This window comes from Pipistrellus hanaki, assembly GCF_964339955.1.
Source record: "Pipistrellus hanaki genome assembly, contig: scaffold_23, whole genome shotgun sequence".
NCBI classification, from domain to species: domain Eukaryota; kingdom Metazoa; phylum Chordata; class Mammalia; order Chiroptera; family Vespertilionidae; genus Pipistrellus; species Pipistrellus hanaki.
In genome coordinates this window covers 1,888,304-1,960,392 of record NW_028182304.1, presented here as the reverse complement: position 1 = coordinate 1,960,392, position 72,089 = coordinate 1,888,304, and positions in this window count along the sequence as shown.

The following is a 72,089-nucleotide window of genomic DNA, read 5'->3' as shown; positions in this document are numbered from 1 at the left end:
GAAAACATGAACAATTCAGTGAAAATGACTGTAAACAGATGAGAACTTGTTTTAGAACAGCTGAAAGAGATCCTCCAAGTCAGTTCTTAGTGTAGAAAAGGTAGCTAAATCCGGAAAATCCTTAATTCCAGTTAAGATCACATGAAACACTGTATGAATCCTATATTCTTTACTTAAAGGAGACTACAGTGGTAAATGTGTGTTATACAAGGCAGAATACCATTAAAATAGAGAAAGAAACACGTTCGGCAGCTTTGCAAAGCCTTACACTTCACTGAAATGTAGTACTACACTCTATAACACAGTTGAGAGACAATGTTCAATAGCTGCCTCAGTACTTAACAGTGTGTAGGAAGTTGTTTGATAAAGTGGGCAAAGCTTATACTTGGACCAGAAGGCAGAATATAGGAAACTACATGAAAACATGAATAATTCAGTGAAAATGACTGTAAACAGATGAGAACTTGTTTAGAACAGCTGAAAGAGAATCTCCAAGTCAGTTCTTAGTGTAGAAAATGTAGCTAAGATAATGGAAATCCTTAATTCCAGTTAAGATCACATGAAACACTTTATGAATCCTATATTCTTTACTTAAAGGAGACTAGAGTGGTAAATGTGTGTTATACAAGGCAGAATACCATTGAAATAGAGAAAGAAACACGTTCGGCAGCTTTGGAAAGCCTTACACTTCACTGAAATGTAGTACTACACTCTATAACAAAGTTGAGAGACAATGTTCAATAGCTGCCTCATTACTTAACAGTGTGTAGGAAGTTGTTTGATAAAGTGGGCAAAGCTTATACTAGGGCCAGAAGGCAGAATATAGGAAACTAGGAAAGCCTTACACTTCACTGAAATGTAGTACTACACTCTATAACACATTTTAGAGACAATGTTCCCGAGCTGCCTCAGTTCATAACAGTGTGTAGGAAGTTGTTTGATAAAGTGGGCAAAGCTTATACTTGGGCCAGAAGGCAGAATATAGGAAACTACATGAAAACATGAATAATTCAGTGAAAATGACTGTAAACAGATGAGAACTTCTTTAGAACAGCTGAAAGAGAATCTCCAAGTCAGTTCTTAGTGTAGAAAGGGTAGCTAAGATCCGGGAAATCCTTAATTCCAGTAAAGATCACATGAAACACTGTATGAATCCTATATTCTTTACTTAAAGGAGACTAGAGTGGTAAATGTGTGTTATACAAGGCAGAATACTATTGAAATAGAGAAAGAAACACGTTTGGCAGCTTTGGAATGCCTTACACTTCACTGAAATGTAGTACTACACTCTATAACACAGTTATGAGACAATGTTCCCTAGCTCCCTCAGTTCATAACAGTGTGTAGGAAGTTGTTTGATAAAGTGGGGAAAGCTTATACTTGGACCAAAAGGCAGAATATAGGAAACTACATGAAAACATGAATAATTCAGTGAAAATGACTGTAAACAGATGAGAACTTGTTTAGAACAGCTGAAAGAGAATCTCCAAGTCAGTTCTTAGTGTAGAAAAGGTAGCTAAGATAAGGGAAACCCTTAATTCCAGTTAAGATCACATGAAACACTGTGTGCATCCTATATTCTTTACGTAAAGGAGACTAGAGTGGTAAATGTGTGTTATACAAGGCAGAATACCATTGAAATAGAGAAAGAAACACGTTCGGCAGCTTTGGAAAGCCTTACACTTCACTGAAATGTAGTACTACACTCTATAACACAGTTGAGAGACAATGTTCCCAAGCTGCCTCAGTTCATAACAAGGTGTTGGAAGTTGTTTGATAAAGTTGGCAAAGCTTATACTTGGACCAGAATGCAGAATATAGGAAACTACATGAAAACATGATTAATTCAGTGAAAATGACTGTAAACAGATGAGAACATGTTTAGAACAGCTGAAAGAGATTCTCCAGGTCAGTTCTTAGTGTAGAAAAGGTAGCTAAGATCCGGGAAATACTTAATTCGAGTTAAGATTACATGAAACACTGTGTGAATCCTATATTCTTTACTTAAAGGCGACTAGAGTGGTAAATGTGTGTTATACAAGGCAGTATACCATTAAAATAGAGAAAGAAACACGTTCGGCAGCTTTGGAAAGCCTTACACTTCACTGAAATGTAGTACTACACTCTATAACACAGTTGAGAGACAATGTTCAATAGCTGCCTCAGTACTTAACAGTGTGTAGGAAGTTGTTTGATAAAGTGGGCAAAGCTTATACTAGGGCCAGAAGGCAGAATATAGGAAACTAGGAAAGCCTTACACTTCACTGAAATGTAGTACTACACTCTATAACACATTTTAGAGACAATGTTCCCGAGCTGCCTCAGTTCATAACAGTGTGTAGGAAGTTGTTTGATAAAGTGGGCAAAGCTTATACTTGGGCCAGAAGGCAGAATATAGGAAACTACATGAAAACATGAATAATTCAGTGAAAATGACTGTAAACAGATGAGAACTTCTTTAGAACAGCTGAAAGAGAATCTCCAAGTCAGTTCTTAGTGTAGAAAGGGTAGCTAAGATCAGGGAAATCCTTAATTCCAGTAAAGATCACATGAAACACTGTATGAATCCTATATTCTTTACTTAAAGGAGACTAGAGTGGTAAATGTGTGTTATACAAGGCAGAATACTATTGAAATAGAGAAAGAAACACGTTTGGCAGCTTTGGAATGCCTTACACTTCACTGAAATGTAGTACTACACTCTATAACACAGTTATGAGACAATGTTCCCTAGCTCCCTCAGTTCATAACAGTGTGTAGGAAGTTGTTTGATAAAGTGGGGAAAGCTTATACTTGGACCAGAAGGCAGAATATAGGAAACTACATGAAAACATGAATAATTCAGTGAAAATGACTGTAAACAGATGAGAACTTGTTTAGAACAGCTGAAAGAGAATCTCCAAGTCAGTTCTTAGTGTAGAAAAGGTAGCTAAGATAAGGAAAATCCTTAATTCCAGTTAAGATCACATGAAACACGGTATGAATCCTATATTCTTTACTTAAAGGAGACTCGAGTGGTAAATGTGTGTTATACAAGGCAGAATACCATTGAAATAGAGAAAGAAACACGTTCGGCAGCTTTGGAAAGCCTTAAACTTCACTGAAATGTAGTACTACACTCTATAACACAGTTGAGAGACAATGTTCCCGAGCTGCCTCAGTTCATAACAGTGTGTAGGAAGTTGTTTGATAAAGTGGGCAAAGCTTATACTTGGGCCAGAAGGCAGAATATAGGAAACTACAGGAAAACATGAACAATTCAGTGAAAATGACTGTAAACAGATGAGAACTTGTTTTAGAACAGCTGAAAGAGATCCTCCAAGTCAGTTCTTAGTGTAGAAAAGGTAGCTAAATCCGGAAAATCCTTAATTCCAGTTAAGATCACATGAAACACTGTATGAATCCTATATTCTTTACCTAAAGGAGACTACAGTGGTAAATGTGTGTTATACAAGGCAGAATACCATTAAAATAGAGAAAGAAACACGTTCGGCAGCTTTGCAAAGCCTTACACTTCACTGAAATGTAGTACTACACTCTATAACACAGTTGAGAGACAATGTTCAATAGCTGCCTCAGTACTTAACAGTGTGTAGGAAGTTGTTTGATAAAGTGGGCAAAGCTTATACTTGGACCAGAAGGCAGAATATAGGAAACTACATGAAAACATGAATAATTCAGTGAAAATGACTGTAAACAGATGAGAACTTGTTTAGAACAGCTGAAAGAGAATCTCCAAGTCAGTTCTTAGTGTAGAAAATGTAGCTAAGATAATGGAAATCCTTAATTCCAGTTAAGATCACATGAAACACTTTATGAATCCTATATTCTTTACTTAAAGGAGACTAGAGTGGTAAATGTGTGTTATACAAGGCAGAATACCATTGAAATAGAGAAAGAAACACGTTCGGCAGCTTTGGAAAGCCTTACACTTCACTGAAATGTAGTACTACACTCTATAACAAAGTTGAGAGACAATGTTCAATAGCTGCCTCATTACTTAACAGTGTGTAGGAAGTTGTTTGATAAAGTGGGCAAAGCTTATACTAGGGCCAGAAGGCAGAATATAGGAAACTAGGAAAGCCTTACACTTCACTGAAATGTAGTACTACACTCTATAACACATTTTAGAGACAATGTTCCCGAGCTGCCTCAGTTCATAACAGTGTGTAGGAAGTTGTTTGATAAAGTGGGCAAAGCTTATACTTGGGCCAGAAGGCAGAATATAGGAAACTACATGAAAACATGAATAATTCAGTGAAAATGACTGTAAACAGATGAGAACTTCTTTAGAACAGCTGAAAGAGAATCTCCAAGTCAGTTCTTAGTGTAGAAAGGGTAGCTAAGATCCGGGAAATCCTTAATTCCAGTAAAGATCACATGAAACACTGTATGAATCCTATATTCTTTACTTAAAGGAGACTAGAGTGGTAAATGTGTGTTATACAAGGCAGAATACTATTGAAATAGAGAAAGAAACACGTTTGGCAGCTTTGGAATGCCTTACACTTCACTGAAATGTAGTACTACACTCTATAACACAGTTATGAGACAATGTTCCCTAGCTCCCTCAGTTCATAACAGTGTGTAGGAAGTTGTTTGATAAAGTGGGGAAAGCTTATACTTGGACCAAAAGGCAGAATATAGGAAACTACATGAAAACATGAATAATTCAGTGAAAATGACTGTAAACAGATGAGAACTTGTTTAGAACAGCTGAAAGAGAATCTCCAAGTCAGTTCTTAGTGTAGAAAAGGTAGCTAAGATAAGGGAAACCCTTAATTCCAGTTAAGATCACATGAAACACTGTGTGCATCCTATATTCTTTACGTAAAGGAGACTAGAGTGGTAAATGTGTGTTATACAAGGCAGAATACCATTGAAATAGAGAAAGAAACACGTTCGGCAGCTTTGGAAAGCCTTACACTTCACTGAAATGTAGTACTACACTCTATAACACAGTTGAGAGACAATGTTCAATAGTTTCCTCAGTACTTAACAGTGTGTAGGAAGTTGTTTGATAAAGTGGGCAAATCTTATACTTGGACCAGAAGGCAGAATATAGGAAACTACATGAAAACATGAATAATTCAGTGAAAATGACTGTAAACAGATGAGAACTTGTTTAGAACAGCTGAAAGAGAATCTCCAAGTCAGTTCTTAGTGTAGAAAAGGTAGCTAAGATAAGGAAAATCCTTAATTCCAGTTAAGATCACATGAAACACGGTATGAATCCTATATTCTTTACTTAAAGGAGACTCGAGTGGTAAATGTGTGTTATACAAGGCAGAATACCATTGAAATAGAGAAAGAAACACGTTCGGCAGCTTTGGAAAGCCTTAAACTTCACTGAAATGTAGTACTACACTCTATAACACAGTTGAGAGACAATGTTCCCGAGCTGCCTCAGTTCATAACAGTGTGTAGGAAGTTGTTTGATAAAGTGGGCAAAGCTTATACTTGGGCCAGAAGGCAGAATATAGGAAACTACATGAAAACATGAACAATTCAGTGAAAATGACTGTAAACAGATGAGAACTTGTTTTAGAACAGCTGAAAGAGATCCTCCAAGTCAGTTCTTAGTGTAGAAAAGGTAGCTAAATCCGGAAAATCCTTAATTCCAGTTAAGATCACATGAAACACTGTATGAATCCTATATTCTTTACTTAAAGGAGACTACAGTGGTAAATGTGTGTTATACAAGGCAGAATACCATTAAAATAGAGAAAGAAACACGTTCGGCAGCTTTGCAAAGCCTTACACTTCACTGAAATGTAGTACTACACTCTATAACACAGTTGAGAGACAATGTTCAATAGCTGCCTCAGTACTTAACAGTGTGTAGGAAGTTGTTTGATAAAGTGGGCAAAGCTTATACTTGGACCAGAAGGCAGAATATAGGAAACTACATGAAAACATGAATAATTCAGTGAAAATGACTGTAAACAGATGAGAACTTGTTTAGAACAGCTGAAAGAGAATCTCCAAGTCAGTTCTTAGTGTAGAAAATGTAGCTAAGATAATGGAAATCCTTAATTCCAGTTAAGATCACATGAAACACTTTATGAATCCTATATTCTTTACTTAAAGGAGACTAGAGTGGTAAATGTGTGTTATACAAGGCAGAATACCATTGAAATAGAGAAAGAAACACGTTCGGCAGCTTTGGAAAGCCTTACACTTCACTGAAATGTAGTACTACACTCTATAACAAAGTTGAGAGACAATGTTCAATAGCTGCCTCATTACTTAACAGTGTGTAGGAAGTTGTTTGATAAAGTGGGCAAAGCTTATACTAGGGCCAGAAGGCAGAATATAGGAAACTAGGAAAGCCTTACACTTCACTGAAATGTAGTACTACACTCTATAACACATTTTAGAGACAATGTTCCCGAGCTGCCTCAGTTCATAACAGTGTGTAGGAAGTTGTTTGATAAAGTGGGCAAAGCTTATACTTGGGCCAGAAGGCAGAATATAGGAAACTACATGAAAACATGAATAATTCAGTGAAAATGACTGTAAACAGATGAGAACTTCTTTAGAACAGCTGAAAGAGAATCTCCAAGTCAGTTCTTAGTGTAGAAAGGGTAGCTAAGATCCGGGAAATCCTTAATTCCAGTAAAGATCACATGAAACACTGTATGAATCCTATATTCTTTACTTAAAGGAGACTAGAGTGGTAAATGTGTGTTATACAAGGCAGAATACTATTGAAATAGAGAAAGAAACACGTTTGGCAGCTTTGGAATGCCTTACACTTCACTGAAATGTAGTACTACACTCTATAACACAGTTATGAGACAATGTTCCCTAGCTCCCTCAGTTCATAACAGTGTGTAGGAAGTTGTTTGATAAAGTGGGGAAAGCTTATACTTGGACCAAAAGGCAGAATATAGGAAACTACATGAAAACATGAATAATTCAGTGAAAATGACTGTAAACAGATGAGAACTTGTTTAGAACAGCTGAAAGAGAATCTCCAAGTCAGTTCTTAGTGTAGAAAAGGTAGCTAAGATAAGGGAAACCCTTAATTCCAGTTAAGATCACATGAAACACTGTGTGCATCCTATATTCTTTACGTAAAGGAGACTAGAGTGGTAAATGTGTGTTATACAAGGCAGAATACCATTGAAATAGAGAAAGAAACACGTTCGGCAGCTTTGGAAAGCCTTACACTTCACTGAAATGTAGTACTACACTCTATAACACAGTTGAGAGACAATGTTCCCAAGCTGCCTCAGTTCATAACAAGGTGTTGGAAGTTGTTTGATAAAGTTGGCAAAGCTTATACTTGGACCAGAATGCAGAATATAGGAAACTACATGAAAACATGATTAATTCAGTGAAAATGACTGTAAACAGATGAGAACATGTTTAGAACAGCTGAAAGAGATTCTCCAGGTCAGTTCTTAGTGTAGAAAAGGTAGCTAAGATCCGGGAAATACTTAATTCGAGTTAAGATTACATGAAACACTGTGTGAATCCTATATTCTTTACTTAAAGGCGAGTAGAGTGGTAAATGTGTGTTATACAAGGCAGTATACCATTAAAATAGAGAAAGAAACACGTTCGGCAGCTTTGGAAAGCCTTACACTTCACTGAAATGTAGTACTACACTCTATAACACAGTTGAGAGACAATGTTCAATAGCTGCCTCAGTACTTAACAGTGTGTAGGAAGTTGTTTGATAAAGTGGGCAAAGCTTATACTAGGGCCAGAAGGCAGAATATAGGAAACTAGGAAAGCCTTACACTTCACTGAAATGTAGTACTACACTCTATAACACATTTTAGAGACAATGTTCCCGAGCTGCCTCAGTTCATAACAGTGTGTAGGAAGTTGTTTGATAAAGTGGGCAAAGCTTATACTTGGGCCAGAAGGCAGAATATAGGAAACTACATGAAAACATGAATAATTCAGTGAAAATGACTGTAAACAGATGAGAACTTCTTTAGAACAGCTGAAAGAGAATCTCCAAGTCAGTTCTTAGTGTAGAAAGGGTAGCTAAGATCAGGGAAATCCTTAATTCCAGTAAAGATCACATGAAACACTGTATGAATCCTATATTCTTTACTTAAAGGAGACTAGAGTGGTAAATGTGTGTTATACAAGGCAGAATACTATTGAAATAGAGAAAGAAACACGTTTGGCAGCTTTGGAATGCCTTACACTTCACTGAAATGTAGTACTACACTCTATAACACAGTTATGAGACAATGTTCCCTAGCTCCCTCAGTTCATAACAGTGTGTAGGAAGTTGTTTGATAAAGTGGGGAAAGCTTATACTTGGACCAGAAGGCAGAATATAGGAAACTACATGAAAACATGAATAATTCAGTGAAAATGACTGTAAACAGATGAGAACTTGTTTAGAACAGCTGAAAGAGAATCTCCAAGTCAGTTCTTAGTGTAGAAAAGGTAGCTAAGATAAGGAAAATCCTTAATTCCAGTTAAGATCACATGAAACACGGTATGAATCCTATATTCTTTACTTAAAGGAGACTCGAGTGGTAAATGTGTGTTATACAAGGCAGAATACCATTGAAATAGAGAAAGAAACACGTTCGGCAGCTTTGGAAAGCCTTAAACTTCACTGAAATGTAGTACTACACTCTATAACACAGTTGAGAGACAATGTTCCCGAGCTGCCTCAGTTCATAACAGTGTGTAGGAAGTTGTTTGATAAAGTGGGCAAAGCTTATACTTGGGCCAGAAGGCAGAATATAGGAAACTACAGGAAAACATGAACAATTCAGTGAAAATGACTGTAAACAGATGAGAACTTGTTTTAGAACAGCTGAAAGAGATCCTCCAAGTCAGTTCTTAGTGTAGAAAAGGTAGCTAAATCCGGAAAATCCTTAATTCCAGTTAAGATCACATGAAACACTGTATGAATCCTATATTCTTTACTTAAAGGAGACTACAGTGGTAAATGTGTGTTATACAAGGCAGAATACCATTAAAATAGAGAAAGAAACACGTTCGGCAGCTTTGCAAAGCCTTACACTTCACTGAAATGTAGTACTACACTCTATAACACAGTTGAGAGACAATGTTCAATAGCTGCCTCAGTACTTAACAGTGTGTAGGAAGTTGTTTGATAAAGTGGGCAAAGCTTATACTTGGACCAGAAGGCAGAATATAGGAAACTACATGAAAACATGAATAATTCAGTGAAAATGACTGTAAACAGATGAGAACTTGTTTAGAACAGCTGAAAGAGAATCTCCAAGTCAGTTCTTAGTGTAGAAAATGTAGCTAAGATAATGGAAATCCTTAATTCCAGTTAAGATCACATGAAACACTTTATGAATCCTATATTCTTTACTTAAAGGAGACTAGAGTGGTAAATGTGTGTTATACAAGGCAGAATACCATTGAAATAGAGAAAGAAACACGTTCGGCAGCTTTGGAAAGCCTTACACTTCACTGAAATGTAGTACTACACTCTATAACAAAGTTGAGAGACAATGTTCAATAGCTGCCTCATTACTTAACAGTGTGTAGGAAGTTGTTTGATAAAGTGGGCAAAGCTTATACTAGGGCCAGAAGGCAGAATATAGGAAACTAGGAAAGCCTTACACTTCACTGAAATGTAGTACTACACTCTATAACACATTTTAGAGACAATGTTCCCGAGCTGCCTCAGTTCATAACAGTGTGTAGGAAGTTGTTTGATAAAGTGGGCAAAGCTTATACTTGGGCCAGAAGGCAGAATATAGGAAACTACATGAAAACATGAATAATTCAGTGAAAATGACTGTAAACAGATGAGAACTTCTTTAGAACAGCTGAAAGAGAATCTCCAAGTCAGTTCTTAGTGTAGAAAGGGTAGCTAAGATCCGGGAAATCCTTAATTCCAGTAAAGATCACATGAAACACTGTATGAATCCTATATTCTTTACTTAAAGGAGACTAGAGTGGTAAATGTGTGTTATACAAGGCAGAATACTATTGAAATAGAGAAAGAAACACGTTTGGCAGCTTTGGAATGCCTTACACTTCACTGAAATGTAGTACTACACTCTATAACACAGTTATGAGACAATGTTCCCTAGCTCCCTCAGTTCATAACAGTGTGTAGGAAGTTGTTTGATAAAGTGGGGAAAGCTTATACTTGGACCAAAAGGCAGAATATAGGAAACTACATGAAAACATGAATAATTCAGTGAAAATGACTGTAAACAGATGAGAACTTGTTTAGAACAGCTGAAAGAGAATCTCCAAGTCAGTTCTTAGTGTAGAAAAGGTAGCTAAGATAAGGGAAACCCTTAATTCCAGTTAAGATCACATGAAACACTGTGTGCATCCTATATTCTTTACGTAAAGGAGACTAGAGTGGTAAATGTGTGTTATACAAGGCAGAATACCATTGAAATAGAGAAAGAAACACGTTCGGCAGCTTTGGAAAGCCTTACACTTCACTGAAATGTAGTACTACACTCTATAACACAGTTGAGAGACAATGTTCCCAAGCTGCCTCAGTTCATAACAAGGTGTTGGAAGTTGTTTGATAAAGTTGGCAAAGCTTATACTTGGACCAGAATGCAGAATATAGGAAACTACATGAAAACATGATTAATTCAGTGAAAATGACTGTAAACAGATGAGAACATGTTTAGAACAGCTGAAAGAGATTCTCCAGGTCAGTTCTTAGTGTAGAAAAGGTAGCTAAGATCCGGGAAATACTTAATTCGAGTTAAGATTACATGAAACACTGTGTGAATCCTATATTCTTTACTTAAAGGCGAGTAGAGTGGTAAATGTGTGTTATACAAGGCAGTATACCATTAAAATAGAGAAAGAAACACGTTCGGCAGCTTTGGAAAGCCTTACACTTCACTGAAATGTAGTACTACACTCTATAACACAGTTGAGAGACAATGTTCAATAGCTGCCTCAGTACTTAACAGTGTGTAGGAAGTTGTTTGATAAAGTGGGCAAAGCTTATACTAGGGCCAGAAGGCAGAATATAGGAAACTAGGAAAGCCTTACACTTCACTGAAATGTAGTACTACACTCTATAACACATTTTAGAGACAATGTTCCCGAGCTGCCTCAGTTCATAACAGTGTGTAGGAAGTTGTTTGATAAAGTGGGCAAAGCTTATACTTGGGCCAGAAGGCAGAATATAGGAAACTACATGAAAACATGAATAATTCAGTGAAAATGACTGTAAACAGATGAGAACTTCTTTAGAACAGCTGAAAGAGAATCTCCAAGTCAGTTCTTAGTGTAGAAAGGGTAGCTAAGATCAGGGAAATCCTTAATTCCAGTAAAGATCACATGAAACACTGTATGAATCCTATATTCTTTACTTAAAGGAGACTAGAGTGGTAAATGTGTGTTATACAAGGCAGAATACTATTGAAATAGAGAAAGAAACACGTTTGGCAGCTTTGGAATGCCTTACACTTCACTGAAATGTAGTACTACACTCTATAACACAGTTATGAGACAATGTTCCCTAGCTCCCTCAGTTCATAACAGTGTGTAGGAAGTTGTTTGATAAAGTGGGGAAAGCTTATACTTGGACCAGAAGGCAGAATATAGGAAACTACATGAAAACATGAATAATTCAGTGAAAATGACTGTAAACAGATGAGAACTTGTTTAGAACAGCTGAAAGAGAATCTCCAAGTCAGTTCTTAGTGTAGAAAAGGTAGCTAAGATAAGGAAAATCCTTAATTCCAGTTAAGATCACATGAAACACGGTATGAATCCTATATTCTTTACTTAAAGGAGACTCGAGTGGTAAATGTGTGTTATACAAGGCAGAATACCATTGAAATAGAGAAAGAAACACGTTCGGCAGCTTTGGAAAGCCTTAAACTTCACTGAAATGTAGTACTACACTCTATAACACAGTTGAGAGACAATGTTCCCGAGCTGCCTCAGTTCATAACAGTGTGTAGGAAGTTGTTTGATAAAGTGGGCAAAGCTTATACTTGGGCCAGAAGGCAGAATATAGGAAACTACAGGAAAACATGAACAATTCAGTGAAAATGACTGTAAACAGATGAGAACTTGTTTTAGAACAGCTGAAAGAGATCCTCCAAGTCAGTTCTTAGTGTAGAAAAGGTAGCTAAATCCGGAAAATCCTTAATTCCAGTTAAGATCACATGAAACACTGTATGAATCCTATATTCTTTACTTAAAGGAGACTACAGTGGTAAATGTGTGTTATACAAGGCAGAATACCATTAAAATAGAGAAAGAAACACGTTCGGCAGCTTTGCAAAGCCTTACACTTCACTGAAATGTAGTACTACACTCTATAACACAGTTGAGAGACAATGTTCAATAGCTGCCTCAGTACTTAACAGTGTGTAGGAAGTTGTTTGATAAAGTGGGCAAAGCTTATACTTGGACCAGAAGGCAGAATATAGGAAACTACATGAAAACATGAATAATTCAGTGAAAATGACTGTAAACAGATGAGAACTTGTTTAGAACAGCTGAAAGAGAATCTCCAAGTCAGTTCTTAGTGTAGAAAATGTAGCTAAGATAATGGAAATCCTTAATTCCAGTTAAGATCACATGAAACACTTTATGAATCCTATATTCTTTACTTAAAGGAGACTAGAGTGGTAAATGTGTGTTATACAAGGCAGAATACCATTGAAATAGAGAAAGAAACACGTTCGGCAGCTTTGGAAAGCCTTACACTTCACTGAAATGTAGTACTACACTCTATAACACAGTTGAGAGACAATGTTCCCGAGCTGCCTCAGTTCATAACAGTGTGTAGGAAGTTGTTTGATAAAGTGGGCAAAGCTTATACTTGGGCCAGAAGGCAGAATATAGGAAACTACAGGAAAACATGAACAATTCAGTGAAAATGACTGTAAACAGATGAGAACTTGTTTTAGAACAGCTGAAAGAGATCCTCCAAGTCAGTTCTTAGTGTAGAAAAGGTAGCTAAATCCGGAAAATCCTTAATTCCAGTTAAGATCACATGAAACACTGTATGAATCCTATATTCTTTACTTAAAGGAGACTACAGTGGTAAATGTGTGTTATACAAGGCAGAATACCATTAAAATAGAGAAAGAAACACGTTCGGCAGCTTTGCAAAGCCTTACACTTCACTGAAATGTAGTACTACACTCTATAACACAGTTGAGAGACAATGTTCAATAGCTGCCTCAGTACTTAACAGTGTGTAGGAAGTTGTTTGATAAAGTGGGCAAAGCTTATACTTGGACCAGAAGGCAGAATATAGGAAACTACATGAAAACATGAATAATTCAGTGAAAATGACTGTAAACAGATGAGAACTTGTTTAGAACAGCTGAAAGAGAATCTCCAAGTCAGTTCTTAGTGTAGAAAATGTAGCTAAGATAATGGAAATCCTTAATTCCAGTTAAGATCACATGAAACACTTTATGAATCCTATATTCTTTACTTAAAGGAGACTAGAGTGGTAAATGTGTGTTATACAAGGCAGAATACCATTGAAATAGAGAAAGAAACACGTTCGGCAGCTTTGGAAAGCCTTACACTTCACTGAAATGTAGTACTACACTCTATAACAAAGTTGAGAGACAATGTTCAATAGCTGCCTCATTACTTAACAGTGTGTAGGAAGTTGTTTGATAAAGTGGGCAAAGCTTATACTAGGGCCAGAAGGCAGAATATAGGAAACTAGGAAAGCCTTACACTTCACTGAAATGTAGTACTACACTCTATAACACATTTTAGAGACAATGTTCCCGAGCTGCCTCAGTTCATAACAGTGTGTAGGAAGTTGTTTGATAAAGTGGGCAAAGCTTATACTTGGGCCAGAAGGCAGAATATAGGAAACTACATGAAAACATGAATAATTCAGTGAAAATGACTGTAAACAGATGAGAACTTCTTTAGAACAGCTGAAAGAGAATCTCCAAGTCAGTTCTTAGTGTAGAAAGGGTAGCTAAGATCCGGGAAATCCTTAATTCCAGTAAAGATCACATGAAACACTGTATGAATCCTATATTCTTTACTTAAAGGAGACTAGAGTGGTAAATGTGTGTTATACAAGGCAGAATACTATTGAAATAGAGAAAGAAACACGTTTGGCAGCTTTGGAATGCCTTACACTTCACTGAAATGTAGTACTACACTCTATAACACAGTTATGAGACAATGTTCCCTAGCTCCCTCAGTTCATAACAGTGTGTAGGAAGTTGTTTGATAAAGTGGGGAAAGCTTATACTTGGACCAAAAGGCAGAATATAGGAAACTACATGAAAACATGAATAATTCAGTGAAAATGACTGTAAACAGATGAGAACTTGTTTAGAACAGCTGAAAGAGAATCTCCAAGTCAGTTCTTAGTGTAGAAAAGGTAGCTAAGATAAGGGAAACCCTTAATTCCAGTTAAGATCACATGAAACACTGTGTGCATCCTATATTCTTTACGTAAAGGAGACTAGAGTGGTAAATGTGTGTTATACAAGGCAGAATACCATTGAAATAGAGAAAGAAACACGTTCGGCAGCTTTGGAAAGCCTTACACTTCACTGAAATGTAGTACTACACTCTATAACACAGTTGAGAGACAATGTTCAATAGCTGCCCCAGTACTTAACAGTGTATAGGAAGTTGTTTGATAAAGTGGGCAAAGCTTATACTTGGACCAGAAGGCAGAATATAGGAAACTACATGAAAACATGATTAATTCAGTGAAAATGACTGTAAACAGATGAGAACTTGTTTAGAACAGCTGAAAGAGAATCTCCAAGTCAGTTCTTAGTGTAGAAAAGGTAGGTAAGATAAGGGAAATCCTTAATTCCAGTTAAGATCACATGAAACACTGTATGAATCCTATATTCTTTACTTAAAGGAGACTCGAGTGGTAAATGTGTGTTATACAAGGCAGAATACCATTAAAATAGAGAAAGAAACACGTTCGGCAGCTTTGGAAAGCTTTACACTTCACTGAAATGTAGTACTACACTCTATAACACAGTTGAGAGACAATGTTCAATAGCTGCCTCAGTACTTAACAGTGTGTAGGAAGTTGTTTGATAAAGTGGGCAAATCTTATACTTGGACCAGAAGGCAGAATATAGGAAACTACATGAAAACATGAATAATTCAGTGAAAATGACTGTAAACAGATGAGAACTTGTTTAGAACAGCTGAAAGAGAATCTCCAAGTCAGTTCTTAGTGTAGAAAATGTAGCTAAGATCCAGGAAATCCTTAATTCGAGTTAAGATCACATGAAACACTGTATGAATCCTATATTCTTTACTTAAAGGAGACTAGAGTGGTAAATGTGTGTTATACAAGGCAGAATGCAATTGAAATATAGAAAGAAACACGTTCGGCAGCTTTGGAAAGCCTTACACTTCACTGAAATATAGTACCACACTCTATAACACAGTTGAGAGACAATGTTCCTGAGCTGCCTCAGTTCATAACAGTGTGTAGGAAGTTGTTTGATAAAGTGGGCAAAGCTTACACTTGGACCAGAAGGCAGAATATAGGAAACTACATGAAAACATGGATAATTCAGAGAAAATGACTATAAACAGATAACTTGTTTAGAACAGCTCAAAGAGCTTCTCCAAGTCAGTTCTTACTGTAGAAAAGGTAGCTAAGATCCGGGAAATCTTTAATTCGAGTTAAGATCACATGAAACACTGTATGAATCCTATATTCTTTACTTAAAGGAGACTAGAGTGGTAAATGTGTGTTACACAAGGCAGAATACCATTGAAATAGAGAAAGAAACACGTTCGGCAGCTTTGGAAAGCCTTACACTTCACTGAAATGTAGTACAACACTCTATAACACAGTTGAGAGACAATGTTCCTGAGCTGCCTCAGTTCATAACAGTGTGTAGGAAGTTGTTTGATAAAGTGGGCAAAGCTTATACTTGGACCAGAAGGCAGAATATAGGAAACTACATGAAAACATGGATAATTCAGAGAAAATGACTGTAAACAGATAACTTCTTTAGAACAGCTCAAAGAGCTTCTCCAAGTCAGTTCTTAGTGTAGAAAAGGTAGCTAAGATCCGGGAAATCCTTAATTCGAGTTAAGATGACATGAAACAATGTATGAATCCTATATTCTTTACTTAAAGGAGACTAGAGTGGTAAATATGTGTTATACAAGGCAGAATACCATTAAAATAGGGAAAGAAACACGTTCGGCAGCTTTGGAAAGCCTTACACTTCACTGAAATGTAGTACTACATTCTATAACACAGTTGAGAGACAATGTGCCCGAGCTGCCTCAGTTCATAACAGTGTGTCGGAAGTTGTTTGATAAAGTGGGCAAAGCTTATACTTGGACCAGATGGCAGAATATAGGAAAATACATGAAAATATGGATAATTCAGAGAAAATGACTGTAAACAGATGAGAACTTGTTTAGAACAGCTCAAAGAGATTCTCCAAGTCAGTTCTTAGTGTAGAAAAGATAGCTAAGATGCGGGAAATCTTTAATTCAAGTTAAGATCACATGAAACACTGTATGAATCCTATATTCTTTACTTAAAGGAGACTAGAGTGGTAAATGTGTGTTATACCAGGCAGAATACCATTGTAATAGACAAAGAAACACGTTCGGCAGCTTTGGAAAGCCTTACACTTCACTGAAATGTAGTACTACACTCTATAACACAGATGAGAGACAATGTTCCCGAGCTGCCTCAGTTCATAACAGTGTGTAGGAAGTTGTTTGATAAAGTGGGCAAAGCTTATACATGGACCAGACGGCAGAATATAGGAAACTACATGAAAACATGGATAATTCAGAGAAAATGACTATAAACAGATAACTTGTTTAGAACAGCTCAAAGAGCTTCTCCAAGTCAGTTCTTACTGTAGAAAAGGTAGCTAAGATCCGGGAAATCCTTAATTCGAGTTAAGATCACATGAAACACTGTATGAATCCTATATTCTTTACTTAAAGGAGACTAGAGTGGTAAATGTGTGTTATACAAGGCAGAATACCATTGAAATAGGAAAGAAACACGTTCGGCAGCTTTGGAAAGCCTTACACTTCACTAAAATGTAGCACTACACTCTATAACACAGTTGAGAAACAATGTTCCCGAGCTGCCTCAGTTCATAACAGTGTGTAGGAAGTTTTTTGATTAAGTGGGCAAAGCTTATACTTGGACCAGAAGGCAGAATATAGGAAACTACATGAAAACATGGATAATTCAGAGAAAATGACTGTAAACTAATAACTTGTTTAGAACAGCTCAAAGAGATTCTCCAAGTCAGTTCTTAGTATAGAAAAGGTAGCTAAGATCCGGGAAATCCTTAATTCGAGTTAAGATCACATGAAACACTTTATGAATCCTATATTCTTTACTTAAAGGAGACTAGAGTGGAAAATGTGTGTTATTCAAGGCAGAATACCATTGAAATAGAGAAAGAAACACGTTCGGCGGCTTTGAAAAGCCTTAAACTTCACTGAAATGTAGTACTACACTCTATAACACAGTTGAGAGACAATGTTCCCGAGCTCCCTCAGTTCATAACAGTGTGTAGGAAGTTGTTGATAAAGTGGGCAAAGATTATACTTGGACCAGAAGGCAGAATATAGGAAACTACCTGAAAACATGGATAATTCAGAGAAAATGACTGTAAACACATGAGAACTTGTTTAGAACAGCTCAAAGAGATTCTCCAGTAAGTTCTTAGTGTAGAAAAGGTAGCTAAGATCCAGGAAATCCTTAATTCGAGTTAAGATCACATGAAACACTGTATGAATCCTATATTCTTTCCTTAAAGGAGACTAGAGTGGTAAATGTGTGTTATACAAGGCAGAATGCAATTGAAATATAGAAAGAAACACGTTCGGCAGCTTTGGAAAGCCTTACACTTCACTGAAATATAGTACCACACTCTATAACACAGTTGAGAGACAATGTTCCTGAGCTGCCTCAGTTCATAACAGTGTGTAGGAAGTTGTTTGATAAAGTGGGCAAAGCTTATACTTGGACCAGAAGGCAGAATATAGGAAACGACATGAAAACATGGATAATTCAGAGAAAATGACTATAAACAGATAACTTGTTTAGAACAGCTCAAAGAGCTTCTCCAAGTCAGTTCTTACTGTAGAAAAGGTAGCTAAGATCTGGAAAATCCTTAATTCGAGTTAAGATCACATGAAACACTGCATGAATCCTATATTCTTTACTTAAAGGAGATTAGAGTGGTAAATGTGTGTTATACAAGGCAGAATACCATTGAAATAAAGAAAGAAACACGTTTGGCAGCTTTGGAAAGCCTTACACTTCACTGAAATGCAGTACTACACTCTATAACACAGTTGAGGGACAATGTTCCCGAGCTGCCTCAGTTCATAACAGTGTGTAGGAAGTTGTTTGATAAAGTGGGCAAAGCTTATACTTGGACCAGAAGGCAGAATATAGGAAACTACATGAAAACATGGATAATTCAGAGAAAATGACTGTAAACAGATGAGAACTTGTTTAGAACAGCTCAAAGAGAATCTCCAAATCAGTTCTTAGTGTAGTAAAGGTAGCTAAGATCCGGAAAATCCTTAATTCGAGTTAAGATCACATGAAACACTGTATGAATCCTATATTCTTTACTTAAAGGAGACTAGAGTGGTAAATGTGTGTTATACAAGGCAGAATACCATTGAAATAGAGAAAGAAACACGTTCGGCAGCTGTGGAAATCCTTACACATCACTGAAATGTAGTACTACACTCTATAACACAGTTGAGAGACAATGTTCCCGAGCTGCCTCAGTTCATAACAGTGTGTAGGAAGTTGTTTGATAAAGTGGGCAAAGCTTATACTTGGACCAGAGGCAGAATATAGGAAACTACATGAAAACATGGATAATTCAGAGAAAATGAGTGTAAACAGATGTGAATTTGTTTAGAACAGCACAAAGAGATTCTCCAAGTCAGTTCTTAGGGTAGAAAAGGTAGCTAAGATCCGGGAATTCCTTAATTCGAGCTAAGATGACATGAAACACTGTATGAATCCTATATTCTTTACTTAAAGGAGACTAGAGTGGTAAATGTGTGTTATACAAGGCAGAATACCATTGAAATAAAGAAAGAAACACGTTTGGCAGCTTTGGAAAGCCTTACACTTCAATGAAATGCAGTACTACACTCTATAACACAGTTGAGGGACAATGTTCCCGAGCTGCCTCAGTTCATAACAGTGTGTAGGAAGTTGTTTGATAAAGTGGGGAAAGCTTATACTTGGACCAGAAGGCAGAATATAGGAAACTACATGAAAACATGAATAATTCAGTGAAAATGACTGTAAACAGATGAGAACTTGTTTAGAACTGCTGAAAGAGATTCTCCAAGTCAGTTCTTAATGTAGAAAAGGTAGCTAAGATCCGGGAAATCCTTAATTCAAGTTAAGATGACATGAAACATTGTATGAATCCTATATTCTTTAGTAAAAGGAGACTAGAGTGGTAAATGTGTTATACCAGGCAGAATACCATTGAAATAGAGAAAGAAACACGTTCGGCAGCTTTGGAAAGCCTTACACTTCACTGAAATGTAGTACTACACTCTATAACACAGTTGAGAGACAATGTTCCTGAGTTGCCTCAGTTCATAACAGTGTGTAGGAAGTTGTTTGAAAAAGTGGGGAAAGTTTATACTTGGACCAGAAGGCAGAATATAGGAAACTACATGAAAACATGGATAATTCAGAGAAAATGACTGTAAACAGATGAGAACTTGTTTAGAACAACTCAAAGAGATTCTCCAAGTCAGTTCTTAGGGTACAAAAGGTAGCTGAGATCGGGAAATCCTTAATTCGAGTTAAGATCACATGAAACACTGTATGAATCCTATATTCTTTACTTAAAGGAGACTAGAGTGGTAAATGTGTGTTATACAAGGCAGAATACCATTGAAATAGGAAAGAAAGACGTTCGGCAGCTTTGGAAAGCCTTACACTTCACTAAAATGTAGCATTACACTCTATAACACAGTTGAGAGACAATGTTCCTGAGCTGCCTCAGTTCATAACAGTGTGTAGGAAGTTGTTTGATAAAGTGGGGAAAGCTTATACTTGGACCAGAAGGCAGAATATAGAAAACTACATGAAAACATGGATAATTCAGAGAAAATGACTGTAAACAGATGAGAACTTGTTTAGAACAGCTCAAAGAGATTCTCTAGTAAGTTCTTAGTGTAGAAAAGGTAGCTAAGATCCGGGAAATCCTTAATTCAAGTTAAGATGACATGAAACATTGTATGAATCCTATATTCTTTAGTAAAAGGAGACTAGAGTGGTAAATGTGTTATACCAGGCAGAATACCATTGAAATAGAGAAAGAAACACGTTCGGCAGCTTTGGAAAGCCTTACACTTCACTGAAATGTAGTACTACACTCTATAACACAGTTGAGAGACAATGTTCCTGAGTTGCCTCAGTTCATAACAGTGTGTAGGAAGTTGTTTGAAAAAGTGGGGAAAGCTTATACTTGGACCAGAAGGCAGAATATAGGAAACTACATGAAAACATGGATAATTCAGAGAAAATGACTGTAAACAGATGAGAACTTGTTTAGAACAACTCAAAGAGATTCTCCAAGTCAGTTCTTAGGGTACAAAAGGTAGCTGAGATCCGGGAAATCCTTAATTCGAGTTAAGATCACATGAAACACTGTATGAATCCTATATTCTTTACTTAAAGGAGACTAGAGTGGTAAATGTGTGTTATACAAGGCAGAATACCATTGAAATAGGAAAGAAAGACGTTCGGCAGCTTTGGAAAGCCTTACACTTCACTAAAATGTAGCACTACACTCTATAACACAGTTGAGAGACAATGTTCCTGAGCTGCCTCAGTTCATAACAGTGTGTAGGAAGTTGTTTGATAAAGTGGGGAAAGCTTATACTTGGACCAGAAGGCAGAATATAGAAAACTACATGAAAACATGGATAATTAAGAGAAAATGACTGTAAACAGATGAGAACTTGTTTAGAACAGCTCAAAGAGATTCTCTAGTAAGTTCTTAGTGTAGAAAAGGTAGCTAAGATCCGGGAAATCCTTAATTCAAGTTAAGATGACATGAAACATTGTATGAATCCTATATTCTTTAGTAAAAGGAGACTAGAGTGGTAAATGTGTTATACCAGGCAGAATACCATTGAAATAGAGAAAGAAACACGTTCGGCAGCTTTGGAAAGCCTTACACTTCACTGAAATGTAGTACTACACTCTATAACACAGTTGAGAGACAATGTTCCTGAGTTGCCTCAGTTCATAACAGTGTGTAGGAAGTTGTTTGAAAAAGTGGGGAAAGCTTATACTTGGACCAGAAGGCAGAATATAGGAAACTACATGAAAACATGGATAATTCAGAGAAAATGACTGTAAACAGATGAGAACTTGTTTAGAACAACTCAAAGAGATTCTCCAAGTCAGTTCTTAGGGTACAAAAGGTAGCTGAGATCCGGGAAATCCTTAATTCGAGTTAAGATCACATGAAACACTGTATGAATCCTATATTCTTTACTTAAAGGAGACTAGAGTGGTAAATGTGTGTTATACAAGGCAGAATACCATTGAAATAGGAAAGAAAGACGTTCGGCAGCTTTGGAAAGCCTTACACTTCACTAAAATGTAGCACTACACTCTATAACACAGTTGAGAGACAATGTTCCTGAGCTGCCTCAGTTCATAACAGTGTGTAGGAAGTTGTTTGATAAAGTGGGGAAAGCTTATACTTGGACCAGAAGGCAGAATATAGAAAACTACATGAAAACATGGATAATTAAGAGAAAATGACTGTAAACAGATGAGAACTTGTTTAGAACAGCTCAAAGAGATTCTCTAGTAAGTTCTTAGTGTAGAAAAGGTAGCTAAGATCAGGGAAATCCTTAATTCAAGTTAAGATGACAAGAAACACTGTATTAATCCTATATTCTTTACTTAAAGGAGACTAGAGTGGTAAATGTGTTATACAAGGCAGAATACCATTGAAATAGAGAAAGAAACACGTTCGGCAGCTTTGGAAATCCTTACACTTCACTGAAATGTAGTACTACACTCTATAACACAGTTGAGAGACAATGTTCCTGAGCTGCCTCAGTTCATAACAGTGTGTAGGAAGTTGTTTGATAAAGTGGGCAAAGCTTATACTGGGACCAGAAGGCAGAATATAGGAAACTACATGAAAACATGGATAATTCAGAGAAAATGACTGTAAACAGATAACTTGTTTAGAACAGCTCAAAGAGCTTCTCCAAGTCAGTTCTTAGTGTAGAAAAGGTAGCTAAGATCCGGGAAATCCTTAATTCGAGTTAAGATGACATGAAACACTGTATGAATCCTATATTCTTTACTTAAAGGAGACTATAGTGGTAAATGTGTGTTATACAAGGCAGAATACCATTGAAATAGAGAAAGAAACACGTTCGGCAGCTTAGGAAAGCCTTACACTTCACTGAAATGTAGTACTACACTCTATAACACAGTTGAGAGACAATGTTCCTGAGCTGCCTCAGTTCATAACAGTGTGTAGGAAGTTGTTTGATAAAGTGGGCAAAGATTATACTTGGACCAGAAGGCAGAATATAGGAAACTACATGAAAACATTGATAATTCAGAGAAAATGAATGTAAACAGATGAGAACTTGTTTAGAACAGCTCAAAGAGATTCTCCAGTAAGTTCTTAGTGTAGAAAAGGTAGCTAAGATCCGGGAAATCCTTAATTCGAGTTAAGATCACATGAAACACTGTATGAATCCTATATTCTTTACTTAAAGGAGACTAGAGTGGTAAATGTGTGTTATACAAGGCAGAATACCATTGAAATAGAGAAAGAAGCACGTTCGGCAGCTTTGGAAAGCCTTACACTTCACTGCAATGTAGAACTAAACTCCATAACATAGTTGAGAGACAATGTTCCCGAGCTGCTTCTGTTCAGAACAGTGTGTAGGAAGTTGTTCGTATATGAGGGCAAATCTTTTACTTGGCCTAGAAGGCAGAATACAGGAAACTACATGAAAACATGAATAATTCAGAGAAAATGACTGTAAATAGATGAAAACTCGCTTAGAACACCTGGAAGAGATTCTCCAAGTCAGTTCTTAGTGTAGAAAAGGTAGTTAGCATCCGGGAAATCTTAACTTCGAGGTAAGATCACATGAAACACTGTATGAATCCTATATTGTCTACTTAAAGAGCCTAAAGTGGTAAATGAGTGTCATGAAAGGCAGAATATCATTGAAATAGAGAAAGAGACACATACCGCAGCTTTGGAAAGCCTTACACTTCACTGCAATGTAGTACTACACTTGAGAGACAATGTTCCCGAGCTGCTTCTGTTCATAACAGTGTGTAGGAAGTTGTTTGTATATATGGGCTAAGCTTATACTTGGACAAGAAGGCAGAATATTGGAAACCAGATGAAAACATGCATTATTCAGAGGAAATGACTGTAAACTGATAAGAACTGATTTAGAATAGCTGAAAGAGATTTTCCAAGTCAGTTATTGGTGTAAAAAATGCAGCTAAGATCCGGGAAATCTTTAATCGAGTTAAAATCACATGAAACACTGTATGAATCCTATATTGTTTACTTAAAGTAGCGTAGAGTGGTAAATCGGTCTCATACAAGGAAGAATACCATTGAAATAGAGAAAGAAACACGTTAGGCAGTTTTGGAAAGCCATACACTTCACTGCAATGTAGTACTACACGCTATAACATAGTTGAGAGACAATGTTCCCGAGCTGCTTCTGTTCAAAAAGTGTGTTGGAAGTTGTTTTTATATGTGGGCAATGCTTATTCCTCGACAAGAAGGCAGAATATAGGAAACTACATGAAATCATGAATAATTCAGAGAAAATGACTGTAAAGAGATGAAAACTTGCTTAGAACCGCTGAAAGAGATTCTCCAAGTCAGTTCTTAGTGTAGAAAGGGTAGCTAAGATCTGGAAAATCCTTAATTCGAGTTAAGATCACATGAAACACTGTATGAATCCTATATTGTTTACTTAAAGAAGCCTAAAGTGGTAAATGAGTGTCATACAAGGCAGAATACCTTTGAAATTGAGAAAGAAACATGTTCGGCAGCTTTGGAAAGCCTTACACTTCACGGCAATGTAGTACTACACACTATAACATAGTTGAGAGACAATGTTCCCGAGCTGCTTCTGTTCATAACAGTGTGTAGGAAGTTTTTTGTATATGTGGGCAAATCATATACTTGGACAAGAAGGCAGAATATAGGAAACTACATGAAAACATGAATAATTCCAAAAAATGAGGGTAAATAGATGAGAACTCCTTTACAACAGCTGAAAGAGATTCTCCATATCAGTTCTTAGTGTAGGAAGGGTAGCTAAGATCCGGGAAATCCTTAATTAGTGTTAAGATCACATGAAACCGTGTATGAATCCTATATTCTTTACTAAAAGGAGCCTAGAGTAGTAAATGTTTGTCATACAAGGCAGAATACCATCAAAATAGAGCAAGAAACATGTTTCGCAGCTTTGGAAAGCCTTACACTTCACTGCAATGTAGAACTACACTCTATAACATAGTTGAGAGACAATGTTCCCGAGCTGCTTCTGTTCAGAACAGTGTGTAGAAAGTTGTTCGTTTATGAGGGCAAAACTTTTACTTGGCCAAGAAGGCACAATACAGGAAACTACATGAAAACATGAATCATTCAGAGAAAATGACTGTAAACAGATGAGAGCTGGATTAGAACAGCTGAAAGGAATTTTCCAGTCAGTTTTTAGTGTAAAAAAGGTAGCTCAGATCCGGGAAATCCTTACTTCCAGTTAAGATCACTTGAAACACTGTATGAATCCTATATTGCTTACTTAAAGGAGCCTAGAGTGGTAAATGTTTGTCATACAAGGCAGAATACCATCGAAATAGAGAAAGAAACATGTTCGGCAGCTTTGGAAAGCCTTACAATTCACTGCAATGTAGTACTACACTCTATAACATATTTGAGAAACAATGTTCACGAGCTGCTTCTGTTCACAACAGTGTGTAGGAAGTTGTTTGTATATGTGGGCAAAGCTTATACTTGGACAAGAAGGCAGAATATAAGAAACTACATGAAATCCTGAATCATTCAGAGAAAATGACTGTAAACAGATGAGAAGTCCTTTAGAACTGCTCAAAGAGATTCTACAAGTCAGATCTTAGTTTAGAAAAGGTAGCTAGGATCTGGGAAATCCTGAATTCGAGTTAAGATCACCTGAAACACTGCATGAATCCTATATTGTTTACTGAAAGAAGCCTAGAGTGGTAAATGATTGTCATAACAGGCAGAATATCATTGAAATAGAGAAAGAAACACATTCGGCAGCGTTGGAAAGCCTTACACTACAATGCAATATAGTACTACACTCTATAACATAGTTGAGAGACAATGTTTCCGAGCTGCTTCTGTTCATTACAGTGTGTAAGAAGTTGTTTGTATATGTGGGCAAAGCTTATACTTGGACAAGAAGGCAGAATATAGGAAACTACATGAAAATATGAATAATTCAGAGAAAATGAATGTAAACAGATCAGAACTGGCTGAGAACAGCTGAAAGAGATTCACCATGTCACTTCTTAGTGTAGAAAGGGTAGCTTAGATCCAGGAATTCCTTAATTCGAGTTAAGATCACATAAAACACTCTGTGAATCCTATATTGTTTACTTAAAGGAGCCTAGAGTTGTAAATGTGTTTCATACAAGGCAGAATATCATGGAAAAAGAGAAAGAAACAGGTTAGGCAGCTTTCGAAAGCCTTACACTTCACGGCAATGTAGTACTACACTCTATAACATAGTTGGGAGACAATGTTCCTGAGCTGCTTCTGTTCATAACAGTGTGTAGGAAGTTGTTTGTATATGTGGGCAAAGCTTAAACTTTGACAACAAGGCAGAATATAGGAAACTACATGAAAACATGAATAATTCAGAGAAAATGACTGTAAACAGATAAGAACTCATTTAGAATAGCTGAAAGAGATTTTCCAAGTCAGTTCTTAGTGTAAAAAAGGTAGCTAAGATCCGGGAAATCCTTAATTCGAGTTAAGATCACATGAAACACTGTATGAATCCTATATTGTTTACTTAAAGGAGCCTAGAGTGGTAAATGTGTGTCATACAAGGCAGAATACCAAGGAAACAGAGAAAGAAACAGGTTCGGCAGCTTTGGAAAGCCTTACACTTCACGGCAATGTAGTACTATACTCCATAACCTAGATGAGAGACAATGTTCCCGAGCTGCTTCTATTCATAACCGTGTGTAGGAAGTTGTTTGTATACGTGGCAAAGCTTATTCTTGGACAAGAAGGCATAATATAGGAAACTATATAAAAACATAAATAATTCAGAGAAAATGTTGGTAAATAGATGAGAACCCTTTGAACAGATGAAAGAGATTCTCCCAGACAGTTCTTAGTGTAGAAAAGGTAGCTAAGATCCAGGAATTCCTTAATTAGAGTTAAGATCACATGAAACAGCCGGCAACTGTTTGGCTCAGTGGTAGAGCGTCGGTCTGGGGACTGAAAGGTCCAGGGTTCGATTCTGGTCATGTGCATGTACCTTCGCTGCGGGCACATCCCCAGTAGGTGCTGTGCTAGCGGCAGCTGGTCGATGATTCTCTCTCATGGACAAGCTGAGAGAGAGTTTCTAACTCTCTATCCCTCTCTCTTCCTCTATGTGAAAAATCAATAAAAATATATTTTTTTAAAAATTAAAAATCATCACATGAAACATTGTATGAATCCTATATTTTTTGCTTAAAGGAGCCTAGAGTGGTAAATGAGTGTCATAAAAGGCAGAACACCATTGAAATAGAGAAAGAAACATTCCCCAGCTTTGGAAAGCCTTACACTTCACTCCAATGTAGTACTACACTCTATAACATAGTTGAGAGACAATGTTCCTGACCTGCTTTTGTTCATAACAATGTGTAGGATGTTGTTTGATAATGTGGGCAAAGCTTAAACTTGGACAAGAAGGCAGAATATAGGAAACTACATGAAAACATGAATAACTCAAAAAAAATGACTGTAAACAGAGGAGAACTCGCTTACAACAGCTCAAATAGATTCTCCAAGTCAGTTCTTAGTGTAGAAAAGGTAACTAAGATCTGGAAAATCCTTAGTTCGAGTTGAGATCACATGAAACACTGTATGAATCTTATTGCTTACTTAAAGTAGCCTAGAGTGGTAAATGAGTGTCATAAAAGGCAGAACAGCATTGAAATTGAGAAAGAAACACATTCGGCAGCGTTGGAAAGCCTTACACTACAATGCAATGTAGTACTACACTCTATAACATAGTTGAGAGACATTGTTCCCGAGCTGCTTCTGTTCATTACAGTGTGTAAGAAGTTGTTTGTATATGTGGGCAAAGCTTATACTTCGACAAGAAGGCAGAATATAGGAAACTACATGAAAACATGAATAAATTCCAAAAATGACTGTAAATAGATGAGAATTCATTTAGAACTGCTGAAAGAGATTCTCCATGTCAGTTCTTAGTGTAAAAAGGGTAGCTAAGATCCGGGAAATCCTTAATTCGAGTTAAGATCACATGAAACACTGTATGAATCCTATATTGTTTACTTAAAGAAGCCTAAAGTGGTAAATGAGTGTCATAAAAGGCAGAATATTATTGAAAAAGAGAAATTAACACATACCGCAGCCATGGAAACCCTTACAATTCACTGCAATGTAGTACTACACTCTATAACATATTTGAGAGACAATGTTCACGAGCTGTTTCTGTTCATAACAGTGTGTGGGAAGTTGTTTGTATTTGTGGGCAAAGCTTATACCTCGACAAGAAGGCAGAATATAGGAAACTACATGAAAACATGAATAATTCAGAGAAAATGAATGTAAACAGATCAGAACTGGCTGAGAACAGCTGAAAGAGATTTTCCATGTCACTTCTTAGTGTAGAAAGGGTAGCTAATATCCAGGAAATCCTTAATTCGAGTTAAGATCACATGAAACACTGTATGAATTCTATATTGTTTACTTAAAGAAGCCTAAAGTGGTAAATGAGTGTCATACAAGGCAGAGTATCACTGAAGTAGAGAAAGAAACACATTCCGCAGCTTTGGAAATCCTTACATGTCACTGCAATGTAGTACTACACTCTATAATAGGGGTGTCGAACTCAATCAGAGAAGGGTCCAAAATCTAAAATCCAGCCTACATCGCGGACCGAATGGTTTACTGAACAGTCATAAACTGACAATGTCATAATCTGACAGCAGAGTGCAGTGAAGAAAGCGCGGTGCGGGCCACATTGCAAGGCCAGTAGGGCTGGATTTGGCCCGGGGGCCTTGTGTTTGATACAAGTGCTCTATAATATAGTTGAGAGACAATGTTCCCGAGCTGCTTCTGTTTATAACAGTGTGTAGGAAGTTCTTTGTATATGTAGGCAAAGCTTAAACTTAGACAAGAAGGGAGAATATATGAAACTACATGAAAACAAGAATAATTCAGAGAAAATGACTGAAAACAGATGAGAACTGGCTTAGAACAGCTGAAAGAGATTCTCCAAGTCAGTTCTTAGTGTAGAAAATTTAGCTAGGATCTGGAAATACTTAATTCGAGTTAAGATCACATGAAAAACTGTATGAATCCTATATTGTTTATTTAAAAGAGCCGAGAGTGGTAAATGTATGTCATACAAGGCATAATACCATTGAAATAGAGAAAGAAACACGTTCGGCAGCTTTGCAAAGCCTTACACTTCACTGCAATGTAGTACTACACTCTATAAAAAAGTTGAGAGACAATGTTCCCTAGCAGCTTCTGTTCATAACAGTGTGTAGAAAGTGGTTTGATAAAGAGGGCAAAGCTTATACTTGGACCAGAAGGCAACCGGAAGAGAGCTGTGTCAAGTGTGAGAAAAATCACTTTCCACTCTGGGGGCACCTCGCCGGCCCCTCCGGAGGTTCTCACTGGTCTGGTGTCCGGGCCCCGGGGGCCTGCTTTCTGCCCCATTCCCCGGGAACGCCCTGGCCCGAGGACAAGGGTCCCTCTTGCTGGCAACCAGTCTGAAGCTCACGCAGGAGAGGCTTTTGTGGCCACTTGAGACCCTCGTCCAGTTTTCACAGGGCCCCAGGGCGTTAGCCACTGGTGAGGGTTTGGTTGAGGGATAGGCTTAGTTTTAGGGTTAGGGTTAGCCTTTGACAATGGGGAGAGAGCTGTGTCAAGTTCGAGAAAATCACTTTGATCTTCGGGGGCACCGCCCCGGCCCCTCCGGAGGGTCTAACTGGCCCGCTGGCCGGGCCCCCGCGGCCAGCTTTCTGCCCCATTCGCCGGGAACGCCCTACCCTGAGGACAAGGGAACCTCTTGCTGGCGTCCAGCCTGGAGCTCAGGCATTCGGGCCTTTGTGGCCACTGGCGACCCTGGTCCACATTCACCGGGCCCCAGGGCCTTCCCCACTGGACCACATCCAGCTTTTGACACCGGCCCCAACCCACTCTTCCCTTGACCGCTTCCCGCCGGTCAGCTAAGCGCCCGGCCGAGCCGCCGGGCCCCCTCTTTAGGTCCCTGCCGCCGGCAGACCGGCCTGCCGGTCACCCGTGTCCCTGCCCGTGACCCTCTCTTAGGCTTACCTCACCACTTCAGGCTGTTCACCTGGGCCCGCCCCCTCCTTGACTTGACCTGGCTCAGCTGTGGGCCTGGGTCCGCCTCCTTTTTCCGGAAACCCCGCCTCTGGTCCATTCGACCAATGAGCGAGCAGCACCAGCCAGTCTGCCCTGCTCCCAAACACAGAGGAAAAGCCCCACCACTGGGATGTAAAGGCACATAGACCTCTGCTCACAGGGTGCCTCCCAGGTTCCCAAGCGTGGGAAGACCAGCCAGCCCTCCCTTCAGGACACCCACGGGCCTCCGTGAGCCTCGGGGCCGGCCCTCCTCCCCCAAACCCCCCCCCACCCCGGTTTCCCATCGCTCACACCAAAGGGCAGCTCACAGCAGAGTGTCCTGGGACGCCCACAGCCCTGCCTATGGGCTTTGACAACCGGGAGAGAGCTGTGCCAAGTCCGACAAAAATCACTTTCCACTCTGGGGGAACCTCCCCCGCCCCTCCGGAGGTTCTTACTGGTCTGGTGTCCGGGCCCCGGGGGCCTGCTTTCTGCCCCATTCCCCGGGAACGCCCTGCCCTGAGGACAAGGGTCCCTCTTGCTGGCAACCAGTCTGAAGCTCAGACAGGAGAGGCTTTTGTGGCCACTTGAGACCCTCGTCCAGTTTTCACAGGGCCCCAGGGCGTTAGCCACTGGTGAGGGTTTGGTTGAGGGATAGGCTTAGTTTTAGGGTTAGGGTTAGCCTTTGACAACGGGGAGAGAGCTGTGTCAAGTTCGAGAAAATCATTTTGCGCTTCGGGGGCACCGCCCCGGCCCCTCCGGAGGGTCTAACTGGCCTGCTGGCCGGGCCCCTGCGGCCAGCTTTTTGCCCCATTCGCTGGGAACGCCCTACCCTGAGGACAAGGGAACCTCTTGCTGGCGTCCAGCCTGGAGCTCAGGCATTCGGGGCTTTGTGGCCACTGGCGACCCTGGTCCACATTCACCGGGCCCCAGGGCCTTCCACACTGGACCACCTCCAGCTTTTGACACAGGCCCCAACCCACTCTTCCCTTGACAGCTTCCCGCCGGTCAGCTAAGCGCCCGGCCGAGCCGCCGGGCCCCCTCTTTAGGTCCCTGCCGCCGGCAGACCGGCCTGCAGGTCACCGGTGTCCCTGCCCGTGACCCTCTCTCCTGCTGACCTCACCACTTCAGGCTGTTCACCTGGCCCTGCCCCGTGATCCCGTGACCGCCTCCAGCTGCTCACCTGGCCCCGCCCCCTCCTTGACTTGACCAGGCTCAGCTGTGGGCCTGGGTCCGCCTCCTTGTTCCGGAAACCCCGCCCCTGGTCCATTCGACCAATGAGCGAGCAGCACCAGCCAGTCTGCCCTGCTCCAGAACACAGAGGAATAGCCCCACCACTGGGATGTAAAGGCACATAGACCTCTGCTCACAGGGTGCCTCCCAGGTTCCCAAGCGTGGGAAGACCAGCCAGCCCTCCCTTCAGGATACCCAGGGGCCTCCGTGAGCCTCGGGCCGGCCCTCCTCTCCCCCTCCCCCGTCCCCAAAGCTCACACCAAAGGGCAGCTCACAGCAGAGTGTCCTGGGACGCCCACAGCCCTGCTTATGGGCTTTGACAACGGGGAGAGAGCTGTGCCAAGTCCGAGAAAAATCACTTTCTACTCTGGGGGCACCTCCAGGGCCCCTCCGGAGGTTCTTACTGGTCTGGTGGCCGGGCCCAGGGGGCCTTCTTTCTGCCCCATTCCCCGGGAACGCCCTGCCCTGAGGACAAGTGTCCCTCTTGCTGGCATCCAGTCTGAAGCTCAGGCAGGTGAGGCTTTTGTGGCCAATTGAGACCCTCGTCCAGGTTTCACAGGGCCCCAGTGCATTAGCCACTGGTGAGGGTTAGGTTGAGGGATAGGCTTAGTTTTACGGTTAGGGTTAGCCTTTGACAACGGGCAGAGAGCTGTGTCAAGTTCCAGAAAATCACTTTCCACTATGGGGGCACCTCCTCCTGTAAAATACGGTTGAAAGATAATATTCCCTACTTTCTCAGGTTGATTACAGTGTTTAGGAAGTTGTTTGTACATGTTGGCAATGATTATGCTTGGACAAGAAGGCCTAATATAGGAATGTAGAAGAAATCATGAATAATTCATTGTAATAATTGTAAATAAATGAGAACTCTCATAGAATATGTAGAAAACACTATTCCTAATAAGTTGTTAATGCAGAAAGTTATCTATGATCCAGGAAATTTGTAATTACAGTAAAGATCACATTGAACAGTGTATGAAACCTCTATTATTTACTTACAGTAGTCTAGAGGTGTAAATGTGTGTCATACAAGGCTTGAGAGAGGGAAATATGCACAATTAATCTGTTATGGAATGCCTTAGACTTCATAGCAATGTAGCATTGAACTCTAAACCATAGTTGAGGAAAAATGTTTCCTAGATTCTCAAGTTCATTACAGTATTTATGAAGTATTTTGTTCTTGTGGGCAATGTTTTTACTTGGACAAGAAGGCCTTATACAGGAAACTACAAGAAAACATGAATAATTCAGAAGTAATAACAATAAATAGATGAGAACTCTAATAGAACATGTAGAAGACACTTCTCCAAGTCAGTTGTTAGTATAGAAAAAGTATCGAAGATCCAGGAAATCTTTAATTAGAGTTAAGAGCACATTAAACAGTGTATGAAACCTCTTTTATTTACTTAAAGGAGCCTAGAACTATAAAAGTGTGTCATACAAGGAATAATATCCTTGAAATAGAGAAATAAGCACATTTAAGCAGCTTTGGAAAGCCTTAGACTTCACTGCAATGTAGCTTTAAACCCTATAACATAGTTGAGATACAATGTTCCCGACATTCTCAGGTTCATAACAGTTTGTAGGAAGTTGTTTGTACATGTAGGCAATGGTTATACTTAGACAACAATGCCTCATATAGGAAACTACAGGAAAACATGAGTCATTCATAAAAATAACATTAAGTAGATGAGAACATGCGTAAAACATGTAGAACACACTTTTCCAAGTCAGTTGTTAGTGTAGAAAACGTATCTAAGATACAGGAAATTCTTAGAGATTAGAGCACATGAAACCATGTATGAAACCTCTATTATTTACTATAAAAGCCTAGAACTGTTATGTGTTTCATACAAGGCAGAATATCCTTGAATTGGAGAAATAAGCACATTTTAGTAGCTTTGGAAAGCCTTACACTTCACTGAAATGTAGCATTAAACTCTAAAACATAATTGAGAGACAATGTTCCCACGCTTCTCATGTCATTAACACTGTGTAAAAAGTTGTTTGTATATGTGGGCAATGTTTATACTTGGACAAGAAGGCCTAATATGGGAAACTACCTGAAAACATGAGTAATTCAGAGAAAATAAAAGTAAATAGATGAAAACTGGTATAGAACAGGTGAAACTGATTCCCCAATTCAGTTGTTAGTGTAGAAAAGGTATCGAAGATCTTGGGAATCCTTGGGAATAAATAGCACATTTACCATTGTATGAAACGTCTATTATTTACTTAACGGATCCAAGAACTTTAAATGTGTGTCATAGAAGACTTGAAAGAGAGAAATAAGCACAGTTAAGCAGCTTTGGAAAGGCTTAGACTTCACTGCAATGTAGCAATAAACTGTAAAACATGGTTGAGAGACAATGTTCCCTAGTTTCTCAGGTTGATTATAGTGTTTAGGTAGTTGTTTGTACATGTGTGCAATGCTTATACTTGGATAAGCAGGCCTAATATAGAAAACTACAAGAAAGCATAAATAATTCAGAAGAAATAATAGTAAATAGATGAGAACTCTCATAGAACATGTAGAAAACACTAATCCATGTAAGTTGTTAGTGCAGAAAGTTATCTAAGATCCAGGAAATTTTTAATTACAATAAAGAGCACATTAAACAGTGTATGAAACCTCTATTATTTACTTACAGTAGCCTAGAACTGTAAATATGTGTCATACAAGGCTTAAAAGAGAGAAATATGCACAATTAAGCAGCTTTGGAAAGCCTTTGACTTAACTGCAGTGTAGCATTAAACCGTATAACTTAGTGGAGAGACAATGTTCTCAAACTTCTCAGGTTCATAACAGTGTGTGGGAAGTTGTTTGTACATGTGAGCAATGCTTATACTTGGACAAGAAAGCCAAATATAGAAAACTCAAGAAAACATGAGTAATTCAGAGATAATAACAGTAAATAGATGAGAATTCCCATAGTACATGTAGAACACACTTCTCCAAGTAAGTTGTTAGCGTAGAAAGGTATCTATGATCCAGGAAATTTTTAATTACAGTAAAGAGCACATTAAACAGTGTATGAAACCTCTATTATTTACTTTAAAAAGCCTAAACTGTAAATGTGTGTCATACAAAGCTTGAAAGAGAGAAATATGCACAATTAAGCAGCTTTAGAAAGCCTTAGACTTCACTGCAAGATAGCATTAAACTCTAAATCATAGTTGCAAGAAAGATGTTCCCGAGCTTCTCAGGTTCATGACAGTGTGTAAGAAGTTGTTTGTTCATGTGTGCAATGCTTATACTTGGAAAAGAAGGCCTAATATAGGAAACTACAGAAAACATGAGTAATTTATGGAAAATAACAGTAAATAGATGAGAACTCCCATAGAACAGGTAAAACACATTCTGCTAGTCAGTCGTTAGTGTAGAAAAGGTACCTAAGATCCAGAAATCCTTAATTAGAGTAAATATCACATTTAAGATTGTATGAAACCTCTATTATTTACTCAAAGGAGCCTAGAAATTTACATGTGTGTCATACAAGGCTTGAAAGAGGGAAATATGCACAAGTAAGCAGCTTTGGAAAGCCTTAGACTTCACAGCAATGTAGCATTAAACTCTAAACCGTAGTTGAGAGAAAATGTTCCCTAGCTTCTCAGGTTCATTACAGTGTGTAGGAAGTTGTTTGTATATGTGAGCAATGCTTATACTTGGACAAGAAGGCCTAATATAGGAAACTACAAGAAAACATGAATAATTCAGAGAAAATAACAATATATAGATGAAAAATTGCATAAAAAATGTGGAAGACACTTCTCCAAGTCAGTTGTTAGTATAGAAAAAGTATCGAAGATCCAGAAAATCCTTAGAGTTAAGAGCAGATTAAACAATGTATGAAACCTCTATTATTTACTTAAAGGAGCCTAGAACTGTAAATGTGTGTCATACAAGACTTGAGAGAAATAAGCACAATTAAGCAGCTGGAGAAAGCCTTAGACTTCACTGCAATGTAGCATTAAACTCTGAAACATAGTTGAGAGACAATGTTCCCGAGCTTCTCAGCTTCATAACAGTGTGTAGTAAGTTGATTGTACATGTGAGCAATGTTTATGATTGGACAAGAACATCTAATATAGGAAACTACAAGAAAACATGAGTAATTCAGAAGTAATAACAGTAAAAAGATGAGAATTCTCATAGAACATGTAGAAAACAGGTCTCCAAGTAAGTTGTTAGTGTAGAAAGTTATCTAAGATCCAGGAAATCATTAATTAGAGATTAGAGCACATTAAACGGTGAATGAAACCTCTATTATTTACTTAAAGGTGCCTAGAACTGTAATTGTGTGTCATACAAGGCAGAATATCTTTGAAATAGAGAAATAAGCACATCTAAGCAGCTTTGGAAAGCCTTAGATTTCACTGCAATGTAGCATTAAACTCTAAAACATTTAAGCAGTTGTGGAAACCATTAGACTTCACTGCAATGTATCATTAAACTCTATAACATAGTTGAGAGACAATGTTCTGGCGTTTCTCAGGTTCTTAACAGTGTGTACAAAGTTGTGTGTATAGGTGGGCAAAGCTTATCCTTGGAAAGAAGGCCTAATATATAAAACTAAAAGAAAACATGAGTAATTCAGAGAAAATAACAGTAAATAGATGAAAACTGGTATAGAACAAGTGAAACAGATTCTCCTACTCAGTTGTTAGTGTAGAAAAGTTATCTAAGATCCAGGAAAAATAACAGTAAATACATGAGAACTCCCATAGAATGTATAGAAAACACTACTTCAAGTAAGTTGTTAGTGTAGAAAGGTATCTAAGATCCAGGAAATCCTTAATTAGAGTAAAGAGCACATGAAACAATGCATGAAACATCTATTATTTACTTAAAGGAGCCTAGAACTGTAAATGTGTGTCATACAAGGCAGAATATCCTTTAAATGCAGAAATAAGCACATTTAAGCAGCTTTGGAAAGCCTTAGGGTTCACTGCAATGTAGCCTTAAACCCTTTCACAATACTTATAATAAGGCAAGAATGCTGAATATACGAAACTACAAGAAAACATGAGTAATTCAGAACAAATAACAATAAATAAATGAGAACTCTAATAGAACATGTTGAAAACACTTCTTCAAGTAAGTTGTTAGTGTAGAAAGTTATATAAGATACAGGAAATCCTAAATTAGAGTTAAGAGAACTGTAAATGTGTGTCATAGAAGCTTGAAAGAAAGACGTAAGCACATTTAAGCAGTGTGTAGGAAGTTGTTTGTACCTGTGGGCAATGCTTATACTTGGACTAGAAGGCCTACTGTAGTAAACTACAAGAAAACTTGAGTAATTCAGAGAAAATAACAGTAAAAGGATTAGAACTCGAATAGAAGAGGTAGAACACTCTTCTCCACGTTAGTTGTTATTGTAGAAATGTATTGAAGATCCAGGAAATTCTTAATTAGAGTTAAGAGCACATGAATCAGTGTATGAAACCTCTATTATTTACTTAAAGGGGCCTAGAACTTTAAATGTGTGACATACAGGGATTGAAAGAGAGAAATAAACACAATTAAGCAGCTTTGGAAAGCCTTAGACTTCACTGCAATGTAGCATTAAACTCTAAAACATGGTTGAGAGACAATGTTCCCGAGTTCTCAGCTTCATAACATTGTGTAGGAAATTGTTTGTACATATGGGCAATGCTTATAATTGGACAAGAAATCCTAATATAGGAAACTACAAGAAAACCTGAGTAATTCAGAAAAAATAACAGAAAATAGACGAGAACTCTCATAGTACATGTAGAAAACACTTCTCCAAGTAAGTTGTTAGTGTAGAAAAGGAACCTGTTTAACCTGTTCTAAACGAGTTCTCATCTATTTACTGTTATTTTCGCTGAATTACTCATGTTTTCATGTAGTTGCCTATATTAGGCCTTCTTGTTTAAGTATAAGCATTGCCTACTTAAACAAACACACTGTTATGAACCTAAGAGCAGGGTAACATTGTCTCTCAACTACGTTATAGAGTTTAAAGCTAAATTGTAGTGAAGTCTAAGGCTTTTCAAAGCTGCTGAATTGTGCTTATTTCACTCTTTCAAGACTTGTATGAGGTTTCATATTGAGTTTAATGTGCTCTTCAGTTTAATTAAGGATTTTCTGGATCTTAGATACCTTCTCTACACTAACAACTGACTTAGAGAAATCTGTTTCACCTGTTCTATGCTAATTCTCATCTGTTTACTGTTATTTTCCCGGAATTAGTGATGTTATAGAGTTTAATAGTACATTATAGCGAAGGGTAAGGCTTTCCAAAGCTGCTTAATTATGCTTATTTCTCTCATTCAAGCCTTGTTTGAGACTTATTTAAAGTTCTAAGCACCTTTAAGTAAATAATGTAGGGTTCATACACTGTTTAATGTGATCATAACTCTAATTAAGGATTTCCTGGATCTTAGATACCTTTTCAACTTTATCAACTGACTTGGAGAATCTGTTTCACCAGTTCGATACAAGTTATCATCTATTTAATGTAGTTTTCTCTGTATTACTGATGTTTTCTTGTAGTTCCCAATATTAGGCCTCTTTTTCAAAGAATAAGCATTGGAATATGGACAAACAACTTTCTACACAAGGTTATGAACCTGAGAAGCTCTGGAACATTGTCTCTCAACTATATTATAGAGTTAAATACTACATTATCATGAAGCAGGAGTCTTTCCAAAGTTGCTTAAATTGTTTATTTGTCTATTTCAAGGATATTTTTCCTTGTATGACACCCATTTACCATTCTAGGCTCCTGTAAGTAAATAATTCATACACTGTTTAATGTGATCTTAACTCTAATTAAGGATTTCCTGGATCGTAGATACATTTTATAAACTAACAACAGACTTGGAGAAATGTTTTCTAGATGTCCTATGGGAGTTCTCATCTATTTACTGTTATTTTCCCTGAATTACTGATGTTTTCTTGTAGTTTCCAATATTAGGCCTTCTTGTCCAAGTATAAGCATTGCCCACATGTACAAACAACTTCCTGCACACTGTTATGAACCCGAGAAGCTCGTGAACATTGTCTCTCAACTATGTTTTAGAGTTTAATGCTACAATGCAGTGAAGTGTAAGGGTTTCCAAAGCTACTTAAATATGTTTATTTCTCTATTTCAAGGATTTCTGTCTTTTATGACATACATTTATAGTTATGTGCTCCTTTAAGTATATAATATAGGTTTTAATGATCTCTTTAGTATAAATAAGGTTTTCCTGGATCTTACATACCTTTTCTACACTAACAACTGACTTGTAGAAGTGTTTTCTACATGTTCTATGCGAGTTCTCATTTATTTACTGTTATTTTCTCTGAATTACTGTTTTCTTCTAGTTTCCAATATTAGGCTTTCTTGTCCAAGTATAAGCATTGGGAACGTGGACAAACAACTACCTAAACACTGTTTTGAACCTGAGAAGCTCTGGAACATTGTCTCTCAACTATGTTATAGAGTTTAATGCTACATTACAGTGAAGTCAAAAGCTTTCCAAAGCTGCTTAAATATGCTTATTTCTCTATTTCAAGGATATTCTGTCTTGCATGACACACATTTACAGTGCTAGGCTACTTTAAGTAAATAATAGAGGTTTCATACACTGTTTTATGTGCTCTTAACTCTAATTAAGTATTTCCTGGATGTTAGATACCTTTCTACAAAAACAACTTACTTGGAGAAGTGTTTCCTACATATTACATGCGAGTTCTCACACTGTTAACAACCTGAGAAACTCAGGAACATTGATTCTCACCTATATTATAGAGTTGAATACTACATTGCTGTGAAGTCTAAGACTTTCCAAAGATGCTGAAATGTGCGTATTTCTCTATATCAAGGATATTTTGCCTTGCATGTCACACATTTACACTTCTAGGCTCCTTTAAGTAAATAATAGAGGGTTCCTACACGGTTTAATGAGCTCTTTACTGTAATTAAGGATTTCCTGGATCTTAGATTCCTTTTATACACAAACAACAGACTTGGAGAAGTGTTTTCTACATGTTCTATGCCAGTATTCATCTATTTACTGTTATTTTCCCTGAATTACTGATATTTTCTTATAGTTTCCAATATTAGGACTTCTTGTCAAAGTATAAGCATTGGAGATATGGACAAACAACTTCCTACACACGGTTATGAACCTGACAAGCTCTGGAACATTGTCCCTCAACTATGTTATAGAGTTCAATGCTACATTGCAGTGAAGTCTAAGGCTTTCTCCAGTTGCTTAATTGTGCTTATTTCTCTCTTTCAAGCCTTGTGTGACACGTATTAAAAGATCTGGGCTCCTTTACGTAAATAATATGGGATTCATACACTGTTTAATGTGCTCTTAACTCTAATTAAGGAATTCCTGGATATTAGATACCTTTTCTATACTAACAACTGACTTGGAGAATCTGTTTCACCTGTTCTAAACGAGTTCTCATCTATTTACTGTCATTTTCTCTGAATTATTCATGTTTTCATGTAGTTTCCTATATTAGGCCTTCTTGTCCAAGTATAAGCATTGCCCACATGTACAAACAACTTCCTGAACACTGTTATGAACCCGAGAAGCTTGGAAACATTGTCTCTCAACTATGTTTTAGAGTTTAATGCTACAATGCAGTAAAGTCTAAGGATTTCCAAAGCTGCTTAATAGTGCTTATTTCTCTCTTTCAAGCCTTGTGTGACACACATTTAAAGTTCTAGGCTACCTTAAGAAAATAATAGAGGTTTCATACACTGTTTAATGTGCTGTTCCATTTAATTAAAGATTGCCTGGGTCTTAGATTCCTTTTCTCCACTAATAACTGACTTGTAGAAATCTGTTTCAGCTGTTTTATATGAGGTCTCATCTATTTACTGTTGATTTCTCTGTATTACTCATTTTTTTCTCGTGGTTTCATATATTAGGCCTTCTTATCCAAATATAAGCATTGCCCACAAGGACAAACAACTTGCTACACACTGTTATGAAGCTGGGAAGCTAGGGTTAGGGTTAGGGCTAGGGTTAGGGTTAGGGTTAGGGTTAGGGTTAGGGTTAGGGTTAGGTTTAGGGTTAGAACTAGGGTTAGGGTTAGGGTTAGGGCTAGGGTTAGGGTTAGGGTTAGGACTAGGGTTAGGGTTAGGGATAGGGTTATGGTTAGGCTGAGGGAATATTGTCTTTCAACTCTGTTATAGAATTTAATGCTACATTTCAGTGAAGTGTAAGGGTTTCCAAAGTTACTAAAATATGTTTATTTCTCTATTTCAAGGATTTCTGTCTTGTATGACATACCTTTATAATTATGTGGTTTTTTTGGTTTATTGGTTTCATACACTATTTAATGATCTCTTTAGTGTAATTAAGGTTTTCCTGGATCTTAGAAACCTTTTCTACCCTAACAACTGACTTGGAGAATTGTTTTCTACATGTTCTATGCGAGTTCTCATCTACAATATATACTGTTATTTTCTCTGAATTACTGTTTTCTTCTAGTTTCCAATATTATGCCTTCTTGTTCAAGTATAAGCATTGGGAACATGGACAAACAAATACCTAAACACTGTTTTGAACCTGAGAAGCTCTGGAATATTGTCTCTCAACTATGTTTTAGAGTTTAATGCTACATTACAGTGAAGTCAAAAGCTTTCCAAAGCTGCTTAAATATGCTTATTTCTCTATTTAAAGGATATTCTGTCTTGCATGGCACACATTTACAGTTCCATGCTACTTTAATTAAATAAAAAGTCTTCATACACTGTTTCATGTGCTCTTAACTCTAATTAAGGATTTCCTGGATGTTAAATACCTTTCTACACAAACAACTTACTTGGAGAAGTGTTTCCTACATATTACACGCGAGTTCTCACGCTGTTAACAACCTGAGAAGCTCAGGAACATTGTATCTCACCTATATTATAGAGTTTAATACTACATTGCAGTGATGTGTAAGGCTTTCCAAAGATGCTGAAATGTGCTTATTTGTCTATTTCAAGGATATTTTGCTTTGTATGACACACATTTACACTTCTAGGCTCCATTAAGAAATAATAGAGATTTCATACACGGTTTAATGAGCTCTTTACTGTAATAAGGATTTCCTGGATCTTAGATTCCTTTTATACACAAACAACAGACTTGGAGAAGTGTTTTCTACATGTTCTATGTGAGTTCTCATCTATTTAATGTTATTTTCCCTGAATTAATGATATTTTCTTGTAGTTTCCAACATTAGGCCTTGTTGTCAAAGTATAAGCATTGGGGATATGGACAAACAACTTCCTACACACGGTTATGAACCTGAGAAGCTCTGGAATATTGTCTCTCAACTATGTTATAGAATTCAATGCTATATTGCAGTGAAGTGTAAGGCTTTCTCCAGCTGCTTAATTGTGCTTATTTCTCTCTTTCAAGCCTTGTGTGACACACATTTAAACTTCTAGGTTCCTGTAGAATCCAAGATGGCTGCTCAGGTAGACACCTAGCCGCAGCCGCACCCAACAATTTCAATAAAATACAACTAAAATATAAAATGGACATTACCCAGAACTACAGGAAAGTCGACTGACTGGAAATTCTACAGCGAGAAGTAAGCAGAAAACCAGAAGGAAGCGCAGAGGAGTTGTAAAAGCCTAAGGTACGGAGACATGCCACGCTTGCAGAGAGGACGGAGCCGGAGAGGATGGAGCTAGAGAGGAGGGAGGCTGAGTGCCTGGCTGGCATTCCCTTGCAGGAAGGAGATAAAAGCTCCAACTGTGCTGGGCCCCAGTTCCGACTGCTCTGAACCCCAGTTCTAGGCCAGACCCCGGGGACCCAGGCTCATACATAGGAAGCTGGGCTGCGAGGCGGATCCTTGGGGGAACGGCGAAAGGAGGTCCTGGTGGCTTGCACATTGTGCACAGAGAAGGGACGGTTGGCTGTGCCACGGGATTGCCCTGGCGGAAAGGAGACTGGGGCTCCAGACTGCTCTGAACGCCACCTCCAGCTCCACTTCCAACTGAACTGAACCCCAATACCGGGCTCATTTGGCGAAAGCCTAGACTCTTTGGTAGCAGGCGAAAATCAAGGGCACCTTTCTCTCAGAGGCACTTGCAGCATGGACTAAAGGACCCTGAGACCCAGGAGCCACGGGGCTGACGGAAGTCAAGGCTGTAGGCTCCACCCTGAAATGCCATCCCATCTGTAGCTGGGAAATGTGACAATGAAATAGATCACAAATGAAAGAAATGGAGGACAAAAAGCGACTGGACATAGAGTTCAAATCTACGCTTATAAAGTTTTTCAAGAATTTCGTAGAAAAGATCGATAAGACCTATGAGGATATGAAAATAGATCAACTAGAATTAATAAGGAATCAACAAGAAATGATAAGGGATCAATAAGAAATGATAAGGGATCAACAAGAAATAAAGAATACATTGTCTGAAATAAAAAAAATATTATAGAGAGTCCTAAAAACAGAATGGAAGATCGCAAGAAACAAGTCAAAGATTTGGAACATAAAGAGCCAGAAGACACTCCTCCACAGAACCTAGAAGGCAAGAGAATCCAGAAAATTGAACATAATGTAAGAAACCTCTGGGACAACTTCAAGCGAACCAACATCAGAATTATGGGGGTCCCGGAAGATGAGAGAGAGCAAGATATCGAAAACATACTGAAAGAAATAGTGACAGAAAACTTCCCCCACCTGGTGAAAGAATTACACTTACAAGTCCAGGAAGTGCACAGAACTTCAAACAAAAGGAATCCAAAGAGGACCAAACCAAGACAAATCATAATTAAAATTCCAAGAGCAAAAGGCAAAGATAGAATATTAAAAGCAGCAAGAGCAAAGAAGGTAGTTACCTATAAAGGAGCACCTATACGATTGTCAGCTGATTTCTCAACAGAAACCATGCAGGCCAGACAGGAATGGCAAGAAATATTCGAGGTGATGAATAGTAAGAACCTACAGCCAAAGATAATCTATCCAGCAAAGCTATTACTCAGAATCGAAGGTCAGATAAAGAGCTTCACTAATAAAAAACAAAAAAAGCTAAAGGAGTTCATCAAAAAACAAACCAGAATTATATGAATTGCTGAAGGGGGTTCTTTCAGAAGAGAAAGTAAATAAAGATAAAAATTATGAACAACAAATACGTAACTATCAACAAGTGAATCTAAAAACCAAGGAAATTAAAAAAAAAAATCTGATGAACAATATTAACTGTTGAATGTAATAGAATCAGAGGTATGGAAGGGGAGTGAACTGATGATTCTTGGGGAAAAGGGCACAGGGGGATGTGGGAAGAGACTGAACATTAACTGTGCACCTATGGACGAGGACAATGGGGAGAGGGGAAAGGGCAGAGGGTGGGGTGGGAACCTGGTGGAGGAGAGCAATGGTGGTGGTGGGGAAAGGAACATTTGTAATAATATGAACAACAAAAATTTATTTTAAAAAATAAAGATATTGGATGCAAAAAAATAAACTTCTAGGTTCCTTTAAGTAAATAATATAAGATTCACACACTGCTTATTGTGATTGTAACTCTAATTAAGGATTTCCTGGCTCATAAATATCTTTTATACACTAAGAACAGACTTGGAGAAGTGTTTTCTACATATTACATGCGAGTTCTCACACTGTTATCAACCTGAGAAGCTCAGGAACATTGTATCTCACCTATATTATAGAGTTGAATACTACATTGCGGTGAAGTGTAAGGCTTTCCAAAGATGCTGAAATGTGCTTATTTGTCTATTTTAAGACTATTTTGCCTTGTATGACAGATATTTACACTTCTAGGCTCCATTAAGAAATAATAGAGGTTTCATACACTGTTTAATGAGCTCTTTACTGTAATAAGGATTTCCTGGATCTTAGATTCTTTTTATACACAAACAACAGACTTGGAGAAGTGTTTTCTACATGTTCTATGCGAGTACTCATCTATTTAATGTTATTTTCCCTGAATTACTGATATTTTCTTGTAGTTCCCAATATTAGGCCTTGTTGTCAAAGTATAAGCATTGGGGATAAGGACAAACAACTTCCTACACACGGTTATGAACCTGAGAAGTTCTGGAACATTGTCTCTCAACTATGTTATAGCGTTCAATGCTACAATGCAGTGAACTGTAAGGATTTTTCCAGCTGCTCAATGAAGGATTTCTTGGATCGTAGATACCTTTTATAAACTAACAGCAGAGTTGCAGAAGTGTTTTATACATGTTCTATGTGAGTTCACATCTATTTTCTGTTATTTTCCCAGAATTACTGATGTTTTCTTGTAGTTTCTAACATTAGTCCTTCTTGTCTAGGTATAAGCATTGGAAACATGGACAAACAGCTACCTAAACACTGTTATGAACCTGAAAAGCTCGAGAACATTGTCTCTCAGCTATCAATATGTTATAGAGTTTAATGATACATTTCAGTAAAGTGTAAGGCTTTCCGTAGCTACTTTATTTGCTTATTTCTCTATTTCAAGCTTTGTGTGACATACATTTAAAGTTCTAGGCTCCTTTAAGTAAGAAATAAAGGACTCATACACTGTTTAATGAACTCTCAACTCGAATTAAGGAATTCCTGGATGTTAGATAACTTTTCTACACTAACAACTGTCTTGGAGAATCTCTTTCACCTGTTCTAAACGAGTTCTCATGTATTTACTGACATTTTCTTTGAATTATTCATGTTTTCAAGTAGTTTCCTATATTTGGCATACCTGTCCAAGTATAAGCATAGCCCACATATACAAACAACTTCCTACACACTGTTATGAACAGAAGAAGCTAGGGAACATTGTCTATCAACTATGTTATAGATTGTAATGCTACATTACAGTGATCTGTAAGGCTTTCCAAAGCTGCTCAATTTGCTTATTTCTCTCTTTCAAGCCTTGTATGACACACATGTAAAGTTCTAGGTTATTTTAAGTAAACAAAAGAGGTTTCATACACTGCTTAATGTGCTCTTAACTCTAATTAAGCATTTCCTGGGTCTTAGATAACTTTTCTACACTAAAATCTGACTTGGAGAATCTGTTTTAGCTATTCTAAATGAGTTCTCATCTATTTACTGACATTTTATCTGAATTATTCATGTTTTCATGTAGTTTCCTATAGTAGGCCTTCTTTTCCAAGTAAAAGTAGAGCCCACATAAACAAACAACTTCCTACACACTGTTATGAACAGAAGAAGCTAGGGAACATTGTCTATCAACTATGTTATAGAGTGTAATCCTACATTGCAGTGAAGTATAAGGCTTTCCAAAGCTGCTTAATGTGTTTCTTTCTCTATTTCAATGGCACTCTACCTTGTATGACACACATTTATTGTTCTAGGCTCCTTTAAATAAACAATATTGGTTTCTTACAATGTTTCATGTGATCTTGACTCTAATTAATCATTTCCTAGATGGTAGATACCTTTTATAAATGAACAACAGAATTGGAGAAGTGTTTTATACACGTTGAATACGAGTTCACACTGTTATGAACCTGTAAACCTCGGGAACATTGTCTCTCAACTATGTTGTAGAGTGTAATACTACATTGCAGGGAAGTGTAAGGCTTCACAAGCTGCATAATGTGTTTATTTCTCCATTTCAATGGAATTCTGCCTGTATGACAACATTTACCTTTCTAGGCTCCTTTAAGTAAACAATATAGGATTCATACACTGTTTCATTGCTTTAAACTTTAATTAAGAATTTCTTGGATCTTTGATACCTTTTTACACTAAGAACTGACTTGGAGAATCTGATTCGGCTGTTCTAAATGAGTTCTCATCTATTTACTGTCATTTATTCTGAATTATTCATGTTTTCATATAGTTTCCTATATTATGCCTTCTTTTCTAAGTATAAGCTTTACCAACATATACAAACAACTTCCTACACATTGTTATGAACAGAAGAAGCTCGGGAACATTGTCTCTCAACTATGTGATAGAGTGTAATAATATTGTACATTGCAGTGAAGTGTAAGGCTTCACAAGCAGCATAATGTGTTTATTTCTCTATTTCTGCCTGTATGACAACATTTACCATTCCAGGCTCCTTTAAGTACACAATATAGGATTCATACACTGTTTGATATGATCTGAACTCTAATTTAGAATTTCCTGGATCTTAGATAACTTTCTACACTAAGAACTGACTTGGAGAATCTGTTTCAGCTCTTCTGAAAGAGTTCTCATCATTTATTGACATTTTCTATGAATTATTCATGTTTTCATGTAATTTCCTATATTAGGCCTTCTTGTCCAATATAAGCTTTGCCCACATATACAAACAACTTCCCACACACTGTTATGAACAGAAAAGGCTCGAGAACATTGTCTTTCAACTATGTTATAGAGTGTAATGCTAAATTACAGTGAACTGTAAGGCTTTCTAAAGCTGCTCAATTTGATTATTTCTGTCTTTCAAGCTTTGTCTGACATACATTTAACGTTCTAGGCTCCAATAAGTTAAAAATATAGGATTCACACACTGTTTCATGTGCTCTAAACTTGAATTAAGGAATTCCTTGATGTTAGATCCCTTTTCTACACTAAGAACTGATTGGAAAATCTGTTTCACCTGTTCTAAACTAGTTCTCATCTATTTACTGTCATTTACTCAAATTATTCATGTTTTCATTTTGTTTCCTTTATTAGGCCTTCTTGTCTACGTATAAGCTTTGCCCCCATATGCAAACAATGTCCTACACACTGTTATGAACAGAAGAAGGTCGGGAACATTGTCTCTCAACTATGTTATAGAGTGTAATACTACATTGCAGTGAAGTGTAAGGCTTTCCAAAGCTGCCTAAAGTGTTTCTTTCTCTATTTCAATGGTATTCTGCCTGTATGACACACATTTACCGTTCTAGGCTCCTTTAAGTAAACAATATAGGATTCATTCACTGTTTCATGTGATCTGAACTCTAATTAAGGATTTCCTGGATCCTAGATAACTTTTCTAAACTAACAACAGACTTAGAGAAGCGTTTCATACATGTTCTATGCGGGTTCTCATCTATTTACAGTTATTTTCCCAGAATTACTGATGTTTTCTCATAGTTTCTAATATTAGGCCTTCTGGTACAGGTATAAGCATTGGTAACATGGACAAACAACTACCTAAACACTGTTATGAACCTGAAAACCTCGGGAACATTGTTTCTCAACTATGTTATAGAGTGTAATACTACATTGCAGTGAAGTGTAAGGCTTTCCAAAGCTGCCTAACATGTTCCTTTCTCTATTTCAATGGTATTCTGCCTTGTATGTCACACATTTACAATTCTAGGCTCCTTTAAATAAACAATATAGGATTTATACAGTGTTTCATGCGATCTGAACTCTAATTAAGGATTTCCTGGATCCTAGATAACTTTTATAAACTAACAACAGACTTAGAGAAGTGTTTTATACATGTTCTATTCCAGTTCTCATCTATTTACTGTTATATTCCCAGAATTTCAGATGTTTTCTCATAGTTTCTAACATTAGGCCTTCTGGACCAGGTATAAGCATTGGGAACATGGACAAACCACTACCTGAACATTGTTATGAACCTGAAAAGCTCGGGAACATTGTCTCTCAACTTTGTTATAGAGTTTAATGATACATTTCAGTGAAGTGTAAGGCTTTCCAAAGCTGCTTAATTTGCTTATTTCTCTCTTTCAAGCTTTGAGTGACATACATTTAAGGTTCTGGGCTTCAGTTAGTAAAAATATAGGATTCATACACTGTTTCATGTGCTCTCAACTCGAATTAAGGAATTCCTGGATGTTAGATCCCTTTACTACACTATGAACTGACTTGGATAATCTGTTTCACCTGTTCTAAACGAGTTCTCATCTATTTACTCTCATTTACTCTGAATTATTCATGTTTTCATGTAGTTTCCTATATTAGGCCTTCTTGTCTAAGTATAAGCATAGCCCACACATACAAACAACTTCCTACACACAGTTACAAACAGAAGAAGCTCAGGAACATGGTCTGTCAACTATGTTATAGAGCGTAATACTACATTGCAGTGAAATTTAAGGATTTCAAAGATGCTAAATGTGTTTAGTTCTCTATTTCAATGACATTCTGCCTGTATGACACACATTTACCTTTCTAGGCTCCTTTAAGTTAACAATATAGGATTCATACAAAGTTTCATGTGATCTTAACTCTAATTAAGAATTTCCTGGATCTGAGATACATTTTTACACTAAGAACTGACTTGCAGAATCTGTTTCAGCTGTTCTAAATGAGTTCTCATCTATTTACTGACATTTTCTCTGAATTATTCATGTTTTCATGTAGGTTCATATATTATGCTTTCTTGTCCAAGTATAAGCTTTGCCCACATAAAGAAACAATGTCCTACACACTGTTATGAATAGAAGAAGCTCGGGAACATTGTATCAACTATGTTATAGAGTATAATACTATATTGAAGTGAAGTGTAAGGCTTCCATAAACTGCTTAATATGTTTATTTCTCTATTTCAATAGTATTCTACCTGTAGGACAACATTTATCTTTCTAGGTTCCTTTAAGTAAACAATATAGGATTCGTACACTGTTTGATGTGATCTTAACTCTATTTTAGAATATCCTGGATCTTATATACCTTTGTACACTAAGAACTAACTTGGAGAATCTGTTTCAGCTGTTCTAAATGAGTTCTCATCTATTTACTGACATTTTCTCTGAATTATTCAGGTTTTCATGTAGTTTCCTAAATTATGCCTTCTTGTCCATGTATAAGCTTTGCCCACATATAAAAAGAACTTCCAACATACTGTTATGAACAGAAGAAGCTGGTAACATTGTCTCTCAACTATGTTATAGAGTGTAATACTACATTGCAACGAAGTGTAAGGATTTCCAAAACTGCTTAATGTGTTTAATTCTCTATTACAATGGTATTCTGCCTTTTATGACACACAGGTACCATTCTAGGCTCCTTTAAGTAAACAATATAGGATTCAAACACTGTTTCATGTGATCTGAACTCTAATTAAGGATTTCCTGGATCGTAGATACCTTTTATAGACTAACTACAGACTTGGGGAAATGTTTTATACATGTTTTATGGGAGTTCTCATCTATTTACTGTTAATTTCCCAGAATTACTGATGTTTTCTCATAGTTTCTAACATTAGGCCTTCTCGTCCAGGTATAAGCATTGGGAACGTGGACAAACAAATACCTAAACATTGTTATGAACTTGAAAACCTCGGGAACATTGTCTCTCAACTATGTTATAGAGTTTAATGCTATATTACAGTGAAGTGTAAGGCTTTCCAAAGCTGCTTAATTTGCTTATTTCTCTCTTTCGAGCTTTGTGTGACATTCATTTAAAGTTCTAGGCTCCAATAAGTAAAAAATATAGGATTCATGCACTGTTTCATGTGCTCTAAACTCTAATTAAGAATTTCTTGGATCTTTGATATGTTTTACACTAAGAACTGACTTGGAGAATATGTATCAGCTGTTCTAACTGAGTTCTCATCTATTTAGTGTCATTTATTCTGAATTATTCATGTTTTCATATAGTTTCCTATATTATGCCTTCGTTTCTAAGTATAAGCTTTACCCACATATACAAACAACGTCCTACACACTGTTATGAACAGAAGAAGCTCGGGAACATTGTCTCTCAACTATGCCATAGAGTGTAATACTACATTGCAGTGAAGTGTAAGGCTTCACAAGCTGCATAATGTGTTTATTTCTCTATTTCAATGGAATTCTGCCTATATGACAACATTTACCATTCCAGGCTCCTTTAGGTAAACAATATAGGATTCATACACTGTTTGATGTGATCTGAACTCTAATTTAGAATTTCCTGGATCTTAGATACCTTTCTACACTAAGAACTGACTTGGAGAATCTGTTTCAGCTCTTCTGAAAGAGTTCTGATCTATTTACTGACATTTTCTCTGAATTATTCATGTTTTCATGTACTTTCCTATATTAGGCCTTCTTGTCCAATATAAGCTTTACCGACATATACAAACAAAGTCCTACACACTGTTATGAACATCAGAAGCTCAGGAATATTGTCTCTCAACTCGTTAAAGAGTGTAATACTAGGTTGCAGTGAATTGTAAGGCTTTCCAAAGTGGCTTAATGTGTTTATTTATCCATTTCAATGGTATTCTTACTTGTATGACACACATTTACCATTTTAGGCTACTTTAAGTAAACAATATAGGATTTATACACTGTTTCATGTGATCTGAACTCTAATTAAGGATTTCCTGGATCGTAGATACCTTTGATAAACTAACAACAGACTTGGGGAATTGTTTTATACATGTTCTATTCGGGTTCTCATCTATTTACTGTTATTTTCCCAGAATTACTGATGTTTTCTCATAGTTTCTAACATTAGGCCTTCTCGTCCAGGTATAAGCATTGGGAACATGGACAAACAACAACATAAACATTGTTATGAACCTGAAAACCTCGGGAACATTGTCTCTCAACTATGTTATAGAGTGTAATGCTACATTACAGTGAACTGTAAAGCTTTCCAAAGCTGCTAAATTTCCTTATTTCTCTCTTTCAAGCTTTGTGTGACATGCATTTAAAGTTCTAGGCTCCAATAAGTAAAAAATGTAGGATTCATACACTGTTTCATGTGATCTGAACTCTAATTAAGGATTTCCTGGATCTTAGATACCTTTCTACACTAAGAACTGACCTGGAGAATTTGTTTGAGCTGTTCTAAATGAGTTCTCATCTATTTTCTGACATTTGATCTGAATTTTTCATGTTTTCATGTAGTTTCCTATATTATGCCTTCTTGTCCACATATAAGCTTTGCCCACATAAACAAACAATGTCTTACACACTGTTATGAACAGAAGAAGCTAGGGAACATTGTCTCTCAACTATGTTAGAGAGTGTAATACTATATTTCAGTGAAGTGTAAGCTTTCCAAAGCTGCTTAATGTGTTTATTTCTCTATTTCAATGGTAATCTGCCTTGTATGACACACTTTTACCTTTCTAGGCTCATTTAAGTAAACAATATAGGATTCATACACTGTTTCTTGCGATCTGAAATCTAATTAAGGATTTTCTGGATCTTAGATATCTATTCTACACTAAGAACTAACCTGGAGAATCTGTTTGAGCTGTTCTAAATGAGTTCTCATCTATTTTCTGACATTTTCTCTGAACTATTCATGTTTTCATGTAGTTTCCTATTTTATGCCTTCTTGTCCATGTATAAGCTTTGCCCACATATACAAAGAACTTACTACACACTGTTATGAACACAAGAAGCTCAGGAACATTGTCTCTCAACTGCGTTATAGAGTGCAATACTACATTGAAGTGACGTGAAAGGCTTTCCAAAGCTGCCTAACGTGTTTCTTTCTCTATTACAATGGTATTCTGCCTTGTATGACAAATTTACAATTCCAGGCTCCTTTAAGTAAACAATATAGGATTTATATACTGTTTCTTGTGATCTGAACACTAATTAAGTATTTCCTGGATCATAGATACTTTTATACACTAACATCAGACTTGGAGAAGTGTTTTACACATGTTCTATGCGAGTTCCCATCTATTTACGTTTATTTTCTCAGAATTACTGATTTTTTGTCATAGTTACTAAAAATAGGCCTTCTGATTCAGGTATAAGCATTGGGAACATGGACAAACAACTACCTAAACACTGTTTTGAACCTGAAAACCTCGGGAACATTGTCTCTCAACCATGTAATAGAGTGTAATACTACATTGCAGTCAAGTGTAAGGCTTTCCAAAACTGCCTAACATATTTCTTTCTCTATTTCAGTGGTATTCTGCCTGGTATGACTCAAATTTATCATTGAAGGCTCCTTTCAGTAAACAATATAGGATTTATACATTGTATCATGTGATCTGAACTTGAATTAAGAATTTCCTGGATCATAAAACTTTTATAAACTAACAACAGACTTGGAGAAGTGTTTTATACATGTTCTAAGCGAGTTCTCATCTATTTACTGTTATTTTCTTAGAATTACTGATGTTTTCTCATAGTTTCTAACATTAGGCCTTCAGGTCCAGGTATAAGCATTGGGAACATGGACAAACAACTTCATAAACACTGTTATGAACCTGAAAACCTCAGGAACATTGTCTCTCAACTATGTTATAGAGTGTAGTACTACATTGCAGTGAAGTGTAAGGCTTTCCAAAGCTGCAGAACATGTTCCTTTCTCTATTTCAATGGTATTCTGCCTTGTATGACACACATTTACCATTCCAGGCTCCTTTAAGTAAACCATATAGGATTTGTACACTGTTTCATGTAATCTGACCTCTAATTAAGGATTTCTTGGATCGTAGATACCTTTTTTTAAACTAACAACAGACTTGGAGATGTGTTTTATACATGTTCTATGCGAGTTCTCATCTATTTTCTGTTATATTCCCAGAATTACTGATGTTTTCTCATAGTTTCTAACATTAGGCCTTCTGGTCCAGGTATAAGCATTGGGAACATGGACAAAAAACTACCTAAACATAGTTATGAACCTGAAAACCTCGGGAACATTGTCTCTCAATTATGTTATAGAGTGTAATGCTACATTAAGTGAACTTTAGGGCTTTCCAAAGCTGCTTAATTTGCTTATTTCTCTCTTTCAAGTTTTGTGTGACATATCTGTAAAGCTCTAGGCTCCAATAAGAAAAAAATATAGGATTCATATAATGATTCATGTTCTCTAAACTCTAATTATGGATTTCTTGGATCTTAGATACCTTTCTACACAAAGATCTGACTTGGATAATCTGTTTCAGCTGTTCCAAATGAGTTCTCATCTATTTACTGTCATTTTCTATGAATTATTCATTTTTTCTTGTAGTTTCCTATATTATGCCTACTTGTTCATGTATAAGCTTTGCCCACATATACAAACAACTTCCTACACACTGTTATGAACACAAGAAGCTCGGAAACATTGTCTCTCAACTATGTTCTGGAGTGTAATATTACATTGCAGTGAAGTGTAAAGCTTTCCAAAGCTACCTAACGTGTTATTTTCTCTATTTCATTGCTATTCTACCTTGTATGACACACATTTACCCTTCCAGGCTCCTTTAAGTAAACAATATGGGATTTATACACTGTTTCATGTGATCTGAACTCAAATTAAGGATTTCCTGGATCCTATATACCTTTCGGAAACTAACAACAGACTTGGAGAAGTGTTTTATACATATTCTATGCGAGTTCTCATCTATTTACTTTTATTTTCCCAGAATTACTGATGTTTTCTCATAGTATCTAACATTAGGCCTTCTTGTCCAGCTATAAGCATTGGGAACAAGGACAAACAACTACCTAAACATTGTTATGAACCTAAAAACCTCGGGAACATTGTCTCTCAACTATGTTATAGAGTGTAATACTACATTGCAGTGAAGTATAAGGCTTTCCAAAGCTGCCTAACTTGTTTTTTTCTCTATATCTATGGAATTTTGAATTGTAGGACAAAAATTTACCATTACAATTTCCTTTAAGTAAACAATATAGGATTTATACAGTGTTTCATGTGACCTTAACTCGAACTAAGAATTTCCCGGATCTTAGCTACGTTTTATACACTAAGTACTGACTTGGAGAATCTCTTTTAGCTATTCTAAATGATTTCTCATCTGTTTATAGTCACTTTCTCTGAATTATACATGTTTTCATGTAGTTTCCTATATTCCTTAATTCGAGATAAGATCACATGAAACACTGTATGAATCCTATATTCTTTACTTAAAGGAGACTAGAGTGGTAAATGTGTGTCATACAAGACAGTATACCATTGAAATAGAGAAAGAAACACGTTCGGCAGCTTTGGAAAGCCTTACACTTCACTGAAATATAGTACTACACTCTATAACACAGTTGAGAGACAATGTTCCCGTGCTGCCTCTGTTCATAACAGTGTGTAGGAAGTTGTTTGATAAAGTCGGCAAAGATTATACTTGTACCAGAAGTCAGAATAAAGGAAACTACATGAAAACATGAATAATTCAGAGAAAATGACTGTAAACAGATGAGAACTGCTTTAAAACTGCTGATAGAGATTCTCCAAGTCAGTTCTTTTTGTAGAAAATGTAGTTAAGATCCGGGAAATCCTTCATTCGAGTTAAGATCACATGAAACACTGTATGAATCCTATATTCTTTACTTAAAGGAGACTAGAGTGGTAAATGTGTGTTATACAAGGCAGAATACCATGGAAATAGAGAAAGAAACACGTTCAGCAGCTTTGGAAAGCCTTACACTTCACTGAAATGTAGTACTGCACTCTATAACATAGTTGAGAGACAATGTTCCCGAGCTGCCTCTGTTCATAACAGTGTGTAGGAAGTTTTTTGTATATATGGGAAAAGCTTATACATGGACTAGAAGGCAGGATATAGGAAACTACATGAAAACATGAATAATACAGAGAAAATGACTGTAAAGAGATGAAAACTCGTTTAGAACAGCTGAAAGAGATTCTCCAAGTCAGTTCTTAGTATAGAAAAGGTAGCTAAGATCGGGGAAATCCTTAATTCGAGTTAAGATCCCATGAAACACAGTATGAATCCGATATTGTTTAATTAAAGTAGACTACAGTGGTAAATGTGTGTCATACAAGACAGAATACCATTGAAATAGAGAAAGCAACACTTTCGGCAGCTTTGGAAAGCCTTACACTTCACTGAAAAGTAGTACTACACTCTATAACATAGTTGAGAGAATATGTTCCCGACCTGCCTCTGTTTATAACAGTGTGTAGGAAGTTCTTTCTATATGTGGGCAAAGCTTATACATGGACAAGAGGGCAGAATATAGGAAACTACATGAAAACAGGAATAATTCTGAGAAAATGAGTGTAAACAGATGAGAACTTGTTCAAAACAGCTGAAAGAGATTCTCCAAGTCAGTTCTTAGTGTAGAAAAAGTAGCTAAGATCCGGGAAATCCTTAATTCAAGTTAAGATCACATGAAACACTCTATGAATCCTATATTCTTTACTTAAAAGAGACTAGAGTGGTAAATGTGTGTTATACAAGGCAGAATACCATTGAAATAGAGAAACAAACAGGTTTGGCAGCTTTGGAAAGCCTTACACTTCACTGAAATGTAGTACTACACTCTATAACACAGTTGAGAGACGAAGTTCCCGAGCGGCCACTGTTCATAACAGTGTGTAGGAAGTTGTTTGATAAAGTGGGCAAAGCTTATACTTGGACCAGAAGGCAGAGTATAGGAAATTACATGAAAACATGAATAATTTAGAGAAAATGACTGTAAACAGATGAGAACTCGTTTAGAACAGTTGAAAGAGATTCTCCAAGTCAATTTTTAGTTTTGAAAAGGTACCAAAGAACTGGGAAATCCTTAATTTGAGTTAAGATCACATGAAACACTGTATGAATCCTATATTCTTTACGTAAAGGAGACTAGAGTGCTAAATGTGTGTTTTACAAGGCAGAATACCATTGAAATAGTGAAAGAAACTCGTTCCGCACCTTTGGAAAGCCTTAAATTTCACTGAAATATAGTACTACACTGTATTACACAGTTGAGAGACAATGTTCCCGACCTGCCTCTGTTCATAACAGTGTGTAGGAAGTTGTTTGTATATGTGGGCAAAGCTTAAAAATGGACAAGAAGGCAGAATATAGGAAACTACATGAAAACATGAATAATTCAGAGAAAATCACTGTAAACAGATGAGAACTCGTTTAGAACAGCTGAAAGAGATTCTCCAAGTCAGTTCTTAGTGTAGAAAAGGTATCTAAGTTCCGCGAAATCCATAATTCGAGTTAAGATCACATGAAACACTGTATGAATCCTATATTCTTTACTTAAAGGAGACTAGAGTGGTAAATGTGTGTTATACAAGGCAGAATACCATGGAAATAGAGAAAGAAACACGTTCTGCAGCTTTGGAAAGCCTTACACATCACTGAAATGTACTACTACACTCTATAACACAGTTGAGAGACAATGTTCCCGAGCTGCCTCAGTTCATAACAGTGTGTAGGAAGTTGTTTGATAAAGTGGGCAAAGCTTATACTTGGACCAGAAGGCAGAATATAGGAAACTACATGAAAATATGGATAATTCAGAGAAAATGACTGTAAACAGATGAGAACTTGTTTAGAACAGCTCAAAGAGATTCTCCAGTCAGTTCTTAGTGTAGTAAACGTAGCTAAGATCCGGGAAATCCTTAATTCGAGTTAAGATCACATGAAACACTGTATGAATCCTATATTGTTTACTTAAAGGAGACTAGACTGGTAAATGTGTGTTATACAAGGCAGAATACCATTGAAATAGAGAAAGAAACACATTCGGCAGCTTGGAAAGCCTTACACTTCACTGAAATGTAGTACTACACTCTATAACACAGTTGAGAGACAATGTTCCCGAGCTGCCTCAGTTCATAACAGTGTGTAGGAAGTTGTTTGATAAAGTGGGCAAAGCTTATACTTGGACCAGAAGGCAGGATATAGGAAACTACATGAAAACATGGATAATTCAGAGAAAATGACTGTAAACTGATGAGAACTTGTTTACAACAGCTGAAAGAGATTCTCCAAGTCAGTTCTTAATGTAGAAAAGGTAGCTAAGATCCGGGAAATCCTTAATTCAAGTTAAGATGACATGAAACACTGTATGAATCCTATATTCATTACTTAATGGAGACTAGAGTGGTAAATGTGTGTTATACAATGCAGAATACCATTGAAATAGAGAAAGAAACAGGTTCGGCAGCTTTGGAAAGCCTTACACTTCACTGAAATGTAGTACTACACTCTATAACACAGTTGAGAGACAATGTTCCCGAGCTGCCTCAGTTCATAACAGTGTGTAGGAAATTGTTTGATAAAGTGGGCAAAGCTTATACTTGGACCAGAAGGCAGAATATAGGAAACTACATGAAAACATGGATAATTCAGAGAAAATGACTGTAAACTGATGAGAACTTGTTTAGAACAGCTAAAAGAGATATTCCAGTCACTTCTTAGTGTAGTAAACGTAGCTAAGATCCGGGAAATCCTTAATTCGAGTTAAGATGACATGAAACACTGTATGAATCCTATATTCTTTACTTAAAGGAGACTAGAGTGGTAAATGTGTGTTATACAAGGCAGAATACCATTGAAATAGAGAAAGAAACACGTTCGGCAGCTATGGAAAGCCTTACACTTCACTGAAATGTAGTACTACACTCTATAACACAGTTGAGAGACAATGTTCCCGAGCTGCCTCAGTTCATAACAGTGTGTAGGAAGTTGTTTGATAAAGTGGGCAAAGCTTATACTTGGACCAGAAGGCAGAATATAGGAAACTACATGAAAACATGGATAATTCAGAGAAAATGACTGGAAACATATGATAACTTGTTTAGAACAGCTCAAAGAGATTCTCCAGTCAGTTCTTAGCATAGTAAATGTAGCTAAGATCCGGGAAATCATTAATTCGAGTTAAAATCACATGAAACACTGTATGAATCCTATATTCTTTACTTAAAGGAGACTGGAGAGGTAAATGTGTGTTTTACAGGGCAGAATACCATTGAAATAGAGAAAAAAACACTTTTGGCAGCTTTGGAAAGCCTTACACTTCACTGAAATATAGTACTACACTCTGTAACACAGTTGAGAGACAATGTTCCCGAGCTGCCTCAGTTCATAACAGTGTGTAGGAAGTTGTTTGATAAAGTGGGCAAAGCTTATACTTGGACCAGAAGGCAGAATATAGGAAACTACGTGAAAACATGGATAATTCAGAGAAAATGACTGGAAACAGATGAGAACTTGTTTAGAACAGCTGAAAGAGACTCTCCAAATCAGTTCTTAGTGTAGAAAAGGTAGCTAAGATCCGGGAAATCCTTAATTCAAGTTAAGATTACTTGAAACACTCTATGAATCCTATATTCTTTACTTAAAGGAGACTACAGTGGTAAATGTGTGTTATACAAGGCAGAATACCATTGAAATAGAGAAAGAAACACGTTCGGCAGCTTTGGAAAGCCTTACACTTCACTGAAATGTAGTACTACACTCTATAAGACAGTTGAGAGACAATGTTCCCGAGCTGCCTCAGTTCATAACAGTGTGTAGGAAGTTGTTTGATAAAGTGGGCAAAGCTTATACTAGGACCAGAAGGCAGAATACAGGAAACTACATGAAAACATGGATAATTCACAGAAAATGACAGGAAACAGATGAGAACTTGTTTAGAACAGCTGAAAGAGATTCTCCAAATCAGTTCTTAGGGTAGAAAAGGTAGCTAAGATTGGGGAAATCCTTAATTTCAGTTAAGATGACTTGAAACACTGTAGGAATCCTATATTCTTTACTTCAAGGAGACTGGAGTGGTAAATGTGTGTTTTACAAGGCAGAATACCATTGAAATAGAGAAAGAAACACGTTCGGCAGCTTTGGAAAGCCTTACACTTCACTGAAATATAGTACTAAACTCTGTAACACAGTTGAGAGACAATGTTCCCGAGCTGCCTCAGTTCATAACAGTGTGTAGGAAGTTGTTTGATAAAGTGGGCAAAGCTTATACTTGGACCAGAAGGCAGAATATAGGAAACTACATGAAAACATGGATAATTCAGAGAAAATGACTGTAAACAGATGAGAACTTGTTTAGAACAGCTCAAAGAGATTCTCCAGTCAGTTCTTATTGTAGTAAATGTAGCTAAGATCCGGGAAATCCTTAATTCGAGTTAAGATCACATGAAACACTGTATGAATCCTATATTCTTTACTTAAAGGAGACTAGAGTGCTAAATGTGTGTTATACAAGGCAGAATGCCATTGAAATAGAGAAAGAAACACGTTCGGCAGCTTTGGAAAGCCTTACACTTCACTGAAATGTAGTACTACACTCTATAACACAGTTGAGAGACAATGTTCCCGAGCTGCCTCAGTTCATAACAGTGTGTAGGAAGTTGTTTGATAAAGTGGGCAAAGCTTATACTTGGACCAGAAGGCAGAATATAGGAAACTACATGAAAACATGGATAATTCAGAGAAAATGACTGTAAACAGATGAGAACTTGTTTAGAACAGCTCAAAGAGATTCTCCATTCAGTTCTTATTGTAGTAAATATAGCTAAGATCCGGGAAATCCTTAATTCAAGTTAAGATCACATGAAACACTGTATGAATCCTATATTCTTTACTTAAAGGAGACTAGAGTGCTAAATGTGTGTTATACAAGGTAGAATACCATTGAAATAGAGAATTAAACACGTTTGGCAGCTTTGGAAAGCCTTACACTTCACTGAAATGTAGTACTACACTCTATAACACAGTTGAGAGACAATGTTCCCGAGCTGCCTCAGTTCATAACAGTGTGTAGGAAGTTGTTTGATAAAGTGGGCAAAGCTTATACTTGGTCCAGAAGGCAGAATATAGGAAACTACATGAAAACATGGATAATTCAGAGAAAATGACTGGAAACAGATGAGAACTTGTTTAGAACAGCTCAAAGAGATTCTCCAGTCAGTTCTTAGCGTAGTAAAGGTAGCTAAGATCCGGGAAATCCTTAATTCGAGTTAGGATCACATGAAACACTGTATGAATCCTATATTCTTTACTTAAAGGAGACTAGAGTGGTAAATGTGTGTTATACAAGGCAGAATACCATTGAAATAGAGAAAGAAACACGTTCGTCAGCTTTGGAAAGCCTTACACTTCACTGAAATGTAGTACTACACACTATAACACAGTTGAGAGACAATGTTCCCGAGCTGCCTCAGTTCATAACAGTGTGTAGGAAGTTGTTTGATAAAGTGGGCAAAGCTTATACTAGGACCAGAAGGCAGAATATAGGAAACTACATGAAAACATGGATAATTCAGAGAAAATGACAGGAAACAGATGAGAACTTGTTTAGACCAGCTGAAAGAGATTCTCCAAATCAGTTCTTAGTGTAGAAAAGGTAGCTAAGATTGGGGAAATCCTTAATTTCAGTTAAGATGACTTGAAACACTGTAGGAATCCTATATTCTTTACTTCAAGGAGACTGGAGTGGTAAATGTGTGTTTTACAAGGCAGAATACCATTGAAATAGAGAAAGAAACACGTTCGGCAGCTTTGGAAAGCCTTACACTTTACTGAAATATAGTACTAAACTCTGTAACACAGTTGAGAGACAATGTTCCCGAGCTGCCTCAGTTCATAACAGTGTGCAGGAAGTTGTTTGATAAAGTGGGCAAAGCTTATACTTGGACCAGAAGGCACAATATAGGAAACTACATGAAAACATGGATAATTCAGAGAAAATGACTGTAAACAGATGAGAACTTGTTTAGAACCGCTCAAAGAGATTCTCCAAGTCAGTTCTTAGTGTAGAAAAGGTAGCTAAGATCCGGGAAATCCTTAATTCGAGTTAAGATGACATGAAACACTGTATGAATTCTATATTCTTTACTTAAAGGAGACTAGAGTGGTAAATGTGTATTATACAAGGTAGAATACCATTGAAATAGAGAATTAAACACGTTTGGCAGCTTTGGAAAGCCTTACACTTCACTGAAATGTAGTACTACACTCTATAACACAGTTGAGAGACAATGTTCCCGAGCTGCCTCAGTTCATAACAGTGTGTAGGAAGTTGTTTGATAAAGTGGGCAAAGCTTATACTTGGACCAGAAGGCAGAATATAGGAAACTACATGAAAACATGGATAATTCAGAGAAAATGACTGTAAACAGATGAGAACTTGTTTAGAACAGCTCAAAGAAATTCTCCAGTCCGTTCTTAGCATAGTAAATATAGCTAAGATCCGGGAAATCCTTAATTCAAGTTAAGATCACATGAAACACTGTATGAATCCTATATTCTTTACTTAAAGGAGACTAGAGTGGTAAATGTGTGTTATACAAGGCAGAATACCATTGAAATAGAGAAAGAAACACGTTCGGCAGCTTTGGAAAACCTTAAACTTCACTGAAATGTAGTACTACACTCTTTAAGACAGTTGAGAGACAATGTTCCCGAGCTCCCTCAGTTCATAACAGTATGTAGGAAGTTGTTTGATAAAGTGGGCAAAGCTTATACTAGGACCAGAAGGCAGAATATAGGAAACTACATGAAAACATGGATAATTCAGAGAAAATGACAGGAAACAGATGAGAACTTGTTTAGAACAGCTGAAAGAGATTCTCCAAATCAGTTCTTAGTGTAGAAAAGGTAGCTAAGATCCGGGAAATCCTTAATTCGAGTTAAGATGACTTGAAACACTGTAGGAATCCTATATTCTTTACTTAAAGGAGACTGGAGTGGTAAATGTGTGTTTTACAAGGCAGAATACCATTGAAATAGAGAAAGAAACACTTTCGGCAGCTTTGGAAAGCCTTACACTTCACTGAAATGTAGTACTACACTCTATAACACAGTTGATAGACAATGTTCCCGAGCTGCCTCAGTTCATAACAGTGTGTAGGAAGTTGTTTGATAAAGTGGGAAAAGCTTATACTTGGACCAGAAGGCAGAATATAGGAAACTACATGAAAACATGGATAATTCAGAGAAAATGACAGGAAACAGATGAGAACTTGTTTAGAACAGCTCAAAGAGATTCTCCAGTCAGTTCTTATTGTAGTAAATGTAGCTAAGATCCGGGAAATCCTTAATTCGAGTTAAGATCACATGAAACACTGTATGAATCCTATATTCTTTACTTAAAGGAGCCTAGAGTGGTAAATGTGTGTCATACAAGGCAGAATACCAAGGAAACAGAGAAAGAAACAGGTTCGGCAGCTTTGGAAAGCCTTACACTTCACGGCAATGTAGTACTATACTCCATAACATAGATGAGAGACAATGTTCCCGAGCTGCTTCTGTTCATAACAGTGTGTAGGAAGTTGTTTGTATACGTGGCAAAGCTTATTCTTGGACAAGAAGGCAGAATATAGGAAACTATATAAAAACATAAATAATTCAGAGAAAATGTTGGTAAATAGATGAGAACCCTTTGAACAGATGAAAGAGATTCTCCCAGACAGTTCTTACTGTAGAAAAGGTAGCTAAGATCCAGGAATTCCTTAATTAGAGTTAAGATCACATGAAACAGCCGGCACCGGTTTGACTCAGTGGTAGTGCGTCGGTCTGGGGACTGAAAGGTCCAGGGTTCGATTCCAGTCATGGGCATGTACCTTGGCTGCCGGCACATCCCCAGTAGGTGCTGTGCAAGAGGCAGCTGGTCGATGATTCTCTCTCATGGACAAGCTGAAGGAGAGTTTCTAACTCTCTATCCCTCTCTCTTCCTCTATGTGAAAAATCAATAAAAATATATTTTTAAAAAAATTAAAAAACATCACATGAAACAGTGTATGAATCCTACATTTTTTGCTTAAAGGAGCCTAGAGTGGTAAATGAGTGTGATAAAAGGCAGAACACCATTGAAATAGAGAAAGAAACACATTCCCCAGCTTTGGAAAGCCTTACACTTCACTCCAATGTAGTACTACACTCTATAACATAGTTGAGAGACAACGTTCCTGACCTGCTTTTGTTCATAACAATGTGTAGGAAGTTGTTTGATAATGTGGGCAAAGCTTAAACTTGGACAAGAAGGCAGAATATAGGAAACTACATGAAAACATGAATAACTCAAAAAATGACTGTAAACAGAGGAGAACTCGCTTACAACAGCTCAAAGAGATTCTGCAAGTCAGTTCTTAGTGTAGAAAAGGTAACTAAGATCTGGAAAATCCTTACTTCGAGTTGAGATCACATGAAACACTGTATGAATCCTATATTGCTTACTTAAAGTAGCCTAGAGTGGTAAATGAGTGTCATAAAAGGCAGAACAGCATTGAAATTGAGAAAGAAACACATTCCGCAGCTTTTGAAAGCCTTACACTTCACTCCAATGTAGTACTACACTCTAACATAGTTGAGAGACAATGTTCCCGAGCTGCTTTTGTTCCTAAATGTGTGTAGGAAGTTGTTTGTATATGTGGGCAAAGCCTTTACTTGGACAAGAAGGCAGAATATTGGAAAGTATATGAAAACATGAAAAATTCAGAGAAAATATGTGTAAACAGATGGGAAATCGTTTAGAACAGCTGAAAGTGATTTTCCACGTCAGTTCTTAGTGTAGAAAAGGTAGCTAAAATCTAGGAAATTCTTAATTTGAGTTAAGATCACATGAAACACTGTATGAATCCTATATTCTTTACTAAAAGGAGCCTAGAGGGGTAAATGTGTGTCATACAAGGCAGAATACCATGGAAACAGAGAAAGAAACAGGTTTGGCAGCTTCGGAAAGCCTTACACTTCACTGCAATGTAATACCACACTCTATTACATAGTAAAGAGACAATGTTCCTGAGCTGCTTCTGTTCATAACAGTGTGTAGGAAGTTGTTTGTATATGTGGGCAAAGCTTATACTTGGATAAGAAGGCAGAATATAGGAAACTACATGAAAACATGGATCACTCAAAGAAAATGACTGTAAACAGAGGAGAACTCCCTTAAAACAGCTCAAAGAGATTCCCCAAGTCAGTTCCTAGTGTAGAAAAGATAACTAAGATCAGGAAAATCCTTAGTTCGATTTAAGATCACATGAAACACTGTATGAATCCTATATTGCTTACTTAAAGTAGCCTAGAGTGGTAAATGTGTGTCATACAAGGCAGAATACCATCAAAATAGAGCAAGAAACATGTTCCGCAGCTTTGGAAAGCCTTACACTTCACTGCAATGTAGAACTACACTCTATTACATAGTTGAGAGACCATGTTCCCGAGCTGCTTCTGTTCAGAACAGTGTGTAGGAAGTTGTTCGTATATGAGGGCAAATCTTTTACTTGGCCAAGAAGGCAGAATACAGGAAACTACATGAAAACATGAATAATTCAGAGAAAATCACTGTAAACAGATGAAAACTCACTTAGAACACCTGGAAGAGATTCTCCAAGTCAGTTCTTAGTGTAGAAAAGGTAGCTAGCATCCGGGAAATCTTTACTTCGAGGTAACATCACATGAAACACTGCATGAATCCTATATTGTCTACTTAAAGAGCCTAAAGTGGTAAATGAGTGTCATGAAAGGCAGAATATCGTTGAAATAGAGAAAGAGACACATACCGCAGCTTTGGAAAGCCTTACACTTCACTGCAATGTAGTACTACACTTGAGAGACAATGTTCCCGAGCTGCTTCTGTTCATAACAGTGTGTAGGAAGTTGTTTGTATATATCGGCAAAGGTTATACTTGGACAAGAAGGCAGAATATTGGAAACCAGATGAAAACATGAATTATTCAGAGGAAATGACTGTAAACTGATAAGAACTGATTTAGAATAGCTGAAAGAGATTTTCCAAGTCAGTTATTAGTGTAAAAAATGCAGCTAAGATCCGGGAAATCTTTAATCGAGTTAAGATCACATGAAACACTGTATGAATCCTATATTGTTTACTTAAAGTAGCATAGAGTGGTAAATGGGTCTCATACAAGGAAGAATACCATTGAAATAGAGAAAGAAACACGTTAGGCAGTTTTGGAAAGCCATACACTTCACTGCAATGTAGTACTACACGCTATAACATAGTTGAGAGACAATGTTCCCGAGCTGCTTCTGTTCAAACAGTGTGTTGGAAGTTGTTTGTATATGTGGGCAATGCTTATACCTCAACAAGAAGGCAGAATATAGGAAACTACATGAAAACATGAATAATTCAGAGAAAATGACTGTAAACAGATAAGAACTCATTTAGAATAGCTGAAAGAGATTTTCCAAGTCAATTCTTAGTGTAAAAAAGGTAGCTAGGATCAGGAAAATCCTTAATTCGAGTTAAGATCACAGGAAACACTGTATGAATCCTATATTCTTTACTTAAAGGAGCCTAGAGTGGTAAATGTGTGTCATACAAGGCAGAATACCAAGGAAACAGAGAAAGAAACAGGTTCGGCAGCTTTGGAAAGCCTTACACTTCACGGCAATGTAGTACTATACTCCATAACATAGATGAGAGACATTGTTCCTGAGCTGCTTCTGTTCATAACAGTGTGTAGGAAGTTGTTTGTATACGTGGCAAAGCTTATTCTTGGACAAGAAGGCAGAATATAGGAAACTATATAAAAACATAAATAATTCAGAGAAAATGTTGGTAAATAGATGAGAACCCTTTGAACAGATGAAAGAGATTCTCCCAGACAGTTCTTAGTGTAGAAAAGGTAGCTAAGATCCAGGAATTCCTTAATTAGAGTTAAGATCACATGAAACAGCCGGCACCGGTTTGACTCAGTGGTAGTGCGTCGGTCTGGGGACTGAAAGGTCCAGGGTTCGATTCCAGTCATGGGCATGTACCTTGGCTGCGGGCACATCCCCAGTAGGTGCTGTGCAAGAGGCAGCTGGTCGATGATTCTCTCTCATGGACAAGCTGAAGGAGAGTTTCTAACTCTCTATCCCTCTCTCTTCCTCTATGTGAAAAATCAATAAAAATATATTTTAAAAAAAATTAAAAAACATCACATGAAACAGTGTATGAATCCTATATTTTTTGCTTAAAGGAGCCTAGAGTGGTAAATGAGTGTGATAAAAGGCAGAACACCATTGAAATAGAGAAAGAAACACATTCCCCAGCTTTGGAAAGCCTTACACTTCACTCCAATGTAGTACTACACTCTATAACATAGTTGAGAGACAATGTTCTTGACCTGCATTTGTTCATAACAATGTGTAGGAAGTTGTTTGATAATGTGGGCAAAGCTTAAACTTGGACAAGAAGGCAGAATATAGGAAACCACATGAAAACATGAATAACTCAAAAAAATGACTGTAAACAGAGGAGAACTCGCTTACAACAGCTCAAAGAGATTCTGCAAGTCAGTTCTTAGTGTAGAAAAGGTAACTAAGATCTGGAAAATCCTTACTTCGAGTTGAGATCACATGAAACACTGTATGAATCCTATATTGCTTACTTAAAGTAGCCTAGAGTGGTAAATGAGTGTCATAAAAGGCAGAACAGCATTGAAATTGAGAAAGAAACACATTCCGCAGCTTTTGAAAGCCTTACACTTCACTCCAATATAGTACTACACTCTAACATAGTTGAGAGACAATGTTCCCGAGCTGCTTTTGTTCCTAACTGTGTGTAGGAAGTTGTTTGTATATGTGGGCAAAGCCTTTACTTGGACAAGAAGGCAGAATATAGGAAACTATATGAAAACATGAAAAATTCAGAGAAAATATGTGTAAACAGATGGGAAATCGTTTAGAACAGCTGAAAGTGATTTTCCACGTCAGTTCTTAGTGTAGAAAAGGTAGCTAAAATCTAGGAAATTCTTAATTTGAGTTAAGATCACATGAAACACTGTATGAATCCTATATTCTTTACTAAAAGGAGCCTAGAGTGGTAAATGTGTGTCATACAAGGCAGAATACCATGGAAACAGAGAAAGAAACAGGTTTGGCAGCTTCGGAAAGCCTTACACTTCACTGCAATGTAATACTACACTCTATTACATAGTAAAGAGACAATGTTCCTGAGCTGCTTCTGTTCATAACAGTGTGTAGGAAGTTGTTTGTATATGTGGGCAAAGCTTAAACTTTGACAACAAGGCAGAATATAGGAAACTACATGAAAACATGAATAATTCAGAGAAAATGACTGAAAACAGATGAGAACTGGCTTAGAACAGCTGAAAGAGATTCTCCAAGTCATTTCTTAGTGTAGAAAATGTAGCTAGGATCTGGAAATACTTAATTCGAGTTAAGATCACATGAAAAACTGTATGAATCCTATATTGTTTATTTAAAAGAGCCGAGAGTGGTAAATGTGTGTCATACAAGGCATAATACCACTGAAATAGAGAAAGAAACACGTTCGGCAGCTTTGGAAAGCCTTACACTTCACTGCAATGTAGTACTACACTCTATAAAAAAGTTGAGAGACAATGTTCCCTAGCTGCTTCTGTTCATAACAGTGTGTAGAAAGTGGTTTGATAAAGAGGGCAAAGCTTATACTTGGACCAGAAGGCAACCGGGAGAGAGCTGTGCCAAGTCCGACGAAAATCACTTTCCACTCTGGGGGCACCTCCCCGGCCCCTCCAGAGGTTCTTACTGGTCTGGTTGCCGGGCCCCGGGGGCCTGCTTTCTGCCCCATTCCCCGGGAACGCCCTGCCCTGAGGACAAGGGTCCCTCTTGCTGGCAACCAGTCTGAAGCTCAGGCAGGAGAGGCTTTTGTGGCCACTTGAGACCCTCGTCCAGTTTTCACAGGGCCCCAGGGCGTTAGCCACTGGTGAGGGTTTGGTTGAGGGATAGGCTTAGTTTTAGGGTTAGTGTTAGCCTTTGACAACGGGGAGAGAGCTGTGTCAAGTTCGAGAAAATCACTTTGCGCTTCGGGGGCACCGCCCCGGCCCCTCCGGAGGGTCTAACTGGCCCGCTGGCCAGGCCCCTTCGGCCAGCTTTCTGCCCCATTCGCCGGGAACGCCCTACCCTGAGGACAAGGGAACCTCTTGCTGGCTTCCAGCCTGGAGCTCAGGCATTCGGGGCTTTTGTGGCCACTGGCGACCCTGGTCCACATTCACCGGGCCCCAGGGCCTTCCCCACTGGACCAACTCCAGCTTTTGACACCGGCCCCAACCCACTCTTCCCTTGACCGCTTCCCGCCGGTCAGCTAAGCGCCCGGCCGAGCCGCCGGGCCCACTCTTTAGGTCCCTGCCGCCGGCAACGGGCCTGCCTGTCACCCGTGTGCCTGCCCACGACCCTCTCTGCTGCTTACCTCACCACTTCAGGCTGTTCACCTGGCCCCGCCCCCGTGATCCCGTGACCGACTCCAGCTGCTCACCTGGCCCCGCCCCCTCCTTGACTTGACCTGGCTCAGCTGTGGGCCTGGGTCCGCCTCCTTGTTCCGGAAACCCCGACCCTGGTCCATTCGACCAATGAGCGAGCAGCACCAGCCAGTCTGCCCTGCTCCCGAAAGCAGAGGAATAGCCCCACCACTGGGATGTAAAGTCACATAGCCCTCTGCTCACAGGGTGCCTCCCAGGTCCCCAAGCGTGGGAAGACCAGCCAGCCCTCCCTTCAGGACACCCAGGGGCCTCCATGAGCCTCGGGGCCGGCCCTCTAACCCCCCCGCCCTCCGGCCCCCATCGCTCCCACCAAAGGTTAGCTCAGAGCAGAGTGTCCTGGGATGCCCAGAGCCCTGCCTATGGGCTTTGACAACCGGGAGAGAGCTCTGTCAAGTCCGAGAAATGATCACTTTCCACTCTGGGGGCACCTCCCGGCCCCTCCGGAGGTTCTGACTGGTCTGGTGGCCCGGGCCCGGGGGCCTGCTTTCCGCCCCATTCGCCTGGAACGCCCTGCCCTGAGGACAAGGGTCCCTCTTGCTGGCATCCAGTCTGAAGCTCAGGCAGCTGAGGCTTTTGTGGGCACTTGAGACCCTCGTCCAGGTTTCACAGGGCCCCAGGGCCTTAGCTACTGGTGACGGTTAGGTTGAGGGATAGGCTTAGTTTTAGGGTTAGGGTTAGTCTTTGACAACGGGGAGAGAACTGTGTCAAGTCTGAGAAAATCACTTTGCGCTCCTGGGGCACCTTCACCGGGCCACAGTGCCTTCCCCACTGGACCACATCCAGCTTTTGCCACCGGCCCCAACCCACCCTTCCCTTGACCGCTTCCCGCTGGTCAGCTAAGCGCCCGGCCAAGCCGCCGGGCCCACTCTTTAGGTCCCTGCTGCCAGCAGACCCGCCTGCTGTTCACCCGTGCCCGCGACTCTCTCTCCTGCTTACCTCACCACTTCAGGCTGTTCACCTGGCCCCGCCCCCGTGATCCCGTGACGGCCTCCAGCTGCTCACCTGGCCCCGCCCCCTCCTTGACTTGACCTGGCTCAGCTGTGGGCCTGGGTAGCCTCCTTGTTCCGGAAACCCCGCCCCTGGTCCATTCGACCAATGAGCGAGCAGCACCAGCCAGTCTGCCCTGCTCCCAAACACAGAGGAATAGCCCCACCACTAGGATGTAAAGGCACATAACCTTCTGCTCACAGGGTGCCTCCCAGGTCCCCAAGCGTGGGAAGACCAGCCAGCCCTCCCTTCAGGACACCCACGGGCCTCCGTGAGCCTCAGGGCCGGCCCTCCTCCCCCACCCCCGCCCCACCCCCGGTCCCCATCGCTCACACCAAAGGGCAGGTCACAGCAGAGTATCCTGGGACGCCCACAGCCCTGCCTATGGGCTTTGACAACCGGGAGAGAGCTGTGTCAAGTTCGAGAAAATCATTTTGCGCTTCGGGGGCACCGCCCCGGCCCCTCCGGAGGGTCAACTGGCCCGCTGGCCGGGCCCCTGCGGCCAGCTTTCTGCCCCATTCGCCGGGAACGCCCTACCCTGAGGACAAGGGAACCTCTTGCTGGCGTCCAGCCTGGAGCTCAGGCATTCAGGGCTTTGTGGCCACTGGCGACCCTGGTCCACATTCACCGGGCCCCAGGGCCTTCCCCACTGGACCACCTCCAGCTTTTGACACCGGCCCCAACCCACTCTTCCCTTGACCGCTTCCCGCCGGTCAGCTAAGCGCCCGGCCGAGCCGCCGGGCCCCCTCTTTAGGTCCCTGACGCCCGCAGACGGGCCTGCCGGTCAGCCGTGTCCCTGCCCGCGACCCTCTCTCCTGCTTACCTCACCACTTCAGGCTGTTCACCTGGCCCCGCCACCGTGATCCCGTGACCGCCTCCAGCTGCTCACCTGGCCCCACCCCCTCCTTGACTTGACCTGGCTCAGCTGTGGGCCTGGGTCCGCCTCCTTGTTCCGGAAACCCCGAACCTGGTCCATTCGACCAATGAGCGAGCAGCACCAGCCAGTCTGCCCTGCTCCGGAACACAGAGGAATAGCCCCACCACTGGGATGTAAAGGCACCTAGCCCTCTGCTCACAGGGTGCCTCCCAGGTCCCCAAGCGTGGGAAGACCAGCCAGCCCTCCCTTCAGGACACCCACGGGCCTCCGTGAGGCTCGGGGCCGGACCTCCTCCCCCACCCCCCCCACCCCCGGTCCCCATCGCTCCCACCAAAGGTTAGCTCAGAGCAGAGTGTCCTGGGATGCCCAGAGCCCTGCCTCTGGGCTTTGACAACTGGGAGAGAGCTCTGTCAAGTCCGAGAAATTATCACTTTCCATTCTGGGGGCACCTCCCAGCCCCTCCGGAGGTTCTGACTGGTCTGGTGGCCCGGGCCGGGGGCCTGCTTTCCGCCCCATTCGCCTGGATCGCCCTGCCCTGAGGACAAGGGTCCCTCTTGCTGGCATCCAGTCTGAAGCTCAGGCAGCTGAGGCTTTTGTGGCCACTTGAGACCCTCGTCCAGGTTTCACAGGGCCCCAGGGCCTTAGCTACTGGTGACGGTTAGGTTGAGGGATAGGCTTAGTTTTAGGGTTAGGGTTAGTCTTTGACAACGGGGAGAGAACTGTGTCAAGTCTGAGAAAATCACTTTGCGCTCCTGGGGCACCTTCACCGGGCCACAGTGCCTTCCCCACTGGACCACATCCAGCTTTTGCCACCGGCCCCAACCCACCCTTCCCTTGACCGCTTCCCGCTGGTCAGCTAAGCGCCCGGCCAAGCCGCCGGGCCCTCTCTTTAGGTCCCTGCTGCCAGCAGACCCGCCTACTGTTCATCCCTGCCTGCGACTCTCTCTCCTGCTTACCTCACCACTTCAGGCTCTTCACCTGGCCCCGCCCCCGTGATCCCGTGACCGCCTCCAGCTGCTCACCTGGCCCCGCCCCCTCCTTGACTTGACCTGGCTCAGCTGTGGGCCTGGGTCCGCCTCCTTGTTCCGGAAACCCCGCCCCTGCTCCATTCGACCAATGAGCGAGCAGCACCAGCCAGTCTGCCCTGCTCCCAAACATAGAGGAATAGCCCCACCACTAGGATGTAAAGGCACATAACCCTCTGCTCACAGGGTGCCTCCCAGGTCCCCAAGCGTGGGAAGACCAGCCAGCCCTCCCTTCAGGACACCCACGGGCCTCCGTGAGCCTCGGGGCCGGCCCTCCTCCCCCACCCCCCCGCCCCACCCCCGGTCCCCATCGCTCACACCAAAGGGCAGGTCACAGCAGAGTGTCCTGGGACGCCCACAGCCCTGCCTATGGGCTTTGACAACCGGGAGAGAGCTGTGTCAAGTTCGAGAAAATCATTTTGTGCTTCGGGGGCACCGCCCCGGCCCCTCCGGAGGGTCAACTGGCCCGCTGGCCGGGCCCCTGCGGCCAGCTTTCTGCCCCATTCGCCGGGAACGCCCTACCCTGAGGACAAGGGAACCTCTTGCTGGCGTCCAGCCTGGAGCTCAGGCATTCAGGGCTTTGTGGCCACTGGCGACCCTGGTCCACATTCACCGGGCCCCAGGGCCTTCCCCACTGGACCACCTCCAGCTTTTGACACCGGCCCCAACCCACTCTTCCCTTGACCGCTTCCCGCCGGTCAGCTAAGCGCCCGGCCGAGCCGCCGGGCCCCCTCTTTAGGTCCCTGACGCCCGCAGACGGGCCTGCCGGTCAGCCGTGTCCCTGCCCGCGACCCTCTCTCCTGCTTACCTCACCACTTCAGGCTGTTCACCTGGCCCCGCCCCCGTGATCCCGTGACCGCCTCCAGCTGCTCACCTGGCCCCACCCCCTCCTTGACTTGACCTGGCTCAGCTGTGGGCCTGGGTCCGCCTCCTTGTTCCGGAAACCCCGAACCTGGTCCATTCGACCAATGAGCGAGCAGCACCAGCCAGTCTGCCCTGCTCCGGAACACAGAGGAATAGCCCCACCACTGGGATGTAAAGGCACCTAGCCCTCTGCTCACAGGGTGCCTCCCAGGTCCCCAAGCGTGGGAAGACCAGCCAGCCCTCCCTTCAGGACACCCACGGGCCTCCGTGAGGCTCGGGGCCGGACCTCCTCCCCCACCCCCCCCACCCCCGGTCCCCATCGCTCCCACCAAAGGTTAGCTCAGAGCAGAGTGTCCTGGGATGCCCAGAGCCCTGCCTCTGGGCTTTGACAACTGGGAGAGAGCTCTGTCAAGTCCGAGAAATTATCACTTTCCATTCTGGGGGCACCTCCCAGCCCCTCCGGAGGTTCTGACTGGTCTGGTGGCCCGGGCCGGGGGCCTGCTTTCCGCCCCATTCGCCTGGATCGCCCTGCCCTGAGGACAAGGGTCCCTCTTGCTGGCATCCAGTCTGAAGCTCAGGCAGCTGAGGCTTTTGTGGCCACTTGAGACCCTCGTCCAGTTTTCACAGGGCCCCAGGGCGTTAGCCACTGGTGAGGGTTTGGTTGAGGGATAGGCTTAGTTTTAGGGTTAGTGTTAGCCTTTGACAACGGGGAGAGAGCTGTGTCAAGTTCG